The 72,089-nt window shown below is 41.7% G+C and overlaps 2 protein-coding genes across 9 annotated transcripts in view; one reads left to right on the forward strand and one right to left on the reverse strand.

Annotated features, from left to right (window-relative positions):
* The first annotated feature begins 9,576 nt into the window (after positions 1-9,576).
* Positions 9,577-41,654, forward strand: LOC145343735 (paired box protein Pax-6). 7 transcript variants are annotated; one of them, XM_080189992.1, is made up of 15 exons: positions 9,577-9,773; positions 11,884-12,010; positions 17,394-17,518; positions 21,548-21,611; positions 21,890-21,944; positions 24,708-24,838; positions 25,268-25,309; positions 25,452-25,667; positions 26,473-26,638; positions 34,937-35,095; positions 35,700-35,782; positions 38,008-38,158; positions 39,978-40,075; positions 40,175-40,325; positions 41,118-41,654. In XM_080189992.1, exons 5-15 carry the CDS (start codon positions 21,935-21,937, stop codon positions 41,201-41,203), a joined length of 1,293 nt encoding a protein of 430 aa, XP_080046118.1. In that variant the 5' UTR covers positions 9,577-9,773; positions 11,884-12,010; positions 17,394-17,518; positions 21,548-21,611; positions 21,890-21,934; the 3' UTR covers positions 41,204-41,654. The 7 variants fall into 7 exon arrangements, with proteins under 7 accessions (XP_080046118.1, XP_080046115.1, XP_080046116.1 ...); XM_080189989.1 differs by having other exon boundaries at positions 9,579-9,773; positions 39,960-40,075; XM_080189990.1 differs by lacking the exon at positions 17,394-17,518 and having other exon boundaries at positions 9,579-9,773; positions 39,960-40,075.
* A 20,329-nt stretch (positions 41,655-61,983) lies between these two features.
* The window catches only part of elp4 (elongator acetyltransferase complex subunit 4), a 304,366-nt gene continuing 294,260 nt past the window's right edge, over positions 61,984-72,089 (reverse strand). For both annotated transcript variants that reach the window (XM_080189995.1, XM_080189994.1), the window contains one exon: positions 61,984-66,147. In XM_080189995.1, the coding sequence (XP_080046121.1) occupies positions 66,002-66,147 (146 nt within the window). In that variant the 3' untranslated portion in view covers positions 61,984-66,001. The remainder of the gene's footprint in view (positions 66,148-72,089) is intronic.

Consider the following 72,089-nt stretch of genomic DNA (forward strand, 5'->3'; position numbering starts at 1 on the left):
CTTTAGCATTGTACCTTTTATTTTATATTGTTTCTCACTGTTCTTCTGATCAAAATGAATCACTTCACATTTCCTGCATTATCTTTCCTTGGCCACTTGTCCATCCCTTCTACCAACCTGTCTATGACTTTTTGAAGTCCAATGCTCCCCTTCTCAGAGTTCACACCACTTCCAACTTTTAATGTCATGATACCCTCCAGCTACTGTTGCTTGCTTGATGCGTTAATAAGGGTCATTAACCCATCGTAAGTCAGATGTAAGTTCATTTCCATCAGTGCCAATTATTTGCTGGCTAATTTCAAATCTAGCATTTTAGTATATATGGTTGTTAGCATTTGAAATGATAACTTGTCTCCACTGATTCAATGCTGAAAATTATCTTCATTGACATCTTCCTGTGCTTTTGACCTTGTAACTGACCCCCTCTCAGGGCTGTTCTTGTCTATTTTAGACTGGCAATATCACTTTCCCTAAGTTTTCTATCTCAATATACAGCTTTAAAAACACAACTTAAATTAGAAACTTATTGAGTCTGAATTGTATGAAATTCCGATGCAGAGATTTCCTGATATAAGTATTTTCTGTTCTAACTTCCCACATTCACTTAAATGATGTATTTATACTTTGAGCCAATCTGTGAATAAGGCACATAGAATTTGCTGCATGGATACAGATCATTCAGGTTGACAAGTCTATTTGGTATTTGTCCTCCACACCATTCTCCTGCCAGTCTATTTACTTCCTCTCACTGTATTGACATACATTTCATTCTTTTCCCCCTCGTGTATATATCCACCTTTCCCTTCAATGCATCTATGCTATTCAGCATGCGATAACAAGTTCCATATTCTCACAACCTCTGACTAAAGAAACTCACTCCAGAATTTCTTACTGATATATGGCTTCTAGTTTTGGTCTCATACTAAAGCGGAAACATCACCTCTACCTCTACCTAATGGAGCCTCTTCGTAATGCTAAGGACTTTCATTGGATCACCTCTTAATCTTGTCTAGAGAAAAGATCTCCAACCTTTTCAGCCTTTTATCTAGTTCTACCTCCCAGCTCTGAGATGACCTTCATAATTTGTTTTGCACATTCTATACCATTTCCCATTGCTTCAAACTGAGAGACACCACCATGCGGGTTCAATTCCTGTCCTGGCTGAGGTTATTCATGAAGGCACACCTTCTCATTTTGCCCCATGCCTGAGGTGTGGTGATCCTCAGGTTAAAATCTATACCAGTCAGCTCTTCCTCTCAAAGGGGAGAAGCTATGGTCATCTGATTTATGACAACTTTACCTTATAAACCAACATTCCATTGCATTTCTGAACCAGTAATTGAATTTTGACCACAACACAGTTTCCCAATTATCAGTCCAGAATAAAAGCAAAATACTTCTGCTGTTGGAAATCTGAAATAAAGGACAAAAAGTGCTGGAAGAACTTAGCAGGCCTGGTAGCATCCCTGGAGAGAGAAACAGTGTTCACATTTTGAGTCCAATATGACACTTCTTCTTCAGAAGATGAAGTGAAGTCATACTGGATTGGAAACATTAACTCTTTCTCTCTCCACAGATGCTACCAGACCAGTTGAGATTTTCCAATACTTCTTGTGTTTGCAATCAATCATGAGCATTCTGCTCATTGATGTTTAGAAAAAGCTGGACTTATTTTATATTCTTGACTTGGTGCTCAGTGTTAATGATGGACAGTGGCTGCATTCCAGCCCTCACTGTCCATGTGCAGGAACCAATAGCAAACCCAATGTGTTTGTCCCCAGCTGCCCAAAGGAATGTTGCTCCCTGGGAAGACCTATTCCAAAAGGATGTTAAAACGTTTCTTCAAATCCATCAGCACTGCAATTTGCATTGTGTGTAATCTTCAAACATTCTAGAGAAATTTGACAGAATATTCTTGAGGACTGAATACACAACAAAAACAGAAAACTCTGGAAAAACTCAACAACTCTGACAGCATCTGTGGAGAGAGAGAATAGAGTCACCATTTCGAGCCTGGCTGACCCGTCCTCAGAGCTGTCTTTGTCTTTGCTGTCTGGATGGTTGAACATGCATCTCCTGTTATATATCTCCAATATGACAGGAATGAAGTCCAGCGTTCTTCAAATGACCCCAGTATCAATAGTACGTTGGTTTATTTAGTCTCCAAGTTGTCTGATACTTTAGCAATGGCGCATTCACAACAGTTACAGCAGCGCTAATGTGATGACTATGCTACTGACACTAACCTCAAAGGCTGGGAGTTCACATCCCACCATATCGAGTGGTGAAATTAAATGTAATAAGCTTGGCCTACCGCCTGTTTATTTTCCAGGTAATCTGAAGGCTGGTTTTAGAAGTTATGTACAGCTTGGACAACTTATGATAATAATCTGCGTGGGGTAACTGAGCCTGCACGTATTCATTAGCCACCTTCCATTCTCACCCCACTCAATCCAAGATGCTAACCTCGCCCACAGCCGTTTGTACAAAAGAAAAGGGGACGATATCAACTCCTGGCCTTAGTTTGACATTGAGGATAAGAAGAGGGTGATGGGGATCAGGAAAGGCAGTGGGCGAGTATTGGTCCTGGAATCTATAACGACCGTTTGAGATAGATTGGGGGTGAGGGGAGTAAATGAGTACAACTGAAGATATCCACTTATATAATGATACTGTTTATTGCATTATATAGCAGGGCTAGCCCGGTAGCCGGGGCTGGACGGGCGGATAATTCAGACAGGTGAATGAAACATTGCGAGGATAGTTACAACTGGAAAGAATCTGGATCTGGAGTATATCATTCGCAACGACTTTCCAGCTTACACCAGTCCTCCGGTTCACCCGAGCTGGGTGATCGGGGATTGGGGGAGCGGGGGGCTGCGGGGTGGGGGGAGGTGGAGAGTGGTGTAATAGCTACCTTATCAATTAACTTTTTAAAATATGCAAAGTTATTTGCCTTAAATGTATAATCAGGATGGATGGTTGATTCTGCGTCACGTTCTGAACGACCTGCTTGTAATGTTTGCGTTTAGTTGGTGTCTTGTCAACTAACAGCTTGCCAAACATGCTAACTCCCTCTTCCCTGGCTTCCCTCCTGACACCGAAATGACAAATGTGCTGCTTTATCCATACAATTTATTTCATTATTGTTTCCAGCACCAAGAATTATAATCAATCACAAGAAAGTCCACTTGGCAGGTGTCAATCTTGGTGTGTGTATATATATATATTTGGGTCTCCGTCTATATTTAATCCAATTACAAGGGTCAAGGAGTAAGTGCAAATCCCCTTGTTACAGCTCAGTTGTTATTCCCGATTTATGGTAAAAGTTAAACATGGTGATATGTGAGTTCGGGAGCAACAATTTCTGGTGCGAACATTGATAGAGCGGCGCGGTGCCATTCATTAAACAGGTGCTCGTTACTTGTTAATGGAATATTTATGAGTGTTTATGTGTAAATGAATCATCCTGTTATTTCCTGGAGGAGAAGGGAGGCTTTAATGATGGAGGCTGCGTCTCGGCTCACTGCGCTTTCTACTACAATTGTAGATCGAACTCAGTCCTTGTCACGTCGAGAAACAGTGAATCTATAACATACAGGACGTGCCTGTCGACATACGGCAAATTGCATTCAATCAGCCCCGGGGAATTCGACTAATGCTTCAGCCCATAAACCGGCATAGGGAGGGGAGGAGAAGGGTTGGAGGGGGGCTGTGGGGGTGGTGGGGGGGGGGGGTGGGTGGAATCAGAAACTGTGGGCTGGTTTAGTTAAAAAAAAGTGCAGACAAGTAACCAGGTTGCCACGTGAAACCAAGTTTGTAGACAAATTAAATTCCAAAACAAGTAACGCAAATGGAGGCGAATATAGCCATGCAGATAGTATTTGGGAATTAATCGTGTGTGTGTTTTTTTTGTATGAGTGTGTGTGTGTGTTGGAGCGGAGGGGTGGTGGTGAGCCCAATGGATGTTTTAACACACACACCGGCGCGGCGTGTCCCCGGACATCGATAAGATTCGGTGTGGCGCGTTGGTGTTTGTTCAGGGCGCGCCTGTCATTTGGATTGACAGATGTCAGTCATTTTGCAATTGCTTGTCAGTGTCTGGTTACTAAAGGGAATGCGGCAACAGCTCGTGCAGAACGGTATTAGACTCACAGCCAGACTTGCAGCACTGTGAGATCAGGCCCGACACTTCAGATCTGAACTTAGATTTGACTGAGATTGCCTAAGTGACGCAAACCAACCTTGCTTTCTTTTGTGGGGGGGGGGGGGGGAAGAAACAAGAAAGACCATGTTCGGGCAATGTGAGCTAGGTTAACGCACGCTAGCAGCCAGGGCGATTTCCAAATCAAGCCTTGGTACCTGGCGTTGGTTGTATATTAAATGGACAGGACATGATAAAATGCAACATTTTTTAACCTCACTCTGGAGCGGATCTGCTCCCTGTCCCACTTTAAAACGAATTCTTTCAGCAGACCCTGCGTTTGGCACGGATAACGCAAGGAAGATGGGAAACGTGTTAGGCGATGGCGAGCAGTATTTTGTAACCGGGCATCGGTTTCGAACACTGCCTCTGCTCCTTTCCTGCCACGTGTCTCACACTCACTGCATTCGACATGTCCTCAAAATCCACAAAAGCTGCGAGCGAACCAAATATTGTTGCTCGCTTCCCCCAGACCACAGTGAACAAGTCTGTCTGTTTTGTGAAGCCGCGGGAATTAATTCCAATGTTCAGGACACGATACTATCTTTGCAACGGGGCTTTAAGTGAGAGTGGGGTCCGGCAGTCACATGGCGATCAAGTCTTTCACTGTGAAGCAGGTTCAATGTCTGAATGAACCCCATATCACAAATCGGAGTGAAGGGTGGGGGGGAGGCAGGGTCACTTCAGGACCCTTCCTTTCGATTCTCTTGTGTTTTCCTTTCGTTGTATTTTGCTGAGGGAGTGAAGCGATGCAGCAAGTGTACTAATTCTGACTGTTGCTTTACCCCTGAACCGATCAAGTCTCGCATCCCCCCCTCTGTTTAAAATACCTAGTGTGTACTTCCTTCCACGGGCAGTCGGAAGAAAGCAGGTGGAGCTAAAACAAACACTTATTGTTTGCAGGTCGTTTTACAAAATCAATAAAGTTGCAAAATATAACGAGTCAGACTTTTTAAACCACCCCCTCACCCCATAAAAAAAGTGTTAAGATCGCCTCCATCTCTTTCACCGTTAGGTGCAGCAGGATCTTGAGCTTTCTACATCAATCCAGCAATCGTGATCTGCCCCTACACCTATTACTGTTGCTACTTGGAGCTAGCCTCATTGACTAATGCACTATCTGTTTGGATAGAAGGGGAGGAGGAAATACTTGTGTACCACTAAAGGGGATTTCAAGAATGTTTAAGGCGTTGGGGGAAGAATGGTGTTAAAATGCGGAGGTTGGGGAGGAGAAGGGTCAGACAAATAAACAGATATCACAGATTGAGCCAATTATCGTTCGCATCTTAATGCTTGTGTCTTAGTTTCGCGTTGGCGTGGCTCCTGCAGTATGTCAATGTGCAAAAGCACTCAATCTGAAAATGGATTTAGTCTACTTTACCTCACCTGGCGACCGCCCGCTTCCAAATTTCGTTGCTACCCGCTTCGCTCTGCAAACGCACATTTTCGCACAATTCCACTTTTTTTCCCCCAGCCACTCGTGGCAAACTGAATAAAGCAACCAAAAAATAAACAAACATTCTCTGGATGTGTCTCCAACCTACTCAACATGGTCTGGGGTATTTTTTTGCTGCAATGAATTTTAGTACGCGTGGGCCAGGTTCATGATGTTACTTAAACTGCGCGAATAGGCAGGTTAATTATTTAAATTTCTGAGGGGAGTCCTGCACCTCATGTTCAGAATGTCATCATTAAACAAGCAGCAGATTTTTTTTTGGCAGGAACCATGTAGATGGTCACATTCAGAAAGGGCACCTTTGCAATGCAGCTTTTCATTTTCTTGAAGTTGCCTAATGAATAGGCACATTGATGAGTTATCGGATATTCTGCCATGCTCATTGCTTTTAACAGGAAGTGGGGATTTGTTAGCATTAGGTTTTCTTGTATCATTGCCAGTTGAACGCGGAAGATGACTTAGAATGCATCGGGCTCTTTAAAATGCACTTTAAAAAGCATTATGGAGATATCGTGTGAACTGCAAATCGAATGAACAATTGCTTTGCTTGTCAGTTCAGGACCATCAGATAAAGACCCTTAAACATGGAAAAGACATCTTAAACCCGACACCTGTTTACTGAAATGTTGGACATGTTTTCCCAGCTTAGGGACTATCTTCCACTTATTTCTGTTAACTCCACAAAATCAGCAGTGTATACACAAGGAACATCTTTTAAGGGATGCTTGCGAACGCGTATTGCTATAGAATCAATGACATTTAATTGTGTCGAAATACTCCACACTTGTAATACATTTTGATGCTGCCATGTAAACTTACACCAATTGAAGGCAATCAATTTCCACCCGACAGAACACACTATTCATTGCACCCACAGGGACTGTGAAATGTACAATGGGGTTCTAACTTGACATCTTTTATCCCCACCGTAAAGCGATGTACAAGAATTGCATCCTTTATGGACCAAATATGCCAGAATATAATTGTTCATGTTACCGGGAAGACAAAAGGTTGTCTCAGAGCATTGTGTTTACTTTGTGATTCAATGTACTGTAAGGAACTTATTAAAATAATCACAGCGACCATAAGGTGGGTGGCTAGCTGACATAAATCATTTTTAATATATAAAGTAACAACAGAATTGACGCTGTAAATTCCACAGTCACAATATTTCTGCCATTTCAGTTTGGATAAAAGGTCGTAACAGCATCTGAGACAGTTAAGGATCATATAACTGTAGTATCTAACGCCTGGCATCTTAACTAAAAATTGACCTATATTATATTTATTGCTTTCTTTCCAAATGTAATCACAGTGCAGGACTTTTAACACACACACACACACAAACCAGATGAAACAGCCCCATGTTTGCAACACCACATTAGCAATCAGTTAGTATCCGCTCCCTCTGACACCTATCCACTGTTAAAACAAAAAATCAACTCATCAAATGCTCGTGATGTAGGCCGTTTAAACAAGCTTGCGCTCTGGCGACGGGTCTGGCGGCACAGATTGATTCACGGATGATCTCCTTTTGGAGAGTTGCGCGGCTGGAAGAGAGCAAGGTAACACCTGGCTCTGTTTTAGCTGCGCTCTCCGTCTTTGCTGAGAGACAGATAAGGGGGCCGCCGCGGCGTTTCCAGCGCTCCCTTGGAGAACCCTGACCGGTTGCACGGTTTCCGAGCTCCCAGCCCCTAATAGGGGGTTGAATCATTAGCAAAACACCTTCCCCTGATGTTCTCCTTGCTTTTTAAAAAAAAATCTGTTGAAACATCCGCTCACCTCCTGCGCATACTTGCCAACATATTGTTCCACCAGAACCCACGGTGGGAGCAAACACCATTTGCCTCTGTTTCCTGCCTAACATTGTAAGTGCACACACATTTATTTTAAACAACCATTGCCTCAATTATGTCGACTGAAAAGTAAAGTGACAAAGAATATCCTACCTTTAATTAACAAAGTTGACTGGCGTGGAGCAAATACGGTTGAATTTGGAACAATGAGCATTCTCGCGTCACTATAGAAGAACATTGCAACTGGCTCTTCAATGAATAAGTCATTTGACATACATATATTTTTTTTTAAAAAAATCAGTAACTGAGCGTAGTTTCACAAGAAATTGCCCCAAATGGGTCACATTTGTCCTTTAGTCCTTCAACTTTCACAGTGAAACTCCGGCTCGCTAGGAACACGCAGTTGAGGGACCAAGACAGTGCAACACGCGTGAAGATCATTTTCCTGGGATGTTTCATTATAACTCGTAAACGCGTGGCTGAGAATGGGTAGTGTGAGGGAAGAATCTAATAAATTATTTACTCTGCAAAATGTGTGTAAATAATAGCCTATCGGGAAAAAAACCCCAGCAACACTGCACTGACACTATTCAGAGAGCATGTTAGTGTGATAAATTAAATGTCCAAATAAGCTGAAGAAAATCGTCAAGAAAAAAAATGTGCAAAATGAACGCGTGTAAACCCTACTGGATATAGGCACTGGCAGATACAAGTATGTATGTGCATGAGTCTGCAAGCACACTCAAGATCATAGGAGCCCAGTATATAGACAAATGTCTGTCTACAATGCTCTGATTTATACATTCAAACTGAGTGACCTCAAATGTTCCTTTAACAATTAATAAGGTCCAAAATGCTCACGTCTGACTGTAGCGAAGATAGGGGGTTTAGGAAAGTGCAGCGATTCTCAGAGCTCGCTTTCCAGCCTCCTTGTATTTCCAGATATTCTGAAGGATGAAAGAGGAGAATAAATCACACCTTTATTAGCGCGCCTTACATTAGACGGTGAAATGTGAAGCTTGATTTTATTTTTCTTGACAAGTATTTAAGGCATTTGCACAGGCTGTGCGCGCAACGGTGTTCTTTTGAAAGATGGAAGGGTCAGGTAAGACTGTTGGAGGGGTTGCACTTTCGATCTGTTTTCGCTGTGCTGAGGCTAGTTACCGTTTTAATGAAGGTATCCAGCCAGAAGCAGAAAGTTGATTTTTCTACCTGACTGAACCCATTCAATCAACAGGACCGAGAAGCAATGGATCAATGTTTACTTTATTGGCGAGTTCGGACGAAATCACGGAGGAAGACTTGAGGTGAATGATAAATTGTATCCAGCAATTATTAGTTCTGGCGAATGTTTTCCCACTTAATGTCGGGCAGTGGGACTTAATTGCGTGAATAATTGTTATATGAGGTCTGGTGTCTAACACTTCACACCAGATGAACATCACTTTCTTTACCCTGTTGTACATGTGTGACCACAAAACATCCTCACAAACACCGAGTGGGGCCAGGGTCTGAGAGACAAGAATCGGCGATGGGAGGGAAAATTGCCGTATGATGTAAAATTCTCACGAAAAATACAAGCAACATTCAGCGTAATACAGCATCCATCATTAAAATATCGCCACTATGTAATTTTGCAGGATTATCTGTTCTCGTTTATATGATATATCAGATATAGACTTTGGAACACATTTGCATATTCATATATTTATATAATGATGACTAAATTCATTATGCCTCCATCAACACCAATCTGAGAGAACTATGAAAACTTTATGGACTCATTACTTGCGATGTTGTTTTAGGATAAATGGCCATATAAGGCAAACAAGCGCGGGCCAGTCTGATTTCTTAAAGGGGGATTATAAATTTGGCATTTTTTAAAAAGAAAAAACATATTCAACATTGGCTGAGTGCTTCCGGTCTTTTTCTATATCCCACAACACGGCGTTTCTTTAACGCGAGGAGGTTGGTGGTTGGGGAGGGACATCTCAAAGCAGAGAGGGGAAGTCTCCACTTGAAAAGGAGAGCGGCGCTAGGCCCGGCGTTAAGTGCAGCCCTGGTGTTTGCACAAGAGTGTCCTTGCGTCACGCAGGCGGCACTGTCCAATCAGCGGCGAGCTGACACTGCTATTAAGGGGGAAAGTTTGTGTTTGAACGAAAACCCGTCCCATAGTCCCGGTGACATTTAAACTCTGAGCGAGAAGAGCCCAACGTGAAAATATTGGCGACCAAAACCTCCCACTGCTTCTTCCACCGTGAAGGGCTGGCTGGCAGACCTGGGAAGCGGTGTTGCCACACAGTGCGACCTGATTCAGGTACTGTAGATCCTGCTTCGCCCTTACCTTACAATTGCTTGTGGCTTCTTCCCCACACCTTCTCTATCTGTTTTCCTTTTATTTCACTTTGTGTGTGCCTCACTTTCCTGCTGACATTCTGGCAGTTTTGATCTCCAGCTTGTCTTTTCTAATCCCTCCTAACTCTTATCATTTCCTCCCCATAACATTTTAAAATATTTCTGACTGTGCAACCTCGGTGTGACTGACATAATTCCTCTTGTAAGAGAAATCTGCCTTTTGAGGTCGCTCCTCCGAATTGTTCCAACTCGCACCCTTCCTGCTTGTATTCCGATGGGCCATCTGAACTATATGATAAGGCGGATATCATTTCAAAATGGACTGCTCCAGGAAGCCACGACTGTTGATTTTTGTCTGCGGTGGAGAGCGAGGGAGACGGATCTGTAGTATTTTCTTTCAGCAAAGTTGCTCAGTCTGGTAACAGGTGGCACGGGAAAAGACCCAAACCTGTTTTTTTTTCATATATCCCAGTTGTCTATCTGAGGGGTTTGGCGGTAGCGGAGGCGGCGGGGGGGAATCTTTTGGCAACATTACGTTCGCCCTCAATTCTGTCAGACTCCTCTGTGAGGTGTTTCTCCGGGTGTGAGGAGTGGTAGGGGGTTTGTAGGGCGGGTATCTCTTAGCCTCTCGAAGTTGCCTGCATTTAAGCTGACCTCTTTAAAAAATGTGTCAAGAATGTTGCTCCACACAGCCTTTGCAGCAGTTGTGAGCCCAGGAACTTGTTTGATTCCTGCTCGTCGTTTGAACGGAGTCTAATTAACGCTATTCGTCGAGGTAAAGTTTCATATTACACCAATCCCTGTCACACCCTTGTGCGTGTCAGGGGCGATTGTAAGGGGAGCTTGGTCACTGACAGTTTACTCGTTGGCAGAGTCCTGTGTCACGATAAGAATGCAAACAAAAATGAAATGTAAAAAAAAATATCCGTGATGGTGAAAAGTCTGCAGATGTGCTGAGGGAGGACAGCTCCAGTGACACTAATCGGGATGAATTGCTCCGTAGACATCAACCAGAGCTACCTGTTTTACGAATCGAAACTAGAATTTAGCAACCCTTTTTCAGAATCTTGTTGAAAATATGTTTTTGCTTTGTTTCATTTAAGTAAAAACACAGCCCAACTCGCCTTAAGTGGCTGTTACTCGTCTGAATTTCACTTTCCCCCCTTTCCCGTCTAAGGATCATAAATCATTCAGTGTGATTTTTTTCTCTGGTTACTGTGGGAGCTGGGGGTTAGGTGAAGGTGCTACTGTACATGGGTAGTGGACCATACCTCGGTAATAAATCAAACGCCTTGCAATACAGACCCTCCTCCCTAATTAGAGATGTTTATCAGAGATACTGTTTATCCAGCTGTCATGTGGAAATAGGCCTGTAACATAATTGCCCTGACAAGAAACCCTTTGCCTGAGTACCCGCACCCCTCCCAATGCAGAACAGTGTACACCTCAACCCATTCCAGCTTACCTTGAGTATGCTTTGAACCCGATTCTCTAATTGACCTTTTGAGCCAAATAGCAGCGTTCTCCAGGAGTTAGCCAAGTGCGTGTATTCCCCCACGTGTACTAAGATTAAAAAGATTAATGATATGGCGCGGTGGCACCGTGGTTAGCACTGTTGCCTCGCAGCGCCAGGGACCCGGGTTCAAATCAACCTCGGGGGGGGGGGGGGGTCACTGTATGTGCACGTTCTCCCCGTGTCTGCGAGGGTTTCTTTCGGGTGCTCCGGTTTCCTTCCCACAGTCCAAAGATGAGCAGGTTAAGTGGATTGGCCATGCTAAATTTAGTGTCGGGGAGCTAGCAGGGTAAAAATGGGGTGAGGGCCTGGGCAGGATTGTTGTCGGTACAGGCTCGATGGGTCAAATGGCCTCCTTCTGCAGTGTAGGAATTCTATGAAACGGCGGACGGTTTTTCGCTCAGAGATGCGTCTGTTCTGCTCTTAATGATTCCTGCAGCCGAGTATGAGGGACATTAGAGTTAACCAGGAAGGAGATACAGCACAGTGCAGGCGGAGAATAAGTAATATTATCTCAGTTTGTGTTGGTGTGATAGCTCAAAATACATTTTGTGTTCAGTACACAGATAGGCATAAAGTATCCGCAAGGCACGGACGCTGGAATAAGTTGTCAGAAATCGTGCATCTCCACATTCTATCGACTGGAGTAGACAAGAGGACTTTAAGTATTCTGTGGATTGTGAAAGGTACTTGGTAGTTCGGTTTGCTAATACAAGGAGACGAGGTCCGTTTCTGCACTTGCACGAATAAATGATTTCGACTACTTGAGTTGGATGATGTGCATGTGTAGTGTGTGTGTGTGTGTGTGTGTGTGCGAGAGAGAGAGTGCCGGGGTGTGAGAGGTTTAATACGTTGATTTGCCAACTTATTAGCTTTCCTGAAACCGAATGTCTTCGCCGCGGCCTTTTGGGAGAGGAAGTTCTTTAAATGAAGCGACTTTACAATGTCCACCAATGATACAGAAACCGAGAGAGACGTAAACTGTGACTGTAATAAGACCTGTTCAAACGGATTGCACAGATGGTTTAAAATGCTTTTCGACAAGGTAATTTTCGGGGTTTTGTGTACCCTCTATGAGTTGACACAACCTCTGCCATTATGCCTGTACAAATAAACCAAGCATGTTTTATAATAATTGCTTTAATTGGGTGATTTTTGCACATTATTTTGCAGACAGCAAGTGTTTTAATCCCACGTACTGCACCAACCTGTGTTAACGGTAACGATTAATTTCATTAAACCGCAGGCAAGAGGTTCCCGGAGTGGAGCCATTGGCTCCTGTCATCTAATTTACTTACTTACTGATTTAAAAATAAAACCAAAAATTCACCTCCAGCTGCCACAGTTAAACAAAGTTTAGTTGATTAAGTTTACAGAAGGACCGGGAGTCAGTGGTTTGAAGCGGGGTACACGCATATCTTTTAAATATTATTTTGTGTTCCTCGTGGGCAGTGTAAATGTGTGCGATCGAATTTGGGGTTTTATTGCCCCCGCTTGGGGAAGGTCAGGTCTTTAAGACTTGACAATAGCCTCAATCTTGGTAGAGGTTGAAACAACGTTTTATTTTGCCTCTGATTAAAGGATAGAAAAAGTTTCGAAAGCCCGCAAGAACATGCAATCCTATTTCATAGTGCGACTATTTCAGGACCATAATATCAGTTATGGCACCAAATATGCTTTCATCATACTGTTGCATTTTTTATTAGCAGGCTTTTGATCAAGCACTTTCACGTTGAAATGTATTGGATGAAGTTTTTTCTCTCTCTCTCTGCTTCCTGGTTTCCGCGGTGAATTGTGTTGTTTTTGTACAGTCCCCTGTCCAAAATCAATTTGTCCCCTTTCCCCCTTCACGTTGCATTCTAGGGGGTTCGAACCCCCTTCGCTCACAACAACATCAAGAACTTTTGACAAGTTCACTGACCTTTACTTCCCCCCTCCTCTTCCGAATTATTCTCTTTTTTTCACAACACTTTTGGTCTTCAAATTTAAAAGTGTAATGGGACCCTCCTGCCTACATACAAAGTCACTGCAACAATTGCCCTCCCTCCTCTCTGTGAGTGTAAGGCCCGCGGGGGGAAAAAAAACTTGGGGCAGAAGATTCCTATTTTAATTTTCCTATAAACACCCCCCTTCCCTCTTGCGTTTGCACATTATTCAATCCACGATAGGATCACGTTGGCACCCATGAGTTCTGCATTTTATATCATTTTGCAAAATGCAATTCTGGGTAAATCCTGTAAAATTACAAATTGAAAGAGCTCCTTTTTTCCTCTCTCTCTGTGAAAAAAGCTGGGGAGAGAGTGTTTCAATAAAAAATGGCGTCACTCCGTTCCTCTTCCCAAACTCAAAGAAAGAGTGACCCCCTCCCAGCCCCCCTCCCCCCGCCACCCCACACACACACACCCTCCCCCGAAAGGGAAAAGCGAGAAAGGTGAGCCGCTGATAACTTTTTTTTTGTTCTGTAAAGTACTGCAGAGAGTGCTGAGAGACAGTAACAAAACTCTCCAGCAGGTCTGCTCTGTTTTAATCCATGCTGTATATATAATATAATATGTATGTATATAAATTAGTCGGGCACTCAAGTCTTAAACTTCGTTGAGGAATTCTAGACCCCGAACCATTATTGTAATAATAAACCTTGGCTGCTGTGAGTGCCCTCATTGGCTGCTGGCGCCTATTCCTAACCGCTTGCTAAATCAATGGTAGCCAATGTATCCAAAGCTTCATTTGGCTTTAATAAACCCCTTTCTCTGGGAGCATGACGTCAGTTGAATTCAGTATTTCCCTCCCTTTGCATGATTTTGTCTGTGTGTGTGAGTGTGTATGTGTGTGTGTGTGTAAAACTTTTTTTTAACCGGGGCCCCACAAAGAACACTTTGCCCCGGGGGAAATAGCGACAAGATTAAGGTCTTCTGGCCCGCATTAGTGGGTGCTAATCCGAAATGCGCTAATTGAGCTTGCAACGAAAGAGAAGGGGGGGGGGAGGTGGGGGACAAAACCCATCCTCGCCGCCTGCGGATTTATGAAGGCACCGATTTCACTCCTGCAAACTTTGTTGAGAAGAGGCGCTTTAATTTCCACCTTTAAAAAAAGCAACATCTGCAGCCCAGTCCGTTACAGAAAGAATTAAGCAGAAGGATTGAATGTAGTGGAGGACGCCCGCACACACTAAAACGGTGGAGATTCATTTTAGATTGCCTTCTTTTTTTAAAAAAAACATAAAGAACGGCGAGGCGGATTCTCTCACAGATAACCAGACTGTGGCTAATGCACAATTGACTCCAGTTAATTTGCAAAGCTTTCTCGAGGGCCACACCAAAGAAGGAGGAAACGGGTCTGTATATTTTTTTTTAAATCATGTACATTAATTTTGTCGCGGCCGTGGAGTTTCTGCTTAAAGTTGGGTGCGAAACTTAGAAGAGTTTGTGTGTGTCTGTGTGTGTGTGTGTTTCACTCCAGGCTTGGAATAAATTACCAACTCGACAACTTTCTGGGCGCTGTTAATCGAGGCCTTTTCATTTCATCCCCATCTGTGTTCACGGTTAGCGAATAAATAGTGTTTGGAATTGTGAAAGTTCCTTTTTAACACGAAGCCAGCCTGTTTTTTTAATAAAAGAATGAAAACTCCTGCAGGTTACCGAACCCAGTTGCAGACTTTAATACCTATACCTTCCATCTTGTGTTTTAGTTGCTGTTTGTGGTTTAAAGTGGCTCTTTAAAAGGCCGGGAGGTTCTAGTCCGCGCTGTCTAACCCAAGTGGTGTTTTTAAAAAAAGAAAATTAGCACTTCACCCCTGTGTATGTGTTTGTGTGAAACGCTAAGGCGAGCGATGTCCCTTCGCCATCATAGAAAGGGCCACAATCTCGATTTTATGCTGTAAAAGCGACCCCCACCCACCGCCATCTCTCTCTTTAGACATTCGCTGTAATAGGGCCACGTTCCCAGGCAAACTCTGTACTCGGTCACAGCGTGACCTGTAACTCCCCTGAAAAAAAACATACATTCCCTTTTTTTAAAACTTCCAAAGCGCCCCCACCCTTCCTCTGCCAGATAGACCATCTCCTGAGATACATAAAGATAGACTTTCAGGGTGGGGTGGAGGGGAGAGAAAACTGCCAGTAAAATTGGGGAATATTGACGTTAGCTGAAGGGAAAGGGGAGAATGAGTTGGGTCGGTATTAAGAGAGTGGCAGCTCTAGCCAGGACTCGAGATGACAGTGCATGACGGTCTGGGCAGCTCATTATCCAACTCCTATTGAGGCGTCCTTTTCACAAAGATGCAAAGTATTTGGCAGAGTCGTTTGTCTCCGCATTGTACTTTAGTTAGGAATGCAATGGTTGTCAGTGCTCTTATTCACTTTCAAGATACTTTATTGATGAGCTCTGACTTTTAGCACTTTTCACATGTCAAGAGAAGTCAAGTGTATGCATCCACGACTTCATTTTATGCTTTGCGCGTCTCTGTGAGCACCCCCCACCCCAACCGCCCCACCCCCGCCGCCTTTTCTTTTCCCTTCTGGTTGCGTTCTCTCTCTCTCTCTCTCCCTCTCTCACTCACTCACACACACACACACATACGTTCTACTCCAATGGGATAAATAATGGAGACACCCTGAGCCGAGACTGGTGCTACCTATGTAACCTCAAAACAGGCGCCGAGGGGTTGCTTTGGAGTTTACTGATCTGTGCATTAATAGTCGGGCAATCAACAAATGTAGTTCTGGTGTGTGGTCAACTGCGAGTTCATTTTCTTACATTCCGCCTGATTTTCCGGCATCTAATGCAATGGCACACAGTCTATTGGAAATTATCAATTAAAATGAATGGAGCTCTTGCACTGAGCTGCTGTAAATCAGACGCACACAGTCTCTCCCTCTCTCTGCAGAATGTGAATTGTGCCTTCTCTGTTCTCTCTCCCTCTCTCGCTTTGCAAAACGTCCAAGCATCTCCTTCAGAGGGGGGAAAAAAGTTGAGGTTTAACTTATTACTTCCACCAGGGGAAAAAAAAGCTAATAACAGACATCGGGCAAACAAAGGGCGCGTGGGAGAGGTTTGTGAATGTTTTCTGTGCAGACACTTCAGACCGATTTACCAGAGCCTCGAATCCACAAAGTAAATGTGTATTTAATCGGCGCTGTCAATGGAAAGGGATCTCCCCTCTTTAGTTAGAACAACATTAGCAGAGATAGATAATTTGTGTTCACTCCTCATTGACTGGAATATTTGCGTTTTTTTCCCCATAAAAGTTTTAAAGATGGAATATATATTATACGCCCATAGCTATTGAAACTGGCTACTTTACAATAGTCGTCTTAATGTGGAGATGGGGGAAACATTTTAATTAAGGTTCATCCACAGTGGTAATCAAAGCAATTGAATCCTCACATTTTAATATATTAGTTATCTTCCAGTCCTTACTTCTTAAAGTTCTCAAAATGTTCAATTCATGTACGATTACCCTTTGGAAATTTAGGAGCACTTTATAATATATACATATACCCCACATGGTCGCGCACGTAACATTGATGTTGTTTGACCGAATCCTGTGATAAAGTTTTTTTTAAATGTAAGCCAAGTCTATCTATCAAGCCTTCCCCAGCCGGCAGAGAGGACGGAGGCAGCAGGGAGCACTCTCCCTTGTGCCCGCTGGCCCGGCATGCTCGCTAACCCCTTACTTTGCATAAGGAAATATTTATTTGTGTGTATTTGCATGCGGTGCCTAAAACCGTGTGGAGTGATTAGTGGGTTTGAAAGAGTGCATTTCCCGCTCTGGTGAGGCGCAGGGAGGAAGTGTTTTGCTTGCGGATGATGACAAAGGTCACCCTCTGCTAATGGGCCAGTGAAGTGAAGTGGAGGCGAGGCGAGGCGAGGCGAGCGCACCTCCTGAATTCAGACATACATTAATCCAACTAGCACCATCTGCAATCAGCTAGGTGTGCTCTCTCTCTCTGTCTCTCCTCTCTTGTCTTTCTCCCCCGTTCTCTTGTCTTCCCATCCCCGCGTGTTTCAACAACTCCCTCTCTCTTTAGTGACAGCAGATTTTATTGTCAATCTCTGTCTCCTTCGCAGGAATTTGCCCTGTGTCTCTCTGTGTGGAGAAACTATAATCCACTGGCAAGTCTTTAAAAAGTCGCCCATCATATCCCATCTTAACTGTTTACTGGACGTGTTGACATACAGAATGCCCCGTAAAGGTGAGTTTATTTGCTTTCCTTACATTTAATTTGGTGCATTTTTGGGCATTTTATTTGACATTTCTTAATCGCAAGGGGAATATAAGTTTCCTTTAGCTTCCATCTATGATTTATTGTCTAACTCAGATTTACTGAAACATGATTATGGATTGTAACGAGCTTTTTTTTGTCATTTGAGTGCTATTTTGAAATATTGCCTTGCTCAAAGGGGCACATATATAGAGAGACAGTCCTTAGGAAAACCCAGTGGAAATTCAGCCCAATCTCGGGTCGTTGCATTAAAAGCCCGATGATGCTGGTCCTAACTTGTGGATTGCTGTTTTTTTTCTGTATGTGTGTGTGTGTTCCCATCAAGCCGTTCACTCTCTGTTTGACTTTTATTAATGACCACAGATTAATTTTAATCGGATTCGGCGGCCACGCATCCCTCGACTTTAACATTCAAATAAATAATTTTCTCAACGATGCACCAGAGAATTTAGTAAAATCCACCTCACTCCCCCCTCCCCCGCCCCCCTCTAGGCAAATGTTCCTGGGAGGCGACGCGCAATGTGTTTGAGATGCTGTAATGTGGGCTTGTCTAATGTCATTTTTTCTGCGTGTTTATAAGTAGTTGATGTTTATTAATGATAAGAAAGAGTAAAATAAGTCACTTTAGGCCAAAGCTTGTTGTTTGATGAAGATGCAATGACCCGATGATGCATAGTGTCAGTTTGAATTAAGCAATCAGCCGATTCATTAGTGCCGTTTTGCACCGGGTGGAACTCTGTACAAGCATTAGGGCTTTAATATATATATATGTGTGTGTGGTTACTAAAGTGCCTTTACCTTGTCGAAAACCATTGGGCTCAGCAAGTTAGCACCAAACCTCATGTGTCCATGTTAAAACACAAATTAATTGAAATGAGGGCTCCTTTCTCGGCTCGGCTTCTCAGTCATTCGATCAATATATTCCCACCGCTTCAAACCAAGATCCTTCTGTATCACAAACTTTGTTTCCATTTTGCAAAATAAACCCCCACATTTATGGCCATTTAAATTGAGCATGACGTGACGATACACCTCAGTTTGTGATATACATTTGGCTGGTGGAGGGTGGGGGGGGGGGCGGGAGAATATTAATAAGCACTCGTCATTTGGAGCGAAAATATTGCATCAAATTTCTCCTCAGCGACAGGAATGAATTGGGATAGTTAACGTTTAAGTACAGACGGAGGCGGGCCTGCCTCTAGAAGATTTAAATTGCTTTCACTACTCGGCATTGCAATAAATTGTTGAGCCGTCTCTCACCTTATTGTCAATACATCTTCGAAGTCCTGGTCGTTAAAAATAAGAACCGGAGCAGATTTCTCCCGATTGTGGACTTAGGAGAGCTTTTGTAAACAAGCTGCTCGCGTCTTAATAGTTAGAAACTGGGGAAATCTCGGCGCAGGTAGGAAGGAGATATACACGTTTGTCTAATGCACAAGAAGTTTGCTGCGATTTCCTTTTCGGTAGAAAGCTCAAATGTGAATATAGTTGGGGTGGGGGGATGTAAAGTCTGAAAATGAACTATGGAACAGAAGCATTATTGTGAAATTCACGGGCGTGCTTTTAGATATAATTCAATACTTCATGACATGTAGTCTCGGCCGGCGTTGAGCGAAGGCTGGGCCGAGGTGACATTTGCTTTAGAATCGGCACTAAGATACAATAAGATGGCATTCGGTGCATTTGACTTCTGTTGTTAAACTTACATATTAATATATACATGAGTATAATATATACATACATAATTAGCACAGATATAAAGGACGATACAATATTGCCTCTTAGGCTGGGCCTTTAACTGCTTGTTCAGCACTTGTTTTCATCTCTGGAGGCGTGAGGGTAATATACAGGCTTCAAATTCTACTCCTGAAATCTATCAGGACGCGGTCGCTTGCTAATTTTTTTGCTTGTGTATGTACATATATTTTAAAAATGCATAGTGAGAAGACAGGAAGACGGCGTGTTAACTTTTCAGTCACAAATTGCAATCCCAGTAATAAGAAAAACATATCCGCTGCCCGCCGCCGTAAAACCCCACAGTCAAAAGGAAGCATTTTATTTTTAAAAAATTAAAAATTGCAAATGTTCATGGCCCTTCCTTAAAGCGAGAAAGCACAAATGATCTTCCTGGAAGTCTGGCGATGTTTTCCGCTGGCTGCAGTTAGGAAAAGTTAAAACGCCCGGGCTTCTCCCGCTCTGCCCAGTCCTCAGGATAATCAGATAGTCACTCTGGTCTGTTGTAAATATTTACGCAGGGAAGTCTACATGCTGGGAGAAAGTGTTTGTTTGAAGTTTATTTTTTCCCCCGTGTGTGTGCGAGCAGGAATAGATAACAAAGCTAGTCTATAAATTATTTTCCGGTGGTGTGTGTGTGTGTGATGAATAGACAGAAGAGGGGAGGGAGGTATAGCGAGCGTCCAGGAATGTAGGTACAGATGTGAGAGTGGGGTTGCTTGGGGAGGAGGGGTGCGGGGAGGAGAGTGTGTGTGTGTGTGTGTTGGGGGGGTGTAATATGCGTTATAGTTACGCTGGGTAGAAAGAAATAGGAATGAATTATTTCGAGAAAGAGGTAGAAGGAAATGAAAGCTGGCCCATTTCGTTATTGTACCCCCTTTTTTCCAGCAAACCCCGTGAATAGACCCTTTATTGTAATTGTCTCTTCGCAATTGAGCGCCCCGCGGAGCTGTTGTGTCTTTTTACAACCCTTAACAACCCGATACCAGCAACATGATTACCTCCAGATACTCATAATAGAAATTACTTGTTTTATTCCGCTGGTGGGGAGTGGGGGGGGGGGAGAGGGGGGGAACGGGGTGGGGGGAATAGCAAAACAACCCCCGCAAAAAAAATCTACACAACATTCGATGTTGCAGAAAGTGTCCCTCCCTCCACCCACCCCAACCTGAATGAGTGCGAGTTGAAGAGTGCGCTACGTTTAGCTGGATGCTGTGTTGCTGGTTGGGGAGCCCGGGGGTGGGTTGGGAGGGGGGAGGGGGTGTAGAGAAGGAGGGGGGGGAGTTGCTCTCTGGGTTTGGGCTGTGAGTAGAATAGAAAGCATTGTTCACTTTCTGTAGCCTTTGTCGATCAGTGTTGACCCCCTCCCGCTAGTACTTTTTAAGCAGTGAGGCGAGGTAGACAGCGTGTGTCAGAATACCTAAGTGCAAAAGAGGATCTAAAGAGCAGGGAGAAAGTTAGCCGAGTAACTAAGTTCAAAAGTACGTTATAGAATACAGTACAGAAGTTTTTTTTCGTGTGCGCAGAAAATCTGTGGATGGGCACCTCTCCCTGCCCACACCGCCCTCCCCCCCCCCCAAAATCCACTGAACTATTGAGTCATCCCAAGTAAACAATGCAGAATAACATACAATACATTCAACGGTGCAATATCATGTTTACAGTAAGGCGTTCGCCCTCCACCAGACACGAACGATCGCGAGAAAAAACATATTCATAAGCGATGAAAAATGAGACAATTTCCCAAGCAATGGCAATCACAACATAGTGTTCCCAAATAAGAATCCACAGTGATGGGACCAGACCACATGTTGTAATACAAGAAGATGGAAGGCCGTGCAAGCTGGCAAAACACTCTTGGACGGGCATCTGTCAAAAAGTTGAGTTCAAGGAACTTGCTTTGACTGTGGATCATGTGAGATAGAATTCAAGCGGAAATTCTTAACGTTTCTTCAAGGTGTCTTGATTGGGATTGGGGTTGGGGAGAGGGGTGCGGATGGGGGGTGTGTGCAATTGGGGGTGAGGACACTTTGCCCAAGATGGGGACATCGGCTTAAAAGGGCCTGTCCCCGTCATAAAGCTTGGGCATCCTTTAAGCGACCCCGTCAGGCCCAAAACCAAACACCTTTAAACGGTAGTTGCCGAATCCATAAATTCTGGTCCGAAATAGGGAGTTTTAGGAAACTGCACCAAATAATATATTTACTGAAAGCGCCCGCCAGATTGCCATAATAAACTTTTTTTTGTTTATCTTTTTTTCCATAGAGGGAAGACTTTAACTAGTATCAATCAGATGCCCGTGGTCACAGACTGTCAACACAGGGTTCAGGCAAGTTTCAAATATTATTACATTCGAGTCGCAGTTAAATATCGAACATTCAAAGCAGCGCTTAGTTCCAAAAAAAAGTCTTTTTTTGGTATTAAAGGTTTATATCATTTGTCCTCCCGCGGCTTCTGCGTAACGCCTGTGTATTGTGTTCATTAATCGGTTCTTTAAGATTGTTCCCTTTGAAGAATATTTTAGAGTCAGATTTCTCAGAGATTGTAGATGTTTCCTTGATTGCCTGTGACTTCGCCCTGATTAACGCAGAGTTTTATTACTATCAGAATAGAGTAATCAAGCCACGTGGGACTCTGGTGTAACAATTCAACATGCAGAACAGTAAGTGATGCCTCGTGTATTTCTGTGAATCACCTAGAAATGCCAAATATTCACATGTGTCAGGAAGAGGTTGCTCCCTCACCACCCCCTTCACCTTCCCCTCCACCTCTCCCCCCCCCCACCCCCCAACTTCTCTCCAGCACTTGAAGTGTTAAAGGCCGAATAATGCAGGTTCCATAATTAATAATAAAATGCACGCCTGCTTTCACTACAGCCAGACCTTCGCTGGCAATGTTCAGCGTTAGCATGTAACACGAGAATTGCTGGGATGTAACCTCTCTCTGAGTGTAAGAAGGGTTCCCAGCTATTTATTGCCAATGAATGTGGTGCTAAACGCCAAGTAAAATGACCACCTGAATTCGCCAGCTGCTAAAAATGAAAAAAAAAATGATGTGATCACGTCGATTACCTATGGGCCCTTTTTCCCCCCCCTGTATGAACCATTTCATTTATACATCCCCTCAGTCCCCGAACTCCAGTACAAAAACCCCAATGCGGTTCTTTAGAAGTGCGCATGTCTTTGTTCATTTCCAGAGTTGCTCTCTATCTGATTATTAATCGCAGGCATTTGATCCAAATTCCACACAGCCGAAGTTTAAAAGAGTGAACTGATAAGTTTCTCTTTCATTTTTGGAAAATGCGTTTAGTTGCTAAAGTACATTGAAACCTCCCCAGAAATAGCATTGTTTAGTACGAAAATATAAATAAAAGTTCAGATACTTGTGCTCAACCTAAATGGGATTAATTGAAATAGGTTGTGTGTGTGTGTGTGTGTGTGTATGATCGAGTAAGCTGTTGTGCGAATTGCTGAGGAGATATCATTCGGGTGAAGCCTTTAGTTTGTTTAAAGGTCGCGGCGGGCTCTGCGCGCTTTGTGCTAATAACTCCTGGGTGTATATGCTGTATAACATCCAAATTGCCACCATATGTTTTCGTATTAGATGACTCGCAATAGAATACAGGGCGCATAATCAGTGCCACTGGGCGATTCCTCCACGCCTCAGTACAGAGACTAGTGCAGCGATTAAGATGTACCTTTCTGAAACCATCCCCTTCTCCCCATCCCACCCCTCCCCCATCCCCCCCCAAAAAAAAGTATTACTTGTACATGTCCTGCTCTTGAGAAAAAAAAACCGGAAACTTGCACGTGGAAGTGTGGGGGAGGGGCGGGTTTGAGGTGCAGTAAAGGCCTGAGCATTTGTTAGCCCTGTGTAAGGTACACTGCTTAACGCATACCGTGTCTTTTGATAGGAAACTCGATCCTCCCACACATAACTGGGCGTCAGTGCTGCGGGTACCTGGACTGGCGGTTTTGTTTTGAGAGGTTCACACCTATTGCTGTTGTTTGTGAATGCCAATCTTGTTTCAGAATTGATGTCCTGTTTGGGTGTATGATATGCGAATCATGTTTTTTTAAGGGGAAGAAAAAAATCACCGTACCTGCAACTATCATATTTCAAATTTGTGAGAAACTATCACGGAAGTGTCTTTTTGACATTTCGCCCAAGGGGAAAAAAGTGCATTATTTGTTGTTGGCTTGATTTAAAATAAATGCCCAGGTGTCATAGTAGGATAAAGTCAGTTAAAGGGGAGTTGTGCACTGGTGGTTCTAATGAACAAATACGTTTTCAAGCGTACACAAGATAATGGACTATGAATGTGTACTGCATATGTTTTTTAAAATGTTGAATGGCCTGGCATTTTTTTTAAGTTTAAAAAAAATTAAGTGGTTGGCTTTTTATTTGCATCTTTAAGCAGTGTTGATTTAAGTAGGGCGCGCGTTCCCGGCGTCGTGATCGCGCCTAGCCCCCAGGCAACCTTAAAATGAAGCCGTCCTTTAAGGGTAATGAGTTTAGTGAGAGACACTATGAATGATATACAAATGCGGACAGAAAGGGACGTTTTATCATGCTACTATTTGTCGTGACGATCCGATTTTCAAAGTGGAACAGTGTCATAAAGTGACAAGCCTGCCACAAGTGTTCGGGGCTGATCTTTTCAATTATCCTTCCGTGCACTACCCAGGGAGACTTCCGCTTATTTCTAGAAATTAAGCTCAAAGTTGACGAGCAGCTAGCTTGATTTTCGGGACAAATGTCAGCAAAGCTCATCATTTTCCCTCCTATATTCGGAGCTTATTTATGGCTAAGTGGCTGGGCTTTTTGGAGCCAATTTAGCAGGCGCTCCTAGGGAGAGGAGAACAGGTTCTCCATAAGCCGGGAGCTTCCTCCAGGGACACGGTTAACAGCCTGAGTTTCAGGTTCGGAATCTCCATAAGCTTACAATTACTGACCCTTTGCTGTCTTTAACAGGCAGAGAGAATGACTTGTTTTTTTTGGTGTACTGGAGAGCTGTTGTACTTTCGGGAAGATTACGTGTTATTTGTAATATTGGATTCAGTTGATCTTGCATTGTCAGTTTGTTATTTGCTCGAATGGGCGCCCTCTCATTGGGTTTGGAAACAAAAAAAAATCTTGTTTCTGTTGGCTTAATTTGCTGCCACGCCAAGTCTGGCTCGGGTCGTTTATTGCCCTTATCTGGGGTTTGGTGATTTGTGTGCGCACCCGACGCTCTCGCTCGTAAGGTACCCCGGGTTGATTGGTATTTCGAGTTAGAGGCGCGCGTTTGTGGGTCAGGTCTGGTTTTGCAAGTGGGATCGCCGGCGGGATTAAGGACGGGCACTGTGAGCGAGCCGGGCTTCACACTGGACGCATCTCTTCCCGTCTCGGCCGCTGAATATGTTCGCTGTTACTTTACCCCTAGGTCACAGCGGAGTGAATCAACTCGGCGGCGTTTTTGTCAACGGTCGCCCACTGCCCGATTCGACCAGACAGAAAATAGTGGAACTTGCTCACAGTGGCGCCAGACCCTGCGATATCTCCAGAATCCTCCAGGTAACAAATATCTCCGTTAATAAGTGTAGCTTGATATCATTGGAAATGGACCAGAGAAAAAAAAACAGAAACTGCATGCAGATGTCATAGTGTTACCGTTGCATATGCAATCAGCTGATTGAATCATTTTCTAGAAGGGGTTCTCTACAATCCAAAAATGCTTCCTGAAAAATTGCATTCGTACCTTCAAAGTGATTTCTTTCAAAATTGGCGAAAAAAAGCAAGAAATTATCTTGAAATGATTGAGAAATGGTAAGATTTCCCCCTGCCAATTAAGGGTTTATTTTTGTATTGTAGACCCAATGTTGATGCAAAAAAATAAAGTTTGAAACTTTTTTTTAAAAAAATAACTTTGGCACGTGCCAGCAATTCTCAATGCAATATTGGTACGTTTCCCATTGCCATTTAAGGTATATTTTTGTATTGTAGACCCATGCTGATGCAAAAGTCCAAGTAGTGGATAATCGAAAAGTAAGCTCAACATTGTTTAACTATATTTATATATCGATATAAATATATCTTATCAAACACAAAAAAAATTTTCTTTGTAAAACTAATTTTTTTTTGACAGATTTGTTTTTTTTCTCTCCCCCCCCCTCCCTTTGAATGATAGGTTTCCAACGGCTGTGTTAGTAAAATCCTGGGCAGGTATTATGAAACTGGATCTATCCGACCCAGGGCAATCGGAGGGAGTAAACCAAGGGTAGCGACTCCTGAAGTCGTGTCCAAGATTGCTCAGTACAAACGCGAATGCCCTTCGATCTTTGCCTGGGAGATTCGCGACAGATTGCTCTCTGAGGGAGTCTGCACTAACGACAATATACCAAGTGTAAGTACAAACATTTAATTAACTTTTAACGGAGGGAAGGATTTATTTATTGCCACTAACGACTGCTCACAGAAACAACGCGCTATTTGCTCAAGCATTTTTTTTCGCCTCTATCCATCCCCCCCCTTAAAAAAAACATATGTGTGATTACATTATCAAGAAGATCGCAGCCATGGAGACAAAACACACTCTCCCTCAGGCATCGATTATTCATCAAATGAAAATTTCCCGTGGATTTTTAACTCCTAGATTCTGGTCATTAAAAATGGGAGTGAAATAAAGGTTGCCATCCTCTCCGATAGATTTTTTTTAAAAAAGATGCAATGATAAGAAGTGGGATTGTTTAAATTCAGCGAAAGTGTGGAAGATTTTGCAATCCTTGCGATTAATTTCAATATTCCTCTTGAGCTGTGTGCCATTTAACTTAATGCAACGCGCGAATTCAATTGGTGTGACTCCAATCCCAAGGTTGAGCCAATTGATATGCGTATATATTAATTAAAGATGATTATCGATATTTACGATTACTTTTATTTAGTTCTGCTTATTGATATAAAATGAAGGTGAACACGTTTATTGTCAAGTCTTTACGCAATATGCACAAAGCAGAGGTTGAATTGAAATGCATTTCAAAGATTAAATCCATATCGATTAGATTATTGTAGTTCTTGCATATGCAGCCAGGTTATGTTTCAGTCAGCCAACTGCATGGATTTATCGCGCACATTTGTGAATTTCACCATTGAAAATTGTTCACATTTAAGAGGGGGAAGATATTTAAGAAGGCTGGCTGATTGGCTTTCAGGTGTCATCGATTAACCGAGTCCTTCGCAACCTGGCGAGCGAAAAGCAACAGATGGGAGCAGATGGGATGTATGACAAGCTAAGGATGCTGAACGGTCAGACAGGTGCATGGGGTACCCGGCCAGGCTGGTATCCGGGCAGTTCGGTGCCAGGACAACCCAACCAAGGTAAGGGATCCTGCGTGGCTACACTTACAAGGGCCGGCCGTTAAACGGGCCGATGGATGGTCCAATCGGAAGCTTTCCTGGATGTGTAGTTAGATGTGATGTTCAGAGATATGCGGCGATTTTGGGCCGATGTTTAGCAATCGGCCCACAGTGGGTGAATTAAAGGGTATAGACCAACCAGGCAGTTCAGGTACACTTTATCCAAAAAGCTTTTCGACACAATGGGTCATTTGTATTTTCTGGTCATCTGCTCTGACTGTCAAACGTTAGACGTTCAGATTCCTCTGCTGCCCTAGCCCCTGTGTCCTTTCCTTCCTGAGCTTCGACAATTGCGTAATTAAATTCATTCTAATATCTAAAAAAGCAGCGGATTAGAGGAGAAAATTAGGAAGTCAAGCATTAGGGACGCAATTAAAGGATGTCTTTTCTACGCGAAATACCAATGGCGCCATGCAAGGGGACACATGAAGGAATGCATTTTGTCCGCGTCAAGGTTTAATTCGTGTCAGAACACTGAAACTGCCCAGCGTCTATTGCGGGCAAATCATCTGGACGCCCGCTATCAGCGCTACGGACAATCGGACCTACAACACCTTAAATTCGGGAAACTCGTCCCCAATCTGTTCCTTGCAGGCGAATCGTTCAAATCATCTCACGGATGCTGCCCTGCCGCATCCTTCCAGTTCAGACAAGTATTATGGAGACTCATGTTTATTGCAGTCCTCCCGAAAATCCGCAGAGCGGGTGCGATGCCAGTGTTGGAACTGCCCTTCCATCCAAATTGGACAAATCATTGCTCCCACTGCCCTGACTGTTAAAATGTGACTAGATTATCCACGGTACATAGCTCCAAATTTATAATCATTATTGTGAAAGCTAACACGAAAGGTCTGGTTAATTACAAGAGTATATTAAGTTTCATCTTTTAATACATCAATGGGGAGAAAAGACTTCACCTGCAATTAAAATCAAGCTTGAACTGCGCAGCAGCGCTGAGCCTCAGTTAGGGAATCTCATGATGATTGCTGCGAGCAGCGCGGCCTTTAGCCAACAGCAGAACGGGGAATGTTCAGTAGTTAAAGTGACCAGTGAAATATTCAGTTGGAAAGGCCAAAGAGAAATGTAAAGAGATTTTTTTCCCTTGAAAATTACATTTTGATCACCGGACAGTGGCTTTTACCTTGAACAATTCGGCTGAAGGTTGAGAAAGTATGGTCAGAGAGGGCAAAAGAAAGAGGGGTCTGTGCAAATGAATCTATTTAAGAAGCTTTTCTGTTAACTACACAACCGCTATGTTGACAGCATAACTCAACAAACAACGTCTGGGTCACTCATTTCGGCAATGAGCACATTTTCTTATGTCGTTTAATTTACAAAATGGTTAGTACAATATAGATTTTTTGATCAACCGTATTTTAAGAATACAAGTGGACAAGGTCCCGAGACCTTCCATTATTATATATAACCTCCTTCACTTGAAGTCAACCGAGTAGCTGACGTCGTTCATGTTTAAGGTTAGCTCATGTTTATTATCGCGATAGCAGCGAGATAATTTGCAGTGTAATTGGATGTGATGTTACTGGCTGGGATGGAGGAGGGTGGATGCTGTGGGGGGGAGTGGGGGGTGGGGGGGCGGCGGTGGAGACCGACAAGTGAATCATTTTCTGTATCCTGTGTGTCATTAGTGAGCCTGTCCGTGACAGTCATCAGCCTAGGGAGGAGGTGTCCCGTCCACAACCTGCTTTTTGTTCGCAGAATCAGCAACAGTGCGCGGAATATATTGTACAAAGGATGTTTCAGCCACACGCAAGAATTTGTTATGGGAACAATTCTGTCGCTATGTAATTGCTCATTAGAGAGCGTTTTGTTTCTCATTAAGCAACATGAATAAGCGTCTACTTCTAGGAGACAGCTGTAGAAATGTTACACATGAGACCCCTGGACACCATATCGCACCACTTGCCAATTAGACATGTCAGCTTTCTGAGAAGCAAACAATATAAGAAGGGCACAAGAAAGATACACAGCAGCACATTGCTTTCTGTAAGATATCCCCAGCTTGTTATAGCACTCTTAATGAAGCCATCGACACAACTAACAACGAGTGTATTGGAACACAAGGGCGCTTTAAAGTCCAAACTTCTAAACAACTTTAACTCTCCACTCATCACAGTAAGAGTACAAACAAACCTGAGAATGCAACCATTGCTGATTGACTGGGTAGCAGTGTGACAATGTAACAGTACAGTCATATCTTTCTGGGTGCCTTGAATAGGCCTATGTATTAAATGTAGAGAAGTCCCAATTTTAACTTAATGGCTGAAACTTACATCCAATGCGCATGTATTTCAAAAGCTTGTGTTCCTTTTAATCTTTTGAATGTATTAGACTTGTTGTGTAACTGCCAGAATTAAATCTGGGAATACAAAAATAGGTGTTCTGGCGTAATTTGAATATATTGCTGGATAAAGGCGATTATAAATCATGTTTTAAGTTACTACAACTTCTTGATGCAAGAGACGGGCCAAATTGTATTAATTCTCTATGTGACTATTTAAATAGTGAGACAAAAAATCGTTTCGATGTTCCATTTCGTTCCACGCTGTATGTGTTTTTTTAACCCGGATTTGGGCCTGTTTCGTTTGGCCCTTAACTCGAAATGACGGTTAAGGCTGTCTAGATATTTTAGGTGAATCGTGTAGATTGGAATCCCTAGGGATAGCTCGCGAAATCCAAACTTGTTTACTGCAATTATACGGTAATGATGTTAGTGGAGGTGGGATGTTCTTGACAGTTGCTTTGAATGGTTGGGACCGTATAGGCCGCGGGCGGAATCATGTCGAGCTTTGACTGCTCCACATTCGGACCCTTGATTGTTGTTTAATAAATGCACCGTTTCTGACAGACTTTAATGAGCGACTGTCAACTCGGGCCACACAACATACTGTATGCTGTTTGGGCTCAAAGTAAAAATCAGAACAACAGATATTTGCAGGCACGACAGAGTTAGAGCGATAGAATCGAACGCAGGAGGACGCCATTCAGCCCGTCCTGACTAGCACCGTGCTCTTTGATCGAGAAATCCGATTGGTCCCACCCTCCCTCTCTCGCTCCATCGCCAAATAAACATTTCTGATTTAATTGAGTTTCTTGATCACTCAATTTTAAGCACTGTGCAATATTCTATTGCGATCAGCATCACCCCGATTAGGTCATTCGGTCATGATCAGTTTGCTGTCTGTGGGAGCTTGCTGTGCACAAATTGGCTGCCACGTGTACTTGAAAAGTACCTCATTGGCTTTGGGACATCCTGGGGCAGCGAAAGACCCTGTATTAGTGCGAGTCTTTGTTTATTGAATTCACGAAATTAATTGATTTATTGCTGTCATATGTATTGGGATACAGTGAAAAGCACTCGCGCGCTATACGGACAAAATATACCGTTCATAGAGTACATAGGGGAGAAGGAAAGGACAGGCTGCAAAATATGGTGTTAGCGTCATAGCTAGAATGTAGGGAAAGATCATCTTAATATGAGGTAGGTCCGTTCAAAAGTCTTCGTATGAAGCTGCGAGATCGTAATGTAGAGCAATGTTGCATGTGGACAGTTTGCAGCAGAAATAACATCCTATCATCTATTCTGCGGTAATTTGTAAATCAGAATTGCAAAGTATGATTTAGACGGGGTGATAGAAAACAAGTTTAAAAATCTCAATCTGAATTGCAATATTAGTTTTGACCATTAACTTTATTTATTATCGTGCGGGATGGCAACAGCGATAGGTAAAACGCGTAATCGCACTCTCTTCCAGCTGTAATTGACTCTGCTAAATTGTCTCAGAAAGCGGAGGACCCAAGTTGTAACCTGACCCATTACCTGCCTCACAGAGACACTGAAATAATCGGAAAATACAAACTTGTAAAGACCTTATTAGCCAATGACAAATTACCAGGAAACTTCATTCTGCTTTCCCTGACATATTTCCTTTATTCACCATGGTATGCACTGCCCCTCTGACCAGCTGCCTTTACCCGCATTTCCAAGGTATGCGTTTGACACTTGGGTGAAAATAACATTTGTTATGTCTGAGTGACTGAGGCCAATCAGCCCGTTAAGACCCAGAGAGTAAAAACAAAACCTACTAATACGGTTTTTTTTCACTGCAACTCTGCGTAAATAAAACGCTAACGAACTTTTAAAAGAGTCCACAAGGGACCCAGGGGCGTTCGCCCAAGCTTTATCCCAATTAGCTAAGCAAATCGTGCAAGTGATACCATTGGAAACGGGAGAAAGTCTGATTTAATCCCATATTTCTTTGGAAACATATGAAATAACTCGAGGAGACAATAATTGCTTTAAAAGTGTGAACGTAAAGTGTGCTAACTGGTCCATTGTCTTTGACCAGTAAAACAGCAGATATATCCCCCAAACGTTTAGCGGGAATCCTTTCCCAATACCTATTCAGTTTCTGAATTCTTCTCAACCGCTCTGCATTCCCAATCCACCCCCCTTCCTCTTCCCTCACCGCCACCCAGCCCACCACCCCCAACCTCGTGCCGGGATGTTTGAACAGATTTTTAAAAGTCCATTACTCGATGCACAAGTCAGGGTTAGGTCTCATAGGGAGAATATGGTTTCAAGCTGATTCATGTCAGGCAGCTGCGGGAAAAAATAATACCAAGTATCAAGCCTTGACAATAGTCTAAGAGAGACATCTCTATCAACCCTACCCTTCAATCAGGGGAGTGGGACATTCTCCAGCGAATTAGGGTTTTAAGGATCGCGGTGACAGTTTTTTTTTCTCTCCACCCTCTTATATGGCTAAAGCCTTCTATAGGATTTAGACACTTTCCCTTTCATAAGGTTTGTGGTGTAGGGCAGAAGCGTTCCTCGTCTGGGCTGGAAGGCTGCAAAGAGCCGCAATTCGTTTGCTATCTCCTTGCTTGTTTTCCGCGTGAATGATTAAGACACTAAGAAACTAAGGAATGATTTTATTTCCCAGCGCCTTATTGTAGAAAACAAATCCTAACCCCAGCGTCAGTTGGTCTGGCTGTGGGATAATAGGACACACATTTATCCTTCTCTTTACGGATTAGGAGTAACAGCACCAGGGACCGGGGCATTCAATTGCTTCTTTAAGAGATTTCGAACTGCCCTCCCCTAAAATAGACATAAAAGAAAGATAACTTAATTGTCTGTCATTTGTTTGTGTGTGTGTGTGTGTGTGTGTGTGTTAAATTCCTGTACACCCTTTCTATCAAAGACTACCCAGGAATAATAGGCTTCTATCTGAAGCGATTGACAATATTGTTGGGTTTTCGTTCACCTGTTTTCAAATATAATATAAATCAAGATGGAATGCTTCAGAACTGAGTTCTACATTGACTCCTGGCGTTATGTTAAACATAAGATGCAAGATTCGTTATCGTATTCAATTTGGACTAAAGGGCTCTTTCGTTTAACGGCAGATTTTGTTTTTTTGTTTCGAGTGCTGTACAGCCACAGTGTTTGGTTCACACCGAGCAGAACTGGTAGCATCCGTGTGCGGTTAGAAAGGAAACCGAAGGAGCGATTGGGAATGTTTAGACATGGCAGTGGGTTAAGAACAGCAGATGCCCCCACCAACCAGTCAGAGGAAATCGGCCAGTTAGGACTGGTGGTTAGAAATTCGATTGAAGAACAGAAGCGCGTCTGACTTTCTCTCTTGTAGTCAGATCGACGGTCAAAGCAAATAATTCGAGATCTAAAATAAAACATTTAATCGTGTCTAGGATAATGTGCAGGCTCCACATCCCCTAGCAGACGGGTCCATAGGCTTGGGAGGGCAAAGATGGAAACAATGAGAACTGCAGATAGTTGGCGTCGTCAAAGACCATAATGTGCCATAGATTAGCTCTTTAATTCGGTGCAGCTAAAATGGTTATAATAATATTCTAAAGGGAGCGCCACAGCCTTGCGTGTGAAGGTTTTATTTTCTAATCTTAGTTGAGTGAGATTCTCTCTTTTTTCGTTGTATAAACAGGTCAGTGCAATAGAATCCCATTCACACTGCCCCTCCAAATGCTTCGGCCCATTCTCCTCCTATAGAATGTTTAAGCCTAAATGGCGTTGAACAGTCCAACTCACAGGACAGTGATTAATGATAGCGTCGGACAAAGGTTAACATACTTCACTGAAAAGTCTGTTGACTGTGGTCATTGTGGGACAATGTGGAGCACTGCCTGCCTGGAGAGAATCCTTTTGTTGTCTTCCCGCGATAACCAGCGATTGTATTCTCAAAATTCTGCCCACGAAAATTTGCCAACCTTCTGGCCTGAGACTTTAATAGTTTCCGTCCCCTGTTGGTATTGTGCGCCTGAAAGGCTATTCAAGTGTTGGCGGCCACTGCAATAGACATGAAAAAAAACGCCCATATGGTGATTAGAAAGATGGACAAAAATCTCCATTTTAAGGGAAATTCCTTAATCTTCAGTGTGGTACAATACAGCTGACAAACAGATTTCTATAAATTCCGAGGGAGCCACGTTTTAAATACAGGCAGAGAAGAGCTAGATCACATCGATCAACTCAACATTCTGGAGGAAGAACAAAACGGGTGTGGGGTGGGTGGGGGTGGAATATCGTAAACTATTGATCCGAAAGATACACGATACAATCATTCTCATTGGGTTACCACCGCGCTTAAGGGGATTCGACCCACCACGAATCAGATGAAAATTGCTATCTCATAAACCTGGCAAAAATATCACAGCTGCAATGTTGACGGAGGTTTACAGGACTGTGCTTGCATTGTTGCAAAAGAGTTTGATAATGTGGAGTTGTATGCTGACAGTCAAGACTTCTTTCAGACTTGATCAGCTGTTTGCCCACTCGTTGCCCCGTGGTAGCGGGACCTGGCATCTGGAGAATGGGGCCTTCCTCGGCAAACCGGGCATCAGCTCTGAATTTATTACAGCACTCGTCACAAATTCTGTTCCTTTTTTTAAATACTTGTGCATCACAAGTAGTGAGCAGCGGTTTCTTCTAAATATAAGAAAATTATAGGCTGTTATTACTGATGATATAATTGCACCCGTGCATAGCAACTAGGGGCCAAGATTATGAGCTTTCATTACAACATTCTGGTAAAATCAACGAATGGAGAAATTCTGGAGTTCGAACTTCTGGAATGTACAGTCTAGAAAGTTAGCAAGTCAAACTTTCGATGCCAATAGCAGAGCAATCCCTAGGAATAACTAGGAATGAAGAGGAACCTCTAAGCTCACGTTTCCACTATGGAGGCACTTTCAGGTCGTTGCTTGCATAGTATCTGAACAGGGCAATGGTCAGGCTGGACTTAGACTGGTTACCCCTCCCCCATTGAGAGCAACCGTTTAAAGGTTATTATCAGTGATAGAAGTAGGCTTACTTTAACTCTGCAATGAAGTTACTGTGAAAATCCCCTAGTCGCCACACTTCGGCACCTGTTCGGGCACAGTGAAGGAGAATTTAGCATGACCAATACACCTAACCAAAGGGCCTCAACACCAATGCTTACTGCAATGCAGACTAGCTTCCTCCCAACATCCACTAGGACCCTATGCCAAATTTAGTAAGTTGTTAGAGGTTCCAAAATGGCTTGGCTATTTTTAAAGGGCGGCTTTGCACTGAATGTGCGCCCGTGCCAAACGAAGTGGTGTGAATCTATCTGCTTCAAGTGGTTTCACACCTGGCTCCAGTGACAGTGCCAGGCTTGCAAACCGGTGCCCAAGGAACGTGGCGCACTCCTTATGGAGGCTTGACGTTTCATTATCCCTTTCCCCATCTATCAGCTTCAGGTCACTTTTATTGAAGAAAATTCAATCAGTGGTTTCTTCTTTGGTTACTTGCAAATGGCGTAGAATATATGGCATGTCACTCGGCCCATATAGACTATGCTAACAGAGAGAATGGTTTGTGTTGGGGGGAGGGGTTGGATTATCATCATGAAATGCAATTAAAAGTAACAAGATCAGTTAATGGGGATGAAATATTTCAATAAATTCAAACAATTTGATCTTTTTGAACATGTAATAGTGGACACAAGACCACAGGAGAGATTGGGCCATTAAATTAGGGTTGCATTTTGAACAGACTATTCAGTGATAGTTTGTCTTACATCATTTGAGAAACTCGAGCACATTTATGAATGAATAGTCTACTTGTGCCCTGATTTATTATTGGGGCTAAGATTCCCATTGACCACATGCCTTAGTTAGTCCCTAAAGGAAGCCGAGAGCCTTTTTAATGTGTTGCTACTTCCTCTGCCCATGCTCCAGATGGCTGCCAGCAACAGGAAGGAGGCGGCGAAAATACAAACTCCATCAACTCAAACAGCGACGATTCAGATGAAGCACAAATGAGACTCCAGCTCAAAAGGAAACTGCAGAGAAACAGAACATCTTTCACCCAGGAGCAGATCGAGGCCCTGGAGAAAGGTAAGGGTTCCAGAATAAAGAACAAAGCAGCACAGGAACAGGCCCTTTGGCCCACCAAGCCTGCCCAGGTGAGGTTTCTATCCCTCTGTCCGCCCCCTCCCCCTCCGTCCCCGGTTTATGTGTCTATCAAGATACACCTCGACCGTTGCTACTGTGCCTGCTTCCACCACCTCCACTGGCAGTGCGTTCCAGGCACCCACCACTCTCTATGTAAAAAAATTTCCTCTAAACCTCTCCCCTAAACTTACCCTCCTCTCATCTTAAACCCGTGTCCTTTTGTAGTTGACTCTTCCACCCTGGGAAAAAGCCGCTGATTATCCACCCTTTGTACCCTCTCATAATTGTGTAGACTTCTATCAGGTCGCCCCTCAGCCTCCGTCTTTCCAGTCAAAACAATCCAAGTTTATCCAACCTCTCCTCATACCTAAAACCCTCCAGGCCAGGCAAAATCCTGGAAGACAGGGCAAGGAAGGAAGAGTGAATGAGAGTGCAGGACAAGAGGGCGAGAATAGGTATACCAGCCTGAACCAGATTGAGAGAAGTGCGACTTCGGCTCTTGGAGACTTCAATTTCGTACCAACCGACAAAGAATTTTCTCTTCCAGAATTCGAAAGAACTCATTATCCCGACGTGTTTGCCAGAGAACGATTAGCGGCCAAAATAGATCTCCCTGAAGCTAGGATACAGGTAAACCATCTTTCTGAATGTGACTCAACCAGTTAATCTGACAATATTGCAAAAAAAACACTTGAAGCTCTTTGGGATGTTTCCAACGCATGGTAAGCGAGATAACTTCAAGACTTTATTTGCTAGTTCCTTTACTCTGAGACTTCAATAACTTTTGAACTGCGGTGATTTGCACAAAGAAATGGACTTTCCATCGACTTGAGCCAGAATATAGGATGCGAATTTCTACCCTACACTGTGCAAGGCTGGAGTGCCTATTAACTGTATTCCACAGGCAGAAATCCAACCTCAAATTTGTTAACATCCTACTTTTTTAAAAGCTCGTTTTCAAGCACTTAACCACAGCTTTCTCAATAGCCTTTCCGTTTAGTTGTGCAGGCGCAGTTGGTAGCGCTCTCGCTTCCACACAAAACAAACTTGCATTTCTACAGATAACACCTTCCATGATCACAAAACGTTCCCAAAGCACTTTAGAGCCAATCTTAGTACTTTTGAAGTCGGTCATTGTTATAATGTTGGAAACGCGGCAGCCAATTGCACACAACAAGCGCTGGCAGACAGCAGTGAGATAATGACCAGATCGCCTAGTTTTCTAATGTTGGGTGCAGGAGAAATCCTGGCCAGGGCACTGGGGCTAACTCCACTCATCTTCTTCCAAGTAGTGTCATGGGATGTTTTGTCCACCTTAGAAAGGAGTCTGGCCTCTTTAACATCTCATTTGAAAGCCTCCTCATTTGTACACTCCCTGGAGTGCTCAGTCTCTGGAGCGGTACTTGAATCTATAACTTCGAGAGTATTACAGATTACCCTTAAAGAGTTGAGTCACTCGGAGACTCAAATCCTCCACAAGTGACTTGAGCTCAAACGTTAGGCTCACATTTCAGTGCAGTAGTGGTACTTCAAGGAGAAGGAGGGGAGTTTTGCCAGGTTTCCTGATCAATAATTATCCTCAAACAACATCACAAAAAAAAAATCTGGAGTTGCTCATATTGCTGTCTGTAGGACCTTGTGTGCGAATTGGTGTTTTGCAATGTAGCAGGGGCGATGGTGATGTTACGGTAATTTTATTAGACGAGTAATCTAGAGATCCAGGTTAACACTCCAGAGACAAGGATTCGCATCCCACCAAGGCGATGTGTGGAATTTAAATTCAATGAATGAACCTGGACTATAAAACTAGTCTCAAATTATGAAGTTATCGTTGATTGTTGAACAAGCCAATCTGGTTCACTAACCCGTTTAGGGAAGGAAATCTGTTGCCCTTACCTAGTCTGGCCTACATGTGACTCCAGACGCACAGAAGGGCCCTTTTAACTGCCCCCTGTCATAGTCCAGCAAGTTAGTTGGTTCAAGGGCAATTTGGGATGGGCATCAAATGCAGCATCACCCATGGCAACACTCAAGGTTGCATGGAGACACAGTGGTTAGCACTGGGACCTCACAATGCCAGGGATCCGGGTTAAGTTCTGGCCTTGGGTGACTGTCTGCCTAGAGTTTGCACATCTTCTCCATGTCTGCGTGGGTTTCCTCCGGGTGCTCCGGTTTTCTCCCACAGTCCGAAGATGTGCGGATTAAGTGGATTGGCCATGCTAAATTGCCCGTTAGTATCTCAACATGTGTAGTTTAAGGGGATCAGCAGGGTAAATACTTGGGGTTACAAGATCTAGGTAAAATGCTTTGTGGGAGAGCCGGTGTGGACTCGATGGGTCGAATGGCCCCTATAGGGATTATATGTCTCCTGAAAGAATAAGCAGTGTGTGCACTTAAAACCTTGGATCTGGCAGCTGAGGCTCAGTTGGTAGCATTCTGGCATGAGTCAAGGGGTTCAAGTCCTGAGCCAGGATCTGAGCCAAACTTTCCAGTACAGTGCTGCACTGTCGTAGGAACTGTCTTGTACGAGTCTTTTAAACTCAAACCCTTTGAGGGAAAATGCACCATTCCAAGAAGAGGAGACAGCTCTGTCTAATATTTACACCCAGACCAACAGCACAGAGTCACCATCAGTTTGCTGTGAGGCCGTGCGGTCTGGTCCAAGACAGCCCCTGCGACAGTGCGGCACTGCATTGGAAAGCGTAGCTCAGATCCTAGATCAGGATTTGACTCAGGCTCCGTTTTCTGCATTACAAAAGCAACTACAGAAAAGAACGAGGCAAATCTGTTATTTCCTTAAGTTTGACATTAACTCACCTCTCCGTCTCCCACCCACTCCAATTTTCCTTTTGCAGGTTTGGTTTTCCAACAGAAGAGCAAAGTGGAGGCGGGAAGAAAAGCTGAGGAATCAAAGACGACAAGCCAGCAACACCCCGAGCCATATCCCCATCAGCAGCAGTTTCAGCACCAGTGTTTATCAACCCATTCCGCAGCCCACCACTCCCGGTGAGGGCAACGCGCCGAGTTCTATCCCTGGCTTATTCCAGGCTGCACAACAGAAAAATGGTCAGAAATGCCTATGTGGGGGGGGGGGGGGGGGGCGCTGGGGGGGCGGGGGGGTTTACTGAAGCCGGCATATAATCAATCACAGAATTACAAAAAAAAATGCACTCATTAAGAGAGGAATGAGTTAAGAGAACAAGTAAGTTACACCATTTTCCCCTCAGATATATTGTCGCTAATGTTTTATTAATTGGCAAATCAACGCACGTTTAATAAGAAGGTTGAACGTTCGCCACGAACAGAATTATAATAAATTGAATACTCAGACTCGGTAATGATGATTTCCCGAGAACCGAAAAGTGCAGTGATTACAATAAGCGACCATGTTAAAATGTTATCTGCTTTTGCGGGCCATTTGTCCCCAGGCCCCCGAGGGCATCATAAGAATAGAAATATGTTCTGCCTGGAATTGAAAGTCTTAATTGGGTCAGGGCTAATAGGATGCATTCCTTCGCAGCCGGAGTTTTCCCAGTATGTTTTAACAGTGATTTAATGTAAGGACTATCCGATAAAAGAGGTAGTTCTATTTATTTATTTAAAATCAAGGTTAAAAATTGGCCTTAGTTGCCTCTGGGGAATTTAACCCTGTATCAAGCCGCGTAACGAGGACAGGGACAGATTATCAATATATATTGAATCATGTTACCCCTTTGAAATTCTGTGCAATTAACAAGGTGAAAGATGTTGCTGAAATCCGGCGGGCCGGAATTCTCCCATCTCGCCCGCTACTGGAATTTTAGCGGGCGGGTTGCGGACAATGCGAAAGCCCATTTGACAGTTTGGCGGGGATTTCCGACTTTTAGGCCAGCGCGGCCGGAGAATTCCGCAAATTATCAGAGAGTCATGAAGTCACCTCCGAAATCCCACTACCACCCCCGCCCCCCCCCCCCACCCCCTAACCTACACACAGACAACATAGTTTAATAGCTAAATCAGTTGGGTACTATAACACCAAGTTGCCCGGGTCAGACAAAGGCCTGGCTGTATTATTATTAATCAACGCTGATCCCCAATCCGGCTGGTCAGGAGATAGCAAGGCATCGTCAAAGTTCCCAATGTACGGTTGCAGCGTTGGGCGAGCATGGAGATGGACATTCAGACGGAGAGCAGGCCCTACGTTTAACCACAGAGAAAGGGCAGTGACCTGAACACGGATTGGGCAAAGGGAAATTATGGATCCAAATTTCAACATGTAGTTGATGGAAGCAGTCAGTGTGGCAGACCATACAGTCAGTATGGAACTCTTTCCTCTGGCAGGGATTAAACAAGCGGGTTTAAGGTTCGAGCAAGGCTCCTGAGGGGGTGATTTCACACAAAGGAAATTCAGAACTCACCCCTCGTAAAGCTCGAGGGGGTTATGGGGGGCGGTAATTAACAATGTTAAAAATGAAGTTGATCAATTGTTAGATCATTGCTGGGTGAGAGAATACAGCGAGCCGTGGGACAAAGGGGCGAGTAACAGGCCAGTTAATTGATTTAATTGAATGGCAGAACGGGTTCGAAGGGCCGAACGGCCACCCTTCTGTCGCTACGTTTGGCCACATTCATCAGGCAGAGACCCGATACAGAGACAACTGATGAGCAGGGGTGGCGGGGATGTCCAAATGACCAAACCACCCGTCCTCTTTAAGATAATGCTGGGTGAAATGTGTGAAATTAAATCGAATTCATGCGCTGGTTTGTCAGTCTAACGTCCTGTCCCACACTATTGCCTCTAACATAGTTTCGCTTCCTCTGTTTTCAGTGTCCTCTTTTGCCACAGGTGCAATGCTGGGTCGGGCAGACACATCCCTTACAAACACTTACAGCGCACTGCCACCGATGCCCAGTTTCAGCATGGCAAACAACCTGTCTATGCAAGTAAGTATGGAGCAGGGCAAACAGAATCAACAGCCATTAAATGCTTTCTCTGCGGCATGCACAAACGGATCTTGTGTTTTCCATTTGTTTTTCGAAAAGTCGCCGGTGTCCAGCCAAACGCCGTCTTACTCCTGTATGCTGCCCAACAGCCCGTCAGTTAATGGACGCAATTATGATACGTACACGCCGCCTCACATGCAGTCACATATGAACCCCCAATCCATGGGCACCTCGGGGGCCACATCCACAGGTAAGACCTTGAGGAGACCCACCGCAAATACTGTTAGACCAGCACTAGCCACATTTGAGTGGAGCACTTGCTCACCCTATTTCTCACCGAGTCAATCTCTGTTAAGAAGATTATTCGTATTAACTACTCATTTCGACCGTTTTAAAACCTCATTTTACCCTTTAATGAACATTTTTTGGGGGGGAAAAAACCACACGCGTTGATATTGAATCATCAATGGATATTAATAGATAACGTGCTCGGCGAGGCATTAAGTGGCAATTTGAATTTGGAGATTGCAAGATATGCCCTTTTCTGAACAAAGTGTGACAATCGGATCATCAGTTCTCAAAATGTACTTTGTGCGCATTTGAGATAAAACAGGAGTACATTTCTGGTGAAACGACAAGTCCAAATAAAACTGCAACCGCCCGAGTCAACTGTGAGCCCTGCTGCTTAAAAATAGCGACAGGGCTTTTAACACAAGTGCGGCAAACATTATTAACGATTCCCAAAGCCTCTGAGGACCGGAGCGCTCAAGTCATGCAAATAAACAAGTTATTATTATTTTTTGGAATTGTTTGGGGAATTGTCACTCACCGGCAATAAATAAAGACTTGTGTTTTTCTTCTGATTTTGTTTTTGTAGGGATTTCAAATTTATCTCGTTCAACAACATCATTGTTATTGATGTAAAATTAGATTTTACATAAATAACACAATCATTGCGTGCAAAATAAAATAAAAGTGGTAGGGTTAAGTTTTTTTTGTGCGTGCGTGTTTTTTTAATGCTGCTTTTGATTTGATTTCCCAGGACTAATTTCGCCTGGAGTATCTGTACCTGTTCAAGTGCCAGGAAGCGAACCGGACATGTCTCAGTACTGGCCCCGATTGCAGTAAAAAAAAGGGAGCGTGGATAGCGAGAGAGAGAGAGACTTTGGCGAGTCGGATGCCCAGCAGTATTTGTTTCTGAGAGGAGATTCTGAAGGTATACTTTGTTCTGGGACTGCGCCTGTTACACTCACTTTGAGAAGACCCAAGTGGACTTGTGTGGTGCCCGGCGTGAGAAGTCAATTGAACAAAACGTTCTTTTCCCCTTCCCCCACTGAAATTCTTCACTCGGTGTATTATTTGTAAATGGGCATTTCTATGTGTTTAAAGAACAACTAGGCTCGATGGATATTTGACACACGTTGGCCATGGGATGATTCACAAGACGTCATGGTCAACATAGGAGGCCACCTTGTTAGGCCAGTATCGAGTGCTTCTACCGCTGCGTTTCTAGATTTATGGACTTTTGATGTTACCAACTCGTACCATTACATTACACTAAATTTTATTTTGGGGGCGGGAGGGGGGAGGGGGTGGGGGTGGGGGAAGGGAAGCCAACTTAGTTGTGTATAAGCGAGCTGTATCTGTTTGGGTTCGCCCAAGGTCGTTGACAGATAAGTTTATGTGCAAAAGGTAACAGAACTTCAAGGAAGTGGACAATTTGGTAGATAAAGGTAGATTGTGTCATCGATATAATCCAATTTGTTATGTCCGAAATGTAAGTATTTGTCTTCCCTAGAAATCTCCCAGAATGATTTCTATAATAAAGTTAATTTCATTTATATTCACCCCGAATACGCTAGAGATGATTTATATCCACCCATGCATCATTATAGCCAACCAACTTTCTATTTTTCTTCGTTAACTCCGTGCAAGCTAATTGTTCTGATATTTGTATATAGGTAGCTGTCACGTTCAAACTTTTCTTTCGTGAAAGTAAAAACGTTTCATACAAAATTAAACTGGTTATCAAGAGTTTTAAAACATTAAGTGTTCCAGTTATGTTCGATTGCATATCAAAGCTTCAGTCAAGATATACCAAAGCATACTTTTCAGTTACTACCTGCCTGTTTTTTTTAAAAAAACACAGTATTGTGTTAATTTCTTCTGTCAATAAATTCAGAGGCAGTTAGTCTTTGGATTTATGGTGAACCAATCGCTTACTTTTTTTAAAAAGAAAAAAACTACCTTTACCTGTTTAATTTTTAAGTGGAAAAGTAAAATAAACGCTATGTTAATGGACGTATCATGGAGTTCTTAAAATGATCTTACATGTCAACGTTAGACTTTTAATCATTCATGGATGGGTGAGTTGATAAATGTAACTGGTGATATTCACGTTATAGATGCAGTAAGCATTTTTTTAAGTTCTGGCTTAAACACTGTATTTTTTGTTGTTTACACAGAATACGGCTACTAGCAGAAACAAAAAAACTTGTAAAAATGTACATATTTTGTACAAGTATTAAAATGTCGATGAAGGGTGACACCCCTAAATTATCATTTACGAATAATGTCGTTCTTTACGCACTAGCTAAAGCCATCCAATTCTTTCAGCTTGAGCTGGAGCCTCCCTGGCTGCTGCTTCACGACCCCACGTAACATTGGATAGAAACAGAACCGAGTTATTTAAACGAAGGAAAACAGGCGGAGCATGTGTAAAAAAACATCAAACTTTGAAACAATGTTTTCCCTTCGCTTCCTTTATTTAAGCGTTAAGATTATTTATTAGTGTCACAAGTAGGCTTACATTAACACTGCAGTGAAGTTACTGTGAAAGAATGTTCCTGTAAAGAATGAACCGTACCTCCAAAGGAGAGGGCTGGATAATATTAATCCTCAGTCAAGTTAACCCTAGTGTTGTTTCCAAAGTTGCAAAGATTCCGCGAAAAAGCCTTTGGAGCTAAGTCAGCTGAAATCTTCCAATCTGAGATCAATAGATTCTTGTTAGGTAAGGGCATTAAGCAAAGATTTAATTAAGATACAGATCCGCCATGATCTAATTGAATGGAGGAACACTCCCGAGGGGCCGAATGGCCTATCCCTGTCCCAGAAATAAGGAATCAATGCTCATTGGTGTCGAGTAAATTTTAAGAAATTATCAGGGAAATCTTTACACCTAATAATTGATATGTTTATTTAACATCATTTATTCAGCAAAATAATGAGTGAAGTTGTTGGGGTTATTACAAATTAAGGTACAATTCTACCTTTATGTTTTTACGCATCCAAAGCAGTTTATAGGTTGTGTGGAGTCCTCGGTGTAATCCAGTGGTGCTGTTTCTGAGGCGTGCTAAAACTAAGTGACATGAAACCCCATCCAAGGGAGCATGTTGCACCGATTTGAGTTGTATCAGGCGCAGTATAACTCCAATCAGTGCAAATTAAATTCCAAAAGTGTTCAAGTGTGGACAACCTGAGAACTTTGTCAACTTTTAATAGAACGGCCTCTTTAATCTTAGGACAAATTGGACTTAGATAAAGCTTGCTTCGCCAAGGATTCGCATAGAATCACTGAATCCCTACAATGCAGAAGGAAGTAGTTCGGCCCTGCGAGTCCACACGGACACTCCGTCAATCTTACCCGGGGCCTCCCACCCAACCTATCCCCGTAACCTGACGCATTTACCCCGCGAATCCCATTAACCTGAACATTTTGGGGTACTAAGGGGCAATTTAGCATGGCCAATCGACCTAACCTGTACATCTTTAGATCCTCCTGGAAACCTTCCTGCGCTTAAATTCCAAATTAGTACAGTCCGGCCAAGGCATATTCACTTACACAGTTTCTATTCCACAACCGAGCTCTCATTAATTGGGTCAAATCACAAAAAAAGGGGGAAAAAATCCCGAGTTGTTCACAAATCTAATATTTCCTATCTTATAGGTGGTGTTAGGCTTGAACAAGTTTCCGTGTTTACCTGAAAAAAAAATTAAAATATTGTGGAAAATGGAAACCTGAAATGAAACCAAAAGATGTTGGAAGCTGGTCAGGCCAAGTGTGTGATGAAAGTGCGTTACCCTTTCACAAAGATCACTCACTGAACCATTAACTTGTTTCTGTTGCAACAGATGCTGTCGACCTGACCATCTCTGGCTTTTCTTCCTTCATTTCCACCTTTAATAAGTTTCATTCTTCTTTGAACAGTAAGTTCTCCGGGAGGAGGCAGCATAGTCGATGTAGGCTTGGAGGGCTGAAGGGTCTGTTCCTGTACTGTAATGTTCTTTGTTCTTCGCACCGTTCTGTGGCCCGCTTTCGACCAGATTAAACTCAGTTTATTCAACAGGGCATCTAAAAATCCATAGTATCTCTTAAGTACTAATTCTTAGAATGGCTGCAATGCAGAAGGAGGCCATTCAACCCATCGAGTCTGCCCCGACCACAATCCCACCCAGGCCCTTTTCCCGTAACCCCACGTATTTACAATGCTAATTCCCTGGCAGTAAGGGTCAATTTAGCATGGCCAATCAACCTAACCCGCACATCTTTGGGCTGTGAGGCAATAGTGCTAACCACCGTTTCACCCCATTGAAAACACTACTCGTATAACTGCTAGTTACCATTTTGCTTCCCTTCTGAAAAAAAGTTAGTTCATGTTGATGAATATTGGTGTAGTCGATATGTTGGCTTCTCGGAATGCATTGACAGAAGCATGAAGCAGTTTCAAAATTCACAGATGACTTAATGGATTCCAGACGGAATAGGATTTCTTGGAGGAGGGATTTTAGCTGTTAGATTAGGTCTTGCAATTTAAAAGTCACACTTTGTGAGGCCACTTAATCTTCAATCATGCCTGCTCTTCACTCGCGAGTACGCTCTTCATTTATTGATACCACACAGGAAGTACAGATGTAGACGCTGGGAAACTGGGGCGCAGAAATGCTTCCAGTTTCGTGTGAAGGCGAAACACGTAAGAGTGTACACAGCGGTGAAGGGATCAATGCACTAAAAGCAAGCCCTTCACTTTCACTTCCAGTTAGGGGTAAAATTTTAACGAGTGCAAATTGTATTTCAGAAACCTCAGTGTTGGTGGATGGAGCTCTTGTTAGCTTTTTATGATCCCGTTTTAAATTCGGAAAAGGGTAGATATTCCACTCACGCACCGTTTAAAAAAAATCTCAGTGCTCTGCTCCGCCTTGGAGCGGAATAATTGTTGAATGTTCCTTACAAGCAGTAACTGCTTTCGATATAAAAATAAAAGACTTGAATTTACATAGCACCCCCAAAGCGCTTTACAGCCAACGAAACACTTGTGAAGTGTCGTCCCACAGTAAGGAATCCAGAAGTAGCAATAAGATAAAGGCCAGGTCACCTTCTCTAGGGACGTTGGTTGAGGAATAACTATTACTAAGGGCGCTTGGAGGGAATTTCTTGCTAACTAGATTTAAGGCACATTGCATGTGATGAACTTCGCATCTTATTAATAAAGAAAGAACGAAAACTGACAGTCACTGGATCAAAACAGCTGAAATACTAAGTTATTTCGAAGTTGAAGTAAAGAACACAGACACAGGTGGATTTTGGAGAGAGATAAGCAGACAAACAAACAGAAAGAAAGAGCACTTCAGACATTACAAACAGTGGTCTCATTATCAAAGTCTTCGGCAAGGCAAAACTTGGGACGTGTGAGGTACTATCTGAAAGATAAAGAGACGATTAGATATGTTCTTGATAACATTAAAAATGCGCACTACAGGCATCGATATTCAGACGAAGGGAGATTAAATTAGCTCCATATTCTCCAACACCTCAGCATAAGCTGTTAAAAAGGCAAATTTTAATTATTAAGCAATGTTCATTCTTTAAATTCACAGCACATTTCCGTACAACATTTGGGAATTATGATTCTGAATGGACTGTACTAAAATGATATAAATAACATTTGGAACAAAGGATTTCAAACAAAATGTGAGATTGATATTCACAGTACGATGCAAAAAACTTGGCAAATATGCATTACAACTGGAATGAAGGAAGAAATACCCTTTAACTTAGATATTTGGTTTAATGCTATTGTTCCTGCTGTTGGCTACATTTATTATGCTAATAAACTTTCAGAATGTTATCCAACCATATGCTAATATTGTATTACTCTAAGGATTGATGTGTGGGCAGTAGACTTGAATTGTACTTTAGGATAAACCCTTTATGTCATTAGAGCACGTTTTAAACAATATGGAACTCAGGTTCCAATAGCTATTTTCCATAATGCTGCCGTTATATTGATTGGTAAAAATGAGAGACAATTATCGTAATTGGATGATGTTGAAATTTAGTTCATTTGATATCCATAATAGCAAGCTTTGTCCAACTGTTCCCAGTATTTGCATAGTCCCCACACATATTTAAGAATATAGACCAATGTGCACGGAGAGAAGGTGCAAGAAATGCTTAACAGAAGGCAACATATGTTAAACCCATGGAATTGTTCATGGGAGCTAAAACCAAGGGTAGTCTTCAGGAGATGATGTAGAGATGTCGGCGTTGGACTGGGGTAAACACAGTAAGAAGTCTCACAACACCAGGTTAAAGTCCAACCAGTTTATTTGATAGTAATCCCACAAGCTTTCAGAAACACTGTTCCTTCATCAGGTGTGTGGAAGGTTCTGATCAGAGAAGGGCACATAAAGTCACACACAGTTTACAGAATACTGATTAGAATGCAAGTCTTGCTTAGCTGTGTAGTTCTGAAGATCTGGAAATGCTTCCCTGCACCTCTCCTTGTCTCCACATTCCTTTCTTTAAAACGTTCTTAACAGCTATGTCTTTGGCCAAAATCATGGTCACAACCCTAATATCACTTTATATGGCTCGGTGTCACATTCTGGTTGATAATACTCCTATATAGAACATTGGGACATTTATACAATGTTCAAAGGGTTGGATGAGCATAAATTTTCATTACTATACTTTGAAGGTGCTGCTGTGATGTTATAGTCTTAAATTTCTTAGTTCCAAAAATATAGTTAATCCCTGATACTTGGAGATGGTTTTGTAATTATTAATCAAAATGGGACAGCTTAGCAACATTGTCTGAAATGTTTACAGAGATGCTGAAGAATAGGTGAGTTGGACGATCATGTAAAATGACTAAAAAAATGTAAAATTCTGTGACTATTTAAAGTCCTTTTTCTGAAACATATTTTAAAACATCATTGACAATCCAAACGTCAAAACATAGCTGGTAAAATATCTTCACACAGAATGTTCTGACAATATAGAATTATGGAATACATTCTGGCTCATAACTTCATAGGTGTACAATCCATTAATGTTCCTGAAACTGAACTAGACGCTCACTTCATAATTAAGTGTTACAAAGAATGGAAGTTTTGAAATCAAAAACATTCCAAGAAAGCATTGATTCAATAACAATATTGTTTATTCCTGTTCTTCTGTCCAAATATAATTAAATTTTCTCACTATCACCCGGGTTCTACTAATGTGAAGATTCAGCTATTTGGCAAAGTTTAAGGTAGCAGTGATATACTTTGAGGTGATGCATGTAACCCTGCTTCTTGATAAGAAGTGGATACCTTTTCCGTAATAGCAAGTTACTAGGGGCAACACAATGGCACAATGGTTAGCACTCCTGTCTGTCAACACTTGGGACCCAGGTTCGATTCCTAGCCTAGGTCACTGTCTGTGCTATCACATCCTCCCCTTGTCAGTGTGGGTTTCCTCTGGGTGCTCCAATTTCCTCCCAGCATCTGAAGGATGTGCTGGCTAGGTGCATTGGCCATGCTAAATTCTCCCTCAGTGTGTCCAAATGGACACCAGAATGTGGCAACCATGGGATTTTCACAGTGTCATTCATTGCAGTGTTAATGTAAGCCCACTTGTGCCACTAATACTTAAACTGGAGTGCCATGGTTTTAAAAAATGCCAGTGATCATTTCTAGGTAAGTTTCATCAAGCCATTAAAAAAAATCTTTGGTAACCATTTTTATTCCTCTTCATCTTCTCAAAAACTCCTATAATTCAACTGAATGATATTCAAACTTAAGCACCTTAATCTTCTTTCAAACTCATTTCAGGCAATTGAATTCATATCGTATAAACCCACTGCCAACCAAATTTTTAAAGATAATTTATCTAGAAAGAAGTCTGCAAAATGTTAAGTGCCAAAATTATTACTCTAATATACTAATGTTAGCTATTATTTTTATTTCAATGTGAGAGTTTAGGACGGCAGGATTAATGTAGGATTAATGTAGCACAGAGCCAGGAAAAACACAATAGGCCACATGGCCTCAGTTGATGTAAATTTAACAATTGTAGAATTTTATTACACCTTGTTATGAGCTTCAAGGCTAGTTTTGCACTCTTGTTAGAAATTATTAACATTTAAAGAGAAATCAAAACATCTAGTCATTAAGTGAAAAAACTACACAACAAGATTTTGTTTTTTAAACTGAAAAATGTTATACTATATATAAAAAAATGAACAAAGCAAGCACAATTGACTTAATATTACAGTTTATAACTACTTATGTTATGAATTCAGTTCTATCTTTTATTTCCCCCAAGAGTTCCCATATATATTCCAAGAGTGTAGAAGGTTCATTCATTTCTTTATGGACTATCCCATAAGGTAAGCCACGGCCCTTCAGAATTCACTTTGATTCTTCTCAATATTCCAGCTATTCTCTGACCTTATATTTTATGGGGATCCTTCTATTAGTTTAGGATAAGTGACCCTTCAACTTTTACTGAATACCTCATGAATTGGAATGCCTCGACCCTTTGGTCAGTTTACCAGCAGATGCTCTAGTGTCTTCTTACAGTTTCCAAGCTGACTGCTTTTCCCCACAAGTCTCTATGAGGCTCACTGTAGATTTTGACTTCTAGCTGCAAACTAGGGAAATCATCAGTCTACTTTCTTCCTCAAGAAATCCAAACTGAGATTGAGCTCCACTCATATTTCACATGGTGAATGAGAAAGTTAATATTTTCTCTGCTTAATGTGCAAATCCAACTAACAATCATCTCCTGTTGGCTCTCACAATCCAGTAAGATGCAGCCTGCAGCAAAAAAACACAGCTTTTGCTGAGAAAACACCCAGATAATCTAATAAAGCAGAATCATAGCTTCATTAAAGGAAAACAATCTTTGATTAATTTATTAGTAGAGGTTTTCAAGGAAGTTTCAACCAGAGTGGACAGAGAGGAACCAATAGTTGTGTTATATTTGGACTTTCAGAAGGCACACAACAAGGTACCTGACAAAAGGTTAAGTCATAAGATATGAGCTTATGGTGTTGGAGGTAGTATTTTATCATGCATAGAGATATGGTTAATTGGCAGAAAATGGCAATGGGGACAAGGGGATCTTTTTCAGGTTGGTGACCTGTATCCAATGGGGCTCCACAGTATAAGTTCTGAAACTACAATTGTTTACAACAGATATGAATGACTTGGAAGAAGGAAGTGAATATACTATAGACAATTTACAGATGGAACAGAAATAGTTGGAAAGACAACTTGTAAGAGGGACACAAGCAGCTTATAAAGAGATATTGATAGGTTAAGTAACTGGATAAAACAATCTGCAAATGGAATATAATGTGTGAAAATGTGAAATTGTTCATTTTGGAAGGAAGAACAAAAGATCTAAGTATTATTTAAATGGAGAAAAGCTTCAGCAAGCTGCAACACAAAGGCACTTGGGCATATGTGCATGGAACACAGAAAGCTAGCACATAGATAAAGCAGGTAATCAGGAAGGCTAATGGAATGTTAGCTCTTATTTCAAGAGGATTGGGGTATAAAAATAGGGAAGTCTTACTGCAACTGTACAAGATACTGGTGAGACCACATCTAGCGTGCTGTGAGCTATTTTGATCCCCTTATTTAAGTAAATATATTATTTATTTGGAGGCAGTTTGGAGAAGATTCACTAGGATAATGTCCATAGTGGAGGAATTGTCTTATGAGGAAGATTAAGCAGGTTTGGACTCTATTCATTGGGATTTAGGAGAATGAGAGATGATCTCAGTGAAATATTTAGGATTCTTAAGGGTCTTGACAGGGTAAATACTGAGAGGATGTTAACTCACATGGGAGGGTCTAGGACCACACGGTGTAGTCTCAGAATAATGGGGTGCCTATTTAAGACTGAGATAAGGAGAATTTCTTCTCTCAAATGATTATGAATCTTTGGAACTCCTTGCCACAGAGAGCTGTGGGGTCTGAGTGCTTGTGTGTATTTAAAATTGAGGTAGAATTTTGATCAATAAAGGAATCAAGGGTTACGAGGGAAGGGTAGGAAAGTGGACTTGAGGAATGATGGATCAACCATGATCTTATTGAATGGAGGAGCAGGCTTGCGGGGCTAGACGGCTTACTCCTGGTCCTATTTCTTATGGTCTTATAACTTAAAAAAAGTTCTTCCCCATAGCCTATTTCTATGACAATGCAACATGTTTTGGGATGGTCCCAAATTAGTGTGGGTCAATAGAACCCAAAATGTAACTTCAATTCCTGTCATACATTTGGGTTTTTAGAATGCTTGATCAAAAACAAATTACAAAAGATAATGCAATTTCCTAGCTTGTGATTATCAAGGAACATATGTTGATCTTTATAACATTAGGTTAAAGATCTTGATTAAGAGTTTCTACTTTATGTTTTGAGTAGTGTGTGCATCTCATTTCATAGGAAGGCAAACTTGCAGAAGGATAGCTGCAAGGCACAGGAACTGTATGACAAAGTGACGCAGTGATATTCTCCAGACAACCATTGTTTACTTTTAACATCACATTAGCTCTAGAGATTGGGTGAAGAGATTTGTTATTGCCGTTCTTGGGAAATTAAGAAGGGAGAATATTAAATCAAGACAGGTTAAATCTTTAAATGTTCACAAGTAGGAAAGAGTTACTTTATGAAGGGGCAGGTAGCTGCTATTTCTTTTCAATTAAATGATAATTATTTTTACAAATAGAAGAAGAAAATAGTTAAAATGCACAATATGTTGAGACTGGGATCAATTGAAAATTTCACAGATGTGATTGATAGACACTGGTATTGAGGGGTTACAGAACTAAAATGGGTTGGTGGAGTTAAGATTCAGATCAGCCACAATCCAATTGAGGGGTGGAGCTGGCTTGAAGGGCTGACTGGGTTACTGCTGTTCTCATGTTGGTAAGCATCTGAAAAACACATAGGTAAGATTTCACGTGCAACAATAAAAGTTTCATCCTTTCCATGATTCTAGTTTTTAAGATTACATTATCACAGATACACTATGAAACAAGATGAATCCATTCCTTATTGGATTGATTGGCAAGAGTTTCAAAACATGAATTTTGTTCTTAGTTAATTAGTTTAACAGCAGATCAAATCCAGTGCAGTTCACCCATGCACCTTCACTTAGATTACTTTAAAGTTACTGATACTTATTTGCTGTGTATTATTTACAAAACATCCCTATCAGCGGATAATTTTACACTGCTGTATACGTGATAGGTTTCATCTGAAATAATCTGACTAATCTTTTGTTGAAACAATTAGAATGTCAAGCAAAATGTTTGCTGGCTGTTCCAGAGTAGATTGATTCTAAATACAGAATCCATTATTTGGCAACAGACAACTAGAAATATCTGATTGAAATATTAGTAGCAAAATGTAGAAAGACTTGCTTTTGCAAAGGGGAAATCATGCTTGACGAATCTATTGGAATTCTTTGAGGATGTATCTAGTAGAGGTGATCAAGGAAAACTTGTGGTTTATTTAGACTTCCTGAAGGCTTTTGACAAAGTCTCACATAGCAAACTACGATGTAAAGTTAAAGCACATCGGATTGCAGGTAGCATCTTGAGATGGATAGAAAACTGGTTAGCAGATAAGAAGCAAAGAGTTGGCATAAATGGGTATTTTCTGATTGGCAGGGGGGTACCACAGGGATCTGTGCTAGGACCTGAACTGTTCACATTATATATTAATGATTTGGAAGAGGGAACCAAGTATATTACCTCCAAATTTGTAGATGACACAAAGTTGTGTGGGAGGGAGAACTGTGAGGAGGATCAGCATGATTTTGACAGGCTGAGTGAGTGGGTATATGCATGGCAGATGCAACATGATGTGGACAATTGTGAGGTTATCAGCTTCCGTAGCATTAAAAGGAAGGCAGATTATTATTTAACTGGGCGTAAATTGAGAGAGGTGGATACTCAGCAAGACCTTGATGTCCTTGTGCACCAGTCACTGAATGTAAGTGCACAGGCACAGCAGGCAGTAAAGAAGGCAAATGGTATGTTGGCCTTCAAAGCAAGAGGATCTGAGTATCTGAATAGGCATGTTTTACTGCAATTGTACAGGGCATTGGTGATGCCACACCTGGAGTATTGTGTGCAATTCCGGTGTCCTTATCGGAGGAAAGATGTCCTTGCTGTAGTGTGTAACAACGGTTTGGAAGATCTGTCATATGAACAGAGACTAAGTCAGTTAGGATTATGTTTATTGCAGTTTAGTAGAATGAGAGGGGATCTCATAGAAACTTATAAAATTCCAACAGGATAAATTCAGAAATAATGTTCCTGATAGTGGAAGAGTCCAGAACTAGGCAGTTTGAGGATAAGGGGTAAATCTTTTAAGGCTGAGATGAGGAGAAATTTGTTCACCCAGTGGGTGGTGAATGTATGGAATTCATTACCACAGAAAGTAGATCAGCCAAAATATTGTGTGATTTTTTAAGAAGAAATTAGGATTAGGGATCAAGGAATACTGGGGGGAGAGGGGGGTGGGTTGGTGGAGAGGCAGGTGAAGATATTGAATTTGATGATCAGCCATGATCAAAATAAAGGACAGAGCAGGTTCAAAGTGCTGAATGCCTCCTCATCCTTATATATTCTATATTTCTATGTTTTTATGGCACTTTTCAGGATCACTGGCAAAAGTGCTTTACTGATGAAGTACTTTTGGAAATATGGTCACTGTTGTAATGTAGAATCAATGGTAGCCAATTTACACTCAGTGAGCCTCCACAAGCAACAATGTGAAAATGACCAAGCACCTGTTTTCTGTGATGTCAGTTGAGGGATAAGAAAGACCAGGACACTAGATAACTCCCTTGCCCTTTTTGAAAAGGTGCCTTGAGATCTTTTATGTCTACCCTTGGTTTTACATTTCATCGGAAAAACAGACACTCCAACACTAATTTTTTTTGCCCTGGAGTGGGACTTGAACCCACAGCCATGTGAATCAAAGGTGCTATCAACTGAGCCACAGCTAAAACACATCAACCATCATTGAGAAATGTCCCATTTTACTCCTGCAGACTAGACACAAAGAAAAATTCATCATTCAACAATGTTATTAGGAATGGGCAATAAATGCTGGCCTAACCAGCGATGCTCACATCCTTTCAATTAATAAACACAAAACATAAGAACATAAGAACATAAGAAATAGGAGCAGGAGTAGGCCATCTAGCCCTTCGAGCCTGCCCCGCCATTCAATAAGATCATGGCTGATCTGTCGTGGTTCAGTTCCACTTTCCCGCCCTCTCCCCATAACCCTTAATCCCTTCTCTTATCAAAAACCCATCAACCCGCTTCTTAAAAATATTTAGCGAGGCAGCCTCCACCACTTCAACGGGCAGAGAATTCCAGAGATTCACCACCCTTTGAGTGAAGAAGTTCCTCCTCAACTCCGTTCTAAACCGCCTCCCCTTTATCTTGAGGCTGTGCCCCCTAGTCCTACTGTCTTTTTTGAGCGGGAAGAGTCTCTCCACCTCTATCCTATCCATCCCATTCATCATCTTATACGTCTCAATGAGATCTCCCCTCATTCTTCTAAACTCTAACGAGTACAAGCCTAGTTTATTCAGCCTCTCCTCATAGCTCAATCCCCTCAACTCCGGTATCAGCCTAGTAAACCTCCTCTGCACTCCCTCCAGGGCCAAAATATCCTTGCGCAGGTGCGGCGCCCAAAACTGCACACAGTACTCCAGCTGCGGCCTCACCAATGCCCTATACAGCTGCAGCAAGACCTCCCTACTTCTATATTCAATCCCCCTCGCTATGAAGGCCAGCATCCCATTCGCCTTCCTGACCACCTGCTGCACCTGCAAGCTGGGTTTTTGCGATTCATGCACAAGGACCCCGAGGTCCCTCTGCACCGTCGCCTGCTGCAGTTTTTCGCCACGTAAGTAATAGTCCTTCCTACCATTCTTCCTACCAAAGTGGACCACCTCACACTTGCCAACATTAAATTCCATTTGCCATTTCCTGGCCCATTCGCCCAGCCTATCTAGATCCTTCTGCAGACTCTCCACACCCTCCGCACAATTTGCCGTTCCCCCAATCTTGGTGTCATCAGCAAATTTCGACACCCTGCACTCGGTTCCCTCCTCCAGATCATCTATATAAATGGTAAATAGCTGAGGCCCCAGCACCGACCCCTGGGGCACATGAGTAATTATGGATTCTGTCACTTTGAAGGATTGGGAAGAGGCATGTCTCTTTCTCCAGTCAGAACTTGCTGAAATGTGACCAAACCTATCATCTGAGGCGACATAGTGACACAATGGTTATCACTGCTGCCTCACAGCACCAGGGACTTACCTTCGATTCCTGGCTTGGGTCACTGTCTATGTGGAGTTTGCACATTCTCCCTGCATCTGTGTGGGTTTCCTCCAGGCGCTCTGGTTTCCTCTCACAGTCCGAAGATGTGCAGGTTAGGTGAATTGGCTATGCTTAATTTTCCCTTAGTGTCAGGGGGACTAGCTCAGGTAAATGTATGGGGTTATGGGGACAGGGCCTGGGTGGGATTGTGATCGGTGCAGACTCGATGAGCCGAATGTCCTCTTTCTGCACTGTAGTATTCTATGATACTTCTATGATCCTGTAGCAAGATAGCTACAAGCACAGAAAACAAATGTGCCAATCTTACAGCATCAAATTTCCTCGTTAGCATTAATTAAGAATAAATTATGAAATATATCAAACATGAAACCAATGCAACAAATCTAAACTGTGGAAAACCATTTCTGTCCAGATTACATCCAATATATAGAATGATTGCAAAATTCAGTGGAGAATGTTAAAGTGATCAACTCCTAATACTCCTATTTGCCTGTTTGGATGCTAAGTGCTGCCTTGAGGAGAATTTGGAGACTATTGTCATTAAATAAAAAAAAGTGCACTTTATCTGTCTGGTGAGCTGGTTGCTAGGGAGCAGTGTAAAATGTATTAAATACACATTGGAGGCAGCAATAAATTTTACTATGTCCCCAAGACAGGTGGTTAGGTTTGCTATAGCAAAGCTTTTGCCGCACTTTTCTTTACAAAAGGTCATATGACAAGCTGCATTTTGTTTCCCTCAGTAAAACGAGGCACCTGAAGTGTTGGTTGTGTTTTTTCTCAGCACATTTCCCTGAAATAGCATCTGTGTTATATAATTACAACATTGTCATATTCATTTTAAAAAGATAGCAAATAATATGGCACTTACAACCTTTTTTTCTAACCTTATTATCCATATTGCAAGCTACTGACTTGAGGAAAGCCAAACATGGCAGGAATGTTAATGTAAGTGTCAGAGTGCCACTTAACACTTCTAAAATGACTTTTCACCTCATCTCACAAGATGAAGAAGCCCTTCAGCCCACTTGATCTTATCCCTCCAGAATACATCAACTATTTGCATTTATCTTTAAGGTTCATTTGAAGGAGTGTTTTTAAGGAGTGCAGAACAGAAAGGCAGAGAGTTTAATGGAGGGAATCGCGGAGCTTTGGGCCCAGACAGCTGAAGGCACAGCCACAATGGGGAATGCACAGGAATACCAGCCATCTTCCCTTTACAGATTAGTTAGTATTCAATTGTTTTCTAAAGGTGTTCAGTGCTCTGGTCGTAATCACCCTGCCTATCAACCCTCACCAACTAACTGAAAAAAACCCTTGCCAAATGTTGATCAATCTGTTAAAAATACTTCCTAAAGTTTGTCTTCAATTTAGCCTTTTGTTTAGACAAGGTGTCATATTACTAGCACAATCATAGAATCATAAAATCCTTACAGTGCAGAAGGCGGCCATTCAGCCCAATGAGTCTGCACCAGCCACAATCCCACCCGGCCCCTATCCCCATAGTCCCTCATATTTATCCTCCCTGGTAAAGTTATCAATAATACATTGTTTTCGACAGAGTTCTCATATATGAAATCTAAATTTGATTTATTCTTTTATACAATATAGTTGTCCAATATGAACATATTATCTTTAAATTTTAGCACACCCCCATTAATGCATCACTTATATGTAAAAACAATGCAAACCAAATTGTATTTTTTCTGATGCTTTCTTCTCTGTACTCGCTAACAATAGTCAATGTATATGATATAAATAGTTGGAAGGTAACAGAATGCTCTGCAGTTTTGTGTACTTTAGTCATTTTATCTTAGCCTCCGTAGTGTACAAATTCAGAACCTATGACAAAACAATTTAGAATCATAATCATTCCCGATGTTTTCAAATGGGATCCTGATCTGATTTTTTTTTACATTTATAGGAAGAACGGGAGAATTCCATAAACTTAGAATGATCCTAATAGTGACGATTAATTCATTACAGAAATGATTAGACTCTGCATTGTTTAACTTTGTGTTTCAAAGTAAAGTTTAAAATTTATTTATTAGTTACAAGTCGGCTTACATTAACACTGCAATGAAGTTATTATGAAAATCCCGTAGTCGCCACACTCCAGTACCTGTCTGGGTACACTGAGAGAGAATTTAGCATAGCCAATGCATCCTAACCAGCATGTCTTTTGGAATGAGAGAGGAAACCGGAGCACCCAGAAGAAACCCACTCAGACACGAGGAGAACTCATGTTCTAGCTCTCTGCATAGTGACGCAAGCAGGAATCGAACCTGGGTCCCTGGCAGCGTGAGGAAACAGTGCTAACCACTGTGCCATTGTGCCACTCATTTCAGGTAATCTTCAGATTAATCTTCTAGGTCATCTGGATGCAATTCAAAGCTGATCTTTAAACATAGAGATATCAAAGTCACAATGTGCTTTAAGATATACAATGTATGCAAAATTAGCTCTAAGTATCATTCTATGCAAAAAGAAAATGTGTAGATAAAGCAAAATGACATAGGTGAATGCACAAAGCATAATAAATAAGATTGGTGAGTTACAGGTGCAGATTATTACATGGAAATTTAATGCTGTTTTGATAACAGAGACCTGGCTCAAGGAAGGGCGGGAATGGGTGTTAAATATTTCTGGGTACAAGGTGTTAACAAAAGATAGGAAACAAAGGAAAGGGGGTGATATTGGTTAGGGAGAGCATTGCAATGCTGGAGAAAATCCCATAAGGACAGAATAAATTTGGCTAGAGCCATGGAACAAAAGGGATGCAATTATATTGCTCAGCGTAGTCTACAGACCAGTAAGTAGTGAGAAGGATGCAGACAAACAAATCTGCAGGGAGATCAGAGTAGTTTATTTATAGAGTTGTTTTAATGGGGGACGTTAATTACCTGAATCTAGACTGTGGTAGTGTAAAGGGCAGATAGGGGCAAAAGATGCTGTCTAGGAAAATTTTCTACAGTAGTACATGTCCAGTCCAACAAGAAAAGATGCACTATTGGAAATGAGGTGGGCCAAGTTGATCAAGCATCTGTGAGGGAACATTCAGGTATCTTAAGGTTTAGGATAGTGATAGAAAAGAATAGGATATCCAGAGTAAAAACAATTAACTGGGGGAGAGCTGACTTCAATGGGGTGAGAATGAAGCTGGATTGGTTAAACTGGAACAAAAGACTGATGAGAAAAACTGTAACTGAAAAATGGGCTACCTTCAAAACAGGACAGGTCTGGATACAGTTAAGGGATATTCTCTTAAAAGGGAAAGGTCATAGGGCAAACAAATCCATTGTTCCCTAGATGAAAAAGGAGATAGAAAATACAGTAAGCAAGAAAAAGTGTGATTATGACAGATTCCAGATAGAACTTGCAATTAAAACCTAGAGGAATACAAAAGGTTCAGAGGAAAGGTGAAGAAGCACATTAGAGAAGCAAAGAGCGAGTATGAGAAAAGGCTGGCAGCTAACATAAAAAGAAATCCAAAAGTCTTCTAAAGACATATAAATAGTAAAGTGGTAAAAGGAGAAAGCCTGATTAAGGATCTAAAAGGGGATTTACATATTCAGACGGGTGCATGGCTGAGGTATTAAATGAATACATTGCATCCATCTTTACCAAGGAAGCTGATGCTACCCAGGCCATAAGAACATAAGAAATAGGAGCAGGAGTAGGCCATCTAGCCCCTCGAGCCTGCCCCGCCATTCAATAAGATCATGGCTGATCTGAAGTGGATTAGTTCCACTTTCCCGCTTTCTCCCCATAACCCTTAATTCCCTTGTCTGTCAAAAACCTATCTACCCTTGACTTAAATATATTTAGCGAGGCAGCCTCCACCACTTCAACAGGCAGAGAATTCCAGAGATTCACCACCCTTTGAGTGAAGAAGTTCCTCCTCAACTCCGTTCTAAACTGTCCCCCCCTTATCTTGAGGCTGTGCCCTCTAGTCCTGCTGTCCTTTCTGAGCGGGAAAAATCTCTCCACCTCTACCCTATCCATCCCTTTCATTATCTTATACGTCTCTACAAGATCCCCCCTCATCCTTCTAAACTCCAATGAGTACAGACCCAGTCTATTCAGTCTCTCTTCATAGTCTAACCCCCTCATCTCCGGTACCAGCCTAGTGAACCTCCTCTGCACTCCCTCCAAGGCCAAAATATCCTTGCGCAAGTGCGGCAACCAAAACTGCACACAGTAATCCAGCTGCGGCCTCACCAGTGCCCTGTACAGTTGCAGCAAGACCTCCCTGCTTTTATATTCTATACCCTTCGCTATAAAGGCCAATAGGCCTTCTTGATCACCTGCTGCACCTGCAGACTGGGTTTTTGCGACTCATGCACAAGCACCCCCAGGTCCCTCTGCACCGTAGCATGCTGCAGCTTTTCTCCCTTTAAATAGTAATCCCTCCTACTATTATTTCTGTCAAAGTGGATAACCTCACACTTGCTAACATTGTACTCCATCTGCCAGGTCCTTGCCCACTCGCTCAGCCTATCCAGATCCCTCTGCAGACTTTCCACATCCTCCGCACAATTTGCTTTTCCGCTCATCTTTATGTCATCAGCCATGGTGACAAAGAAAGAAAATCTATCACTAGAGGGACTTGGGTGCACATGACCATGGATCATTGAGGGTGGCATGATTGTTTAAAATTTATTTATTAGCATCAGAAGTAGGCTTGCATTAACGCTGCAATGAAATTTATACTGATAAAGAGAAACTGTCGGTATTTAAAGTTGACAAAGTCCTAGCACCAGATGAGATGCATCCAAGGATATTGAAGGAAGTGAGAATATAAATTATGGGGCAACTGGTCATAATCTTTCACTAGACTCAGGGGAGATGGCAGAGGACTGGAGGATTGCAAACATTACATCTCTGTTTTAAAAAAAGATTGTAAGAATAAGGCCAACAATTACACTCTAGTCAAGTTAACTTCAGTGGTGAGGAAGATTTTAGAAATAATTATTCAGGATAGAATTAGTAGTCACATGGAAAAATGTGAGTTGATTAGATTTTAAAAGGAGAAAATGTGTTTAGCAAATTTGCTGGAGTTTTTTGAAGAGGTAACAAATGGTTGATGAGGGTAATGCTGTTGATGTGGTGCACATGGACTTTCAAAAGATGCTCAATACAGTACCAGACAGACTTGTGAGAAAAGTTATACCTCATGGAATGAAAAGGACAGTAGCAACGTTGGTACAAAATTATCTGAGTAATAGGAAGCAGCAATGATCAATGGCTATTTTTTGGGCTGGAGGAAGGTTTGCAGTAGAGTTACTCAGGGTTAGTATTGGAACCCTTGCTTTTCTTGATATATGTTAATGTACTAGATCTTGGTGTGGGGGACAATTTCAAAGCTTGCGGTGAAACGTGGAACCACTGTAAATTGTGTGGACAGTGAAGTGCTTGAAAAGGATGTGGACAAGTTGGAGTCCACAGATAGGTGGCAGGTGAAGTTCAATGAGGAAAAGTGTAAGGTGATGCATTTTCGTAGGAAGAACATGGAGAGACAATATAAAACCAGGGTTACAATTCTTAGGGGTTTGCAAGAGCAGAGGGACTTGGGTGCACATGACCATGGATCATTGAGGGTGGCAAGATTGTTTAAAATTTATTTATTAGCATCAGAAGTAGGCTTGCATTAACCCTGCAATGAAATTACTGGGGAAATCCCCTCCACACTACAGTGCCTGTTCAGATACACTGAGGGAGGATTTACCATGGCCAATTCAGCTAGCCAGCACAACTTTTGGACTGGGAGGAAACCGGAGCACCAGGAAGAAACAGAATACAGATACAGGGAGAATGAGCAGACTCCGCACTGTGGCCCAAGTCGGGAATCAAACCGGGTCCCTGGCGCTGTGAGGCAGCAGTGCTAAGCACTGTGCAGTCCTCACAGGTGGAGAGCAGTTAAATATTATTAGGAGCATAGAGTACAAGAGCAAGGACATCATGTTGAACTTACACATTAGTTAGACTGCAGCTGGAATATTGTGCACAGTTCTGGTGGTGCACTTTTGAAAAGATGTGAATGCACGTGAATGTAGAGGAAGTTTAAAAGAATGTTTCAAGGATGAGAAACTTCAGTTATGAGGATTGACTGACAACATTGGGACCTCCCTGGAGAGAAGGTTAAGAGATTTGATAAAGATGTTCAAAGTCATGAGGGGGCTGAACAGAGTAGATAGGGAGAAACTATTTCTGCTTGTGAAAGGATTGAGAATGAGAAGACACAGATGTAAGGTGATTTGCAAAAGAAGCAAATGGAATGTAAAACAAAGCTTTTCAACAGTGAGTGGTTGGAGTCTGGAATGTTCTGCTTGGAAGTGTGGCGGAGGCAGGTTCAACTGAGGTATTCAAGAGGGCATGAGATGATTATTTGATTCGAAATAATGTGCAGGGGTACAGAGGAAAAGCCAGAGAATGGCACCAAATCATAATGCACATCTGGAGAACCAATGCAGACAATGAATGACTGAATGGCCTCCTACCGCGTAATAATTGTGATTCTTACAATTTTTATTGACTAAAACCAGGATTCTCAGAATCCTAGAAGTATTATTCCTCACCTAAAACACAAAAGGATGGAACTAGTTTCTTCAGTTAATGTCTGATTGACTGGTACAAACAATTGTGCAATCTTTATTGTTTGATTTTAATTTTTCTTGCATTCAAAAATTTTCTTTCATTGTGCACTAACCTCATGCATTTTAAGAACATTTACTAATGGCTTGCGCACTGCATTTTATTTTTTAAAACTTTTACATTCAGATAAATGCTGAAGGGAAACATTTTAAGAGTTAAGGGACAGGCAAGGGAATGACACTCATTGGATAGCTCTTTCAAAAAGCCAGCATAGGCACAATGTGTTGAACAGTCTCCTTCTGTGCTGCAGTTTTTTTTTTATAAATCTATGAACATACCATTCCTGATGAGTTGTAATAACACCGTTTCGATCATTTACTGCTGAATTAAAACAAAAAGCAAATCTTAAAATAGCACTTGGATACAACAGCTGCATTAGGTTATTACAAGCATCATCTCTGATTAAATGAAGAGTGATGTTGTACTGTTAGGCATACAGAAACAGCTAATGACAGGCAATGATGGACAGTTTTGACTTGGGTTGCTAGCAAAAATGACAGTTATATCTAGTACACTAATCTGAAGAGGATTCTGAATGACAGTGATGTCCATCCTGCAGGAGTGTGGCTAATAGTGAATATGATGACTTACAATAAAAGGATGTTGGCATAACATTTAACATTTTATTGTTAGAAACTGATGTCATCTGCATTTGAAGATAGCTAAGATTCAATAAAGTATTGAATTCATAAACTTGCAGTGAATAATGTGCACGCTGAATTCATGACATTTAGCCCAAAAATACATAAAACGACTCAAACAGGACAGCATGAATATACACCGAATCCTGAATGACTACTTTGATATATATATTTGTTATATAATTCTGAGTTAACAACCTATTAACTGCAAATTGTATTTGTTAATGTACCTGTGATGCATCTTGGAATGGTTTACTGTGTTAAAAGCATCATATACACCGGTATATACAAGTTGTTGTAGCCATCCAGTGCTGCTTGGCTGGTTAGATCATGTCAAATTTATGTATATTTTAACAATCAATTTGGTTGCAAATGAGAAGGTGCATGAGAAATGTTGTAAAAAATTAAAAACTGATCTGCATAAGATTTGGCAAAGATTTCCTATTTCAATAGATCTGATTGAGTTTCATGAGATCAGCAAAATATTAGAATTTGATATCTGTTATATTGTAATCAGCTCATTTCTCCTGTTCCCTCAATTTTTACCTCCAACAAGCTCATGGACTTCATCACAAAGTTTGAAATCTTGCTACCAGGTACATTTGCCAGTCTCTCCCATTGATCCAACAGGCCAATCTTTCTCTAATCTGTTGCTTCTTGAGCCCTGAACTTGCATCTTCCTCTAGTTTTTTTTTTGCTATCTTCTCTCATGTCATCTCACCCATTAAACCCATGTCCTGCTTTCTAATTGCATCAAACTCACCACCCAGGTTTCCTTCCTGGTCCCCGTGTTAACCAATATTGTGAATGGTTTTCTCTCTTCAGATCTTGTCCCGCTTTCCTTTATATTTGCCATCATCATCCCTCTCCTCGAAACACTCTTGACCCCACTATCCTTGAAAAGGACCATCACATCTCCAACCGCTCTTTCATCTCCAAAGTCCTTGAATCTGTTGCCACTTCCCAAATCTATGCTCATCTTTCTGGAACTTCATGTTTGAAGACCCTCAGTCAGGTTTCTGCCCCTACCACAAGTACCAAAATAACTCTCACAAACGACAGCTTATGTGATTATGACAAAGATGTACTATCATTTCTCATCCTTCCCAGTTTGGTTACAGCATTTGTCTCAGCTGTCCACACCATCCTCCCCCAACACTTCTTCATTCTCCAGCTGGGTGTGACCGGTCTTACCTAGTTCTGTTCTTTTAATCATAGCCAGAGAATCACGATTCCCGCTCTATTACCTTTGAGCCCCTATTTCTTATTTACACACTGCCCCTCAGCAACATAATCCAAAAAGTGAGAATTTTCGTATATAGCTGTTGATACCCTATTCTACCTCACCACCATCTCTCACAACCCTCCATTATTGCTAAGTAATTAGACTGCTTATGCAATAGCTAATACTGGATGAGCAGAAATTTCCTTCAGTTAAATATTGAGAACATCAAATGGACTGTTTTGTTGTCTGGGTGTTGTCAAGTTTCAAGTTATTGGAGCCCCACTCATTTAGGCAAATAAAGAGTATTCCATCATAATCCTCATTTGGTAGATAGTGGACAGGCTTTGGAAAGTTGGGGAGGTGAATTACCCACTACAGAATACCCAGGTTTGGAGCTGATCTTGCAGCCACAGCATTTATATGGCTGCCTCAATTAAGCTTCCGATCAATAGTGACTCCTAGGTGTTGATATTTGGGATTCAGCAATGGCAATCCTGTTAGCAGTCAATGGAAGATTCTCTCTTGTTGGAGGTGGTCATTACTTAATATTTGTGTAGCATAAATATTACTCGTCACTTAACAGGCCAAGCCTGAATGTTGTCTGGTTTTGCTGCATGTAAGCATGATGAACTGTTTCGTTATTTGAGGAATTGAAAATGGAACTGACCACTGATCAGTGAACATATCCACTTTGGCCTTATGTTGGAGGGAAGATCATTGCTGAATTTGTTTTGGTCGAGGACACTGTCCTGGAGCTGAGATGATTGATCTCCAACAACCACAATCATCATCTTTTGTGTAAGTTACAACTCCAGTTATCACTGTCACCATACCAGGTCGAGCGCCAGCGAGATTTGTAGCCAGAATTGTGTGGTGGAACACACAAACTAAGCACCAGCAAACAGATTTTTGGGGAGTTTAGTACGGCTTAATAGAACTAGTTACACCTTCCATCACTTTGTTGATGGTCAACAGTAGGATGGTGGGGAGGTGATTGGATTTGTCTTGCTCTTTATATACAGGATGTTATTTCTTGTCCATCCTTAGTTAACTGGAGAAGGTGGTTATACAACTCATTGACTTTCTTGCCACTTCAGAGGACAGGCAGGAGTCAAAAACATTGCTGTAGTTTGGGATGCATATAAAATGCAGACCATGTATGGACAGCAGGTTTCCTTCCATGAAAACACATTAGTGAACCAGTTAGATTTAAAAAAAAACACTTCCTTTATGGGAAGGTAGCCTGTGCCAAGGAGACCAGAAGGGTGTCCAAGCTTTGATTAAAGGATGCACTCTAAGGGAGACGTGGAAGTACTCAACATCAATCATAACAAGTGGGAAACTCTGACATCCAATGCAAATGGCAACATCAGTTGTGGTCAGGAGTTTGCCACCACAATGACGTGAGATTTCAAAGGGTCCAAAGCAGATGCCATCCCGGCAAAGAAGGAGCCAGCATAGATTATCTTACCGAACATTTTATTTCTTCCTGTCCTGATCTACCTCTCTCAGATCTGGGACGCTGTTATTCCTCATTCCATTCCATGGTCCACTGTCTTTGTCTTGAAGTTCACTTACAGAATCTTTTTCTATTGTTTACCTTCTCATTAATGGGGTATTTGAGGAGTATTTTTTAAAAATGTGTATTTGCCATTAATGTGCTTAAAAGTACAGCTAATTACTTTAGTACCTATGTTTGTCATCTCCTGCAATAGAATTGTAGAATGCTACAGTGCAGAAAGAGTCCATTTGGCCCATCGACCACTATCCCACCCAGGCCCTATTCCCATAACCCTATGGATTTACCCCTGCTAGTTTCCCTGACAGTAAGGGGCAATGTAACATGGTCAATCCACCAAACCCGCACATCTTTGGACTCAATCAATCAATCCTCCAATTCTGTTGAGGTCTCTGTATTCCCCCAATTCTCGCTTCTTCTGCAGTCTTGATTTTATTTTAGTTCCACAATTGGCAGTCAAACCTTTTCAGCTACTCAGCCGAAGTTCTGGAATTCTCTCTTTAAATCTATTGGCCTCTCTCTCCTCTATAATGATGCTTCTTTAAGCCTACCTCTTTGACCAAGCTTTTGGTCACCAATTCAACTATCTCCTTTGTGATTCTGCGCCAAATTTGGTCAGTAATACTCCTATGAAATGCCTAGAGTGATTATTACATAGTAAAGATGCAATTTGTTGTTATTTGTTATTTCTAATGCAATACTAGACAGAAAGTTTGTATAAATTTTCCAAGTACTTGGAATGGATCCAGTTTATTGCATGATAAAAAATCCTAAACACTTTTTTCTTAATATAGTATTTTTTCAATGAAGAATAAATGAATGATTTGTGCCTCATCACATTTCTTAGAAACCCCACACTTGGGGTGAATTATATGCATAAACTTTGTATCTTTCAAACAATAATTCAACAAATGTAACTTTTCTCCCTTGGTTATTTTCTCCAATCCATTGACAGAAATAAACATTTTTATGGCCTGATTTGTTTCTGTAAATAATGAAAGGTTAACAGAATTATACTGTACACAATCCATTATATGGTCAACTTATTATCACAGAGCATAAGTACCAATTAGAATGCAACATGAACTTCATTCCAAAAAACAAACCATCGTTTTATTTCTATTTCTGCTGAATGATTCACACTCTTGCTCATTATCTAGACAAAAATATTTATCACATTTAAGTGTACACCAATGATTCATAATCACACTTTGCATATGATGAGAATTCAGAATGATATGGTTAAATAAAAGTCACTAAAAGTCCAGGTGCTTCTTGCCTCTGGCTGCACCACCACATCCTGTGCTCAGCAGTTTGGCTGACTCTGCCAGATCCTGTTTGCTTGATCGGCTCACTGTGTCTGACAAGTCTGGAGGCAAATGCAGTCTCTATTAAAGGGAGGGAGAGGAAGAAAGAAAAGAAAATTCAAAATATGTTAGCATTATTATTTCAAAGAATGACTCAGAATAAGAAATTACATCAATGGCAAAGAAAAATGTATACAAGGATTTGATTTCCTTGTGGGAAAATGTGGGAATTTTACTGAGCACTTTCACACCCTCAGCATTCCCCAATGCACTTTGCAACCAATTAAGTACTTTTGAAGTGTAGTCACTGTTGTAATTCAGGAAATGCAGCAGCCAATTTGTAGACAGCAAGCTCCCACAAACAGCAGGCTGGGAGATACTGGGAGCAAACCCCTGCTCTTCTTTGGATAGCACTATGGGAATCCACTTGGAAAGGGAAGGGGGGGAGAAGGGAGGGGGTGCAGGAGGAGAAGAGTGAGGGCCTCAGTTTAACTTCTTCTCCAGCAAAGAAGGTCTCTTTCAGTAGTGCTCTGGAGAGCCTGAATTTATGTGCTCAACCCTCAGGGGGAGAACGTGAATCCACAATCTTGTGTGTCAGAGGCAAAAAATGCTACTGATCACGTCACAGCTGACCCTGTAAATGGAGCTGCAGGATCAAGTTCTGCAACTCAACTGAATGATATATCAAGGCAACAAAATGCATCACTGCAACCTTGCCCAACAAGTCTTAAATTAATCAATGATAAGAGTCATAATCATTTTAAAACCTTTGCTCACAGATATGCATGAAAACTTTACTCTGTGTAACAGTGTATGCAGTAATTAGCGGCATTTCATATTTATAACATACACTCATTTAAGTCCCTTGTGCCACACACTATTGGTTGAGAAAAGTAAATACTGACGTACAGTGAGGTCCTTTTCAAAGCACTATAAGTGGTGGGCAGTGATGGTGGGAGGGGCAGTAGAAGAGAGAGCTGTGGAGGAAGGGACCCATGGTGAGTCATTCATCAATCTTTTCTTCTTCCCTGTTCCTTATCCCTGGTGGCATAAGTGAGACACAAATTCTCCGGATGGGAAATCGTAGATGCAAATTTATACCTAGTACCTGGTTGGACTGCATCTGGGAATTTCTTCCTTCTTCCTAAAAGTGAATCTATCTGAAATTAAGCTCTTCTGACTCTAGAATGTTAAGGTTTATTCAAATCCCGTGAATTGCGAATGGCAGTGATCCATTAATTGCTTTAGATTGTTTCCCCTGAAACACGGTAACTGGAACTTTAGAGAAAACCAAATGAAACCTTTGAAAAATCTTTGATCTACAATAGGAACTTGTGTTTATAAAGTGCCGTTAACATACACCAAAAATTCTTAAGATGCGTAATCATGAGGTTACAGGAATAGGGCCTGGATAGGATTGTTGCCGGAGCAGGCTCGATGGGCCGAATGGCTTCTTTCTGCACAATAGGGATTCTATGATTCGAGTCAAAGAATGATATACAGTTGCCCCAATTTTACTAACCATGCTCATCACAGTCAGCTGCTTATATTGGACAAGTAATGTTCATCTTGATACTATAAAGAGCCAATTAAAAAAAGTCAATCATATATGAATATCAATAATCTTATCAATATGAAGTGTCATATTGGATCAAAATGTTAACTGTTTCTCGCTCCACAGATGCAGCCCAACCTGAGTTTTCCAATGCTTGCTGTGTTTTTTTCCTGCATCCACTGTATTTTGCTTTTATTTTTATGAATTAGAGGGGAGGGGGATTAAATGGATAGTTCTACTAAAGAGCTGGCATGGACACAATGGGCCAAATGGCCTCCTTTCACATTGTATCATTTAATGATTACTTGGGAACATTCTAAGGGGATTTTCACATTAACTTCATAGCAGTGTTAACGTTAGCCTACTTGTGACACTAATAAATAAACTTTAAAAAAAACTTTGAAGAATGATCATTGTTGCTCCATAAACGCAATGGCCATTTTGCACCAAGCAAAGCCTGATATGAGACTGATGGCCAGTTCATTTGTTTTTGTTAATGCTAATTGAGGAAGGAATGTTGGTCAGGAGAACATGATGTCTTCCTGCTCAGCTTTGAATAGTGGGATCTTTTGGTTCATCAGAATGCCTAGTCGAGCAGAAATCAGCCTCAGTTTTGATGTCTTAGACCATCTGTAGCAATACAGTGCTCAACATTCAGTATTGTACTGAAGCATCAGCCAAGTATTTTATTCATAACTTTCTGACTCAGAGGCAGGAATTTCACAATTGAGCCATGTTGATACTTTGGCTATCTTTTTCTCAGTTTATTCACCTTTTTTTAAAGCAACATTTGTTTTTATAACAATATCAACAATATTGTTAGGTTTAATTTATATTGTGGTACTAACACACTATAGGGATAGAAAAATAGCATAACTGAGCCAACATTCTTCTCTAGTGATATAACTGATCAATTGAAATTGCAACCACTTCACAGTGACAGCCCTGCCACAACCAGTACGTCACCACTGTGATACATGACTCAAACTGTCTTCTCCAAAAGACAGTTCTATATGTTTATATCGTGAATATAGCATTAAAAATATCAATTTCAAACATTATGCTTCACTGAAAACTTAGTTAACCATGTTGTTAAAAACTGTGAGTAAGTTCCTAGCTTTTAAACTTCAGCAATATTATAAGTCAGTTCACACTGGTATCAAATTCCAAAATATATTTGCCAAGTTCAATTTTTCTTCGCTACAAACAATGGGTGGGATTTTATTGCCTTGTTCGATGCAACATCAGAAAATCACGCCCGATATCAATGGACCTACCCATTGTCCGCTTTGCTTCCCATGGCGAGTGGGACGGTAGAATTCTGATGAATACATGAAATGTAATATAATTCATGTCGTCATATCTTTAGATAGCTACTAACACAAATGCAAACCAATAATATATCCTTATGTGTTATGGATAAGATTCAATGCTTCAAACAAACTGCCAAAACAGTGCTTGTTGCTTCACTCTTCCATACCTGTACAGAATGCTCTTTATCACTACCTAACAGTATTCACCAAGGAACAATAACTTCACTCCCTAGACTTTCAACTGCATGCGATAATAAAATATAAGGGCTGAGAAATAATCATTGACTCGATCAGATTTGAGCCCCTTGGCAGTGGTGGAATAATGTGTCATTTTACTCTCTTCCCAAGGCCTGAACAGGCCAGTAACTAGTGGGGGGATCCGATGAATATTCTTGACCTTCCTGAGCTTCCCCTAAGCAGCACAAATGAAAGAATGTCATTGCCCAACATTGATTTTTATCTCGTGCTCAATAAAAGCATCCTGCCATGTTCTTACTGTCTAAATTCCTAGCATTTTCTACTTACAAAAAAAAGGGCAAATGACAATTTGACAAGTGGATATTCACGATCACTTGACCACTAGCCTCAGGACAAAAGCTGAAAATATTATTTTACTCTCTAGGTAAGGCAGGAGGACTCACATCACTGTATAAGCATTTCAGTTATCATTTCCATATTTGAAAATTAGCTTTCAGCAGGAATACAATATGCACAACGTAACATCCTCTAACATGTTGCAGAACAAAATTCAGTATCAACTGTTTATATTCTCCTAATATTTTAACTCAAATCACACTACTCACTGTTAAGAGTCTGTTATCTGCAGTTGTAGAGTTTTATATACACATTCTGCGCTGCCAAAATACAAAATGAAACTAGCCTTACAAATTCCACCTATGCAAATGCTGAAACACTTAAGGTATTAATCAGTAGCTCTTAGATTGTGCGGAGACACATCAGATTCTACACTTTACTTAGTGTTCAATCTTCCCTACATCAGGTGAGCAAGCACCAGGAGAGATTTATGTCAGCTTCCATGTCAGACACTGATATTCTGCCACAACAGTAGCTTACGACTCCTAGTAGACAGCCTAAAAAAGGGGCAATGGTAGAGGTTTGCAATCATTCATGTTATCCATTTGCCCTCTTAGCAACATTCACTAATCCAGGCAGACTTAAAACAGATGTACGTACACCAATCTAGCACATTAGCTTCAATGTTATGATGGGATGTGACTGTCTCAAAGGTTTCTTTTCAATCATCTCTTCTTGTCCTATTTTGTTTTATGGCACTACAGGTCTGGTAGTCACCATTTTGAATATTATGTTCTCCTGCATTCACAAACAATTCACTACTTGTTCATTATGTCGCCGGAAAATAAACTTTAGATAAATTCTCTCTGCTTCTTCCCAGCAATTCTAAGAGATAACAGAGAGCACAAGCGGTGTTGTACTAATAACAGTTAGAGTATTTGAAGAGCTGAGGATAATTTACATATTGGCAAAAAAGACAATTACACCTCTAGTTAGAATGTCTTTTTAAAGGATTTAACACCTTTCATAGATGAGTTCATAATTTGTGTCATAATCACAATATTGAATAATAAAGTCTTCTGACCTATGGACTATCCTCTGCAAAACTGAACCAGATTGGAGACATAAAACCTGCTTCAACTTGGTATAAGGATACCTCTCGGCCTTTTGACAAAGGTCAAGTGTTGTTTTTGATTCTGCACCTGGTCTGAGCCAATGAGGTTACACTGAGGCTTCACCTGAAGCAATTTTTTAAAGCCATCTCAGCCTTTTGGCAAAGCTCAGATCAAGCCCAGAGGGTGTGCAGTGCCTCATCCTGTCAGCTTGGATCTTGTTTGACCGATCCTGTCTTGTCAACTTGGATCTGTTATGTCTCTCTTGTGGCCACTCTGATTGGGCAAAATTGGATTTTTGATTGGAAATAAAGTACCAAAAGGCACAAAAAAAACTTGATGAGAGGTTACTTTGTGTTCTAGAAACTGTTTGAATTCTAGAACTTGACGAATATTTGCTCTTATGAGTACCACCTTGGATTAATTTGGAACTTAGTCAAGCATAACATCTGAACTTGCAACCTTTCAACAAAGTCAATACTTGCTTCAGGTTACATGTTTAACATTTTTTTGTAAGTACTCATGAAAGAAGAGCTGAATTGGGACATTTCCTGATGCAAATCAGATGATGATTCAGGAACTGGGCTGCGAAGAATTTCAAATAGCCACAAAATCTAGTGCGATCTATTGGGATAATTCCTTCCACTGACGATAGTGGGCATTAGGGCTGGATCTATTTTATCCTGGCTATAGCCCCAAGTGCAAAACCCCAAAACATTAACAAGGACTTACTTTTCAGAAAATAAGCATGCTACTATGATTCATGGTGTCATCAAGTTATGCAAGGCCTGTATATTGCATAAGCAGTACAAGTTAACCTAGGAAGATGGTGAACTTATGGAGCAATTGCAGTACAGTCAAGATAGATCTACAACATTACTGCAAGCTAATTAAAGGATAGTCATTTAGTTCCACATAACTTGAATATTGCTGAGTCATTTTTTTGTCAAAGCTTTTTGTCTTCCACCTATCAGGACAATCTGCATGAATACCAATGTCAGGAAAAATTACAAATTTATACTGGATGAGGAGAGCATGAAGATTGATTGGGAAGTGGACTCTGATTGGTAGAAGTGTTGCCATGGAAAATGCACCAGTTGTTGGTGACTGACAGTTATCTGCCAAGCATTGCTTGAAATTTAAACCAGGCAGCTTGACTCTGATTGTCAAGGCACTGCCCTGAAGAATAATATAGCAAATGTCTATCACTTATTTTGTTCAACCAAAACAGACTCAATGTGTGTACGTGTTCTTTCTGTCTGCAAGTTCTGTGTATTAACATATGTAACCAGTACATGCAAATGTGTCACACTGCAAGCCGGACTAATGATCTTAATTGATTGTCAGCTTAAAACTGAAAATTAATTCAAGAAGATTACTGAACAAAGATCCAATCACAGAATCACATCTAATGTTGGACATTGAATAAGTTTTGCGAGCATAGGCTGGTTGGATATGGTTTGTCCCTTGCTCGTTGTGATCAGCAAAAGGGATATGCTGTTTGGAATG

This window comes from Carcharhinus amblyrhynchos, chromosome 6, assembly GCF_965287045.1.
Source record: "Carcharhinus amblyrhynchos chromosome 6, sCarAmb.v2.hapA, whole genome shotgun sequence".
NCBI classification, from domain to species: domain Eukaryota; kingdom Metazoa; phylum Chordata; class Chondrichthyes; order Carcharhiniformes; family Carcharhinidae; genus Carcharhinus; species Carcharhinus amblyrhynchos.

Coding starts and splice junctions, on each gene's coding strand:
- LOC145343735 (XM_080189989.1), top strand. Junction 38,159..39,959: donor TCCGCAGCCCACCACTCCCG/GTGAGGGCAACG, acceptor CTCTGTTTTCAG/TGTCCTCTTTTGCCACAGGT. Junction 40,326..41,117: donor CTCGGGGGCCACATCCACAG/GTAAGACCTTGA, acceptor TTGATTTCCCAG/GACTAATTTCGCCTGGAGTA.